General features: G+C 45.7%; 1 protein-coding gene across 1 annotated transcript; it reads left to right on the top strand.

The window, feature by feature from the left end:
• Nucleotides 1-51,256: 51,256 nt before the first annotated feature.
• LOC138503522 (uncharacterized protein C11orf96 homolog) lies at nucleotides 51,257-53,196 on the top strand. Its single transcript, XM_069623320.1, has one exon. The coding sequence runs from the start codon at nucleotides 51,866-51,868 to the stop codon at nucleotides 52,238-52,240; it is 375 nt and encodes a 124-aa protein (XP_069479421.1). The 5' UTR covers nucleotides 51,257-51,865; the 3' UTR covers nucleotides 52,241-53,196.
• The last annotated feature ends 18,893 nt before the right edge of the window (nucleotides 53,197-72,089 follow it).

A 72,089-nucleotide genomic window follows, 5' to 3' on the forward strand; every position in this document is an offset into this window, starting at 1 on the left:
ATATAAGTGGTAGTGGGGTGTGGGGAATAGGGACTAGATAATAGAGAAGTGGGGCCTGGGGGGAAGCTCCCCAAATATTATTTTTTTAAATTGCACTGAGTTTTTTCAGCCAAAAATATTTAGCAAAAAATTCCACCAAAAATACCTGGCGATCTAAGTACATAGAACCATATAATAATCCAATGTTTGCTTTTTTGAGCACACTGCCTCTTAGCCACAGCGGGTGCTTCCAGATCATGGTAAAAGCACTGCAATGGGAATTATCAACAAACGACCAAAGTAGACCTTTACAGCTATAAAAGGACAATTTTGTGTTTTCTAAAGAAATTGCATTGTATGCACTAATGCACTTTGAAAAGAATGTCGTCCGGAAGATTTGTGACCTTGTTGTGGCATTTTTTAACTGGAACGGTCTATTTTGGTCGTGTTTTGATATATAAAGAATTAACCTCAAAATGAAGGTTACGATCTATAACCATTTTCAAACAATGTTCCAATTCCAATTTGAAAGTTTAACCTGTTATTATACAGCAAACACATCAAAAAGGAAAACCAACATTAACACTAAACATGATATAAAACACACAGATGCCTGTGCAGCTACCGTGCCATAATGTAATACGGGCACCCCGCCCCCCAATGCTGCTAGTCTCCTGTCGCCTACACAACGCTGTGGAGCTGCGCTTCTATAACATACCTAGCCAGCCCTGTGCACTCGCACTCCTATAAAGCAAACGATTTTGCGCAGAATTGCTGAAATATTAACTACTTGAATGTATCTCTTCCTTGTTAAAATGAAATATATTGTTCACTTTGTAATTGGAAATGTATAACGCGGGGATCGAACCTGTGTTGCTTCGTTCGTTTAGTTTTTAAGGCGAGCGCCTTGCACCTGAGCTATCCTCCCGAGAATTTTAGACTGAGATGAATATACAATGATTGAAGTGCCATGGCTTATCTTTCACAAATCTCTATTTCTTGTCCATGGATTTGATTTATGTAGATGTTATCTTTAAATTAAGCATCAGCCAGGCATCGAAGTACATCAGAACTCGCTCCGACATCTAGGACAGTTAAAACAGACGGTACGAGCAGCCCAGGAACAATCCACGAAGAGGTATCGAATGAATAATGCATCCCAGAGCAGTAAACGAGCTTGGAATGTGTCAAGGGTCAAGAAAAAGTGACCATGTCCAGTTTTTCAACTGATTTCGAAGTAACGGGTAGTAAGAAAGTGCTCCCAATGTGGAGGCAAGATAGTGCCAGGGTATGACTGCAGCAGCAGAGAACCCATGGCTGCAGGTTTTCACCTTTGGAAATCTCGTCCCTCCAAGCATGAACTATTCGTTACTTTGGAGACCCCAGGCCCACCAGGGGTCGTAAGTTTGTTCTTCTAGATGATGATTAGGGTCTATGGCTAACCCTATGGATCAAAGATGCAACATAAAAGGCAATTAGAGCAGAAAAGGGCAGCTGCTTAGCAAGCACAGGAAAGATTGAAATATTTAAAGCATCCAGCAGCCTGGCAGTAGCAATGAGCACTGCTCACAGACAGGGCTCTGTGACTTGAGCTAATTCAGGAAATTATCAAAGCTGATGAGGTGCCCAGATGTCAGATGAATTAATGAATGACTGAAATAGAGCACAGATAACGGTTTGCTTAAATGTCGTGCTTAAGTTCAGACAGGTGGGAATCAGGGTAGGACATGGACTGGAACCAAGCTCTGTCAACATTTGTTTTGCATGAGTACTGCTCTGTCACGAGCCACAGGGGCTAGCCCAAGAACCTACCAGTTCCTTCCCCAAGCTGTTTGCCAGAAGGCACGCGTGCGAGACTCAATGCAGTGACATTCTGCTTGGAAACTTTCCAAATTGGTATATATTTCTTGCAATTTACAGACTTTTTTTTTACGGTGAGTATTGTGACCAATAAAAAGAGCAGAATTCAACTTTGATTACTCACACAAAAGGGATTCTTGCTAAATCAATAAGAATGACATGTTTCCAAATAAAAAATGATGGGCCTTTTTATGTTTCCCAAAATGCTCTTTGCTTTTATGCAAATCTCCAGGCTTTCTCCTATATAGAGATACTGGCCCTCATTACGACCTAGGCGGTAGCCATGCCGCTATTGGCGGCATGGCTGCTGCCGAAATCGTGTCCGGGTCCACAGAATGAGGAATTACCGGGCCATTCCGAGTTCGGTAGGCCCGGTAATTCCTCTCTCCAAGGACCCAGACCCGGTCCTCCCCCGTTCCCATTTCAGCCCCCATAGGGCTGAATGGGAATGGGAGAGGGAGCAAACAACGGGCCATTAAGAGTTGGCCCGTTGTTTGCTCCCTCTTCCCCTCGCGGGACCCGGTAAGCACGCCTGGTAATGAGGCCCACTGTGTTGGTGTGACCCAGCCTCACCACGCCCCCATACCCCTTGGTCCCCCCCGCCCAAGGTGGAGAGGGTTGCCACAGTACATTTTTTCAATTTCCAGCACTGGAAGGAATCGACCTAATAGTCAAGAGATATTACTGAGGTATTGACAGGAGGAGCAATCCTACCAATGACCAGTTCCTGGGTTCATAAACTAACAGGAAACTTGACGATGGATTGGAAATAATCAGGAACTAAGTCTTGGGTGTGTTTGTCTTCAATAAATGGTCGACTATGCACCCATCAATCCCCCAAAGGATGCAAATCAGTACTCGATCTTGTACTCTCAGAGCCTGGAGGTAGATCTGGGAATCAGCCGCATACTGCTGCATGGGGTCCCAAAAACTCTCTTGTAAGACCACTCAGTGACTCAATGTAGGTATTGTCATGTAATAATTGAGACAGGTTTGAGCTTTGGGGAACCCAGAGGGGCGAGTGGGGACATGAACAGACTCAGCTTTGCCCATTCTGACTAATTTAGAATAGTGACCCAGGAAGAAGGAAAACATAGCCAGATCCCAGCTCCTAATTCCAATACTGATCAACATGATGTACAGCAGTGCCCCAGGGATCGTATCAAAAGCCACTGAGAAAGCCAATAAAACCAGAAGACAGGTACCCCCCACATTCAGTACTGTTGGCTGTCAGAGTCAATCCTATAAACAAATGCCAAATCAGTGTCTTCAAGTGATGGACACTCCCGTCCCCTGCACACCGTAATTGTTGATCAATAATCAGTCAAGAGTTATCTAATTTAATAACTAAACACTGTAAGGGGCTAACCTTTAAGTGGACCTACTTAGGGGTATCACCTATTATACCTTTGAAAATAGGGGCAATCGCGAAAGGTTTGTTATACTTTATCTTACAACACATGCATAGTACGCATGGAATAACCGGGAAGGAAGAATCTCCCACAAATCTCTAAGGATTCCGCCATTTCATTGATGAAGGGTGAGTTTAAAAATCCCACAACTGTAACTGATGGATTGTTTTAACAATAGATGGATCTTCTGCTGATCCTTTATATATACCTTGGTATATATTTTTGTAGATTTCTGTTGATTGATACACAACTTTATTCCTGTTTTAAGAATCGTATCCATAGAAAACAGAGATCTAGCTAAGATTTGTTGGGTACGAACTCCCAGGTAGGATCGGGGCTACTAGGAGTTTGCAGACTCAGAACTCATGGAATGCCCAACACCTTCCTTTCCCAAAAAGGAACGAAGGCCCAAACAGACAGCAAGCTCTAACTGTGGTTTATTACAGCCAAAACCAACAGGGGTCAGTACAAGGATAGACACTAATCCAGGACCAATTCAACATCTACTGGCTCGCAGGCCTGTTTTGTACCCAAATGACATCAGAGTGACACTACAACCTGGGCCCTTCTCCAGAAAACCTATCTCATTGAGGATTGGGTGCTGAGTGGTAGTCCACCTATAGGGGTTCTTATAGATGTTTGTTCACTGGCTCGTACATGTCAGGTGGCTGGTCTGGTCCATCCCAATTACCTAATACTCTACAATGTTGCAGTGTAAGGGTCTTACTATTGGTTCTTGCCCGTTACTACCCACCCCTGTGGTCCTGAACTGTGACTGGCTAGAGCTGACGTGGCGTGGGATTCAAAAGGTTCTCAGCTCTTAGTGTACCATCTCAAGGTAATAAGTATAACTATGTGTCTGCATTGTAACATGTGTGGACCACCAAAGACAATGAGAGTGCTCGTTCTCATCATGCAATACTCATCTCCCGATGTAACTTCTTTGTTGCAAGCCTTTGTCTGGCTGCGTGGGAGCGTTCTTAGTTCCGGCTGCTAGTTTCGATTCATCCCCAGCCCGACTGGTCACGTTTCCAGAGACCGTGTTTTCGAGCTCTCCAGCTCTGACATAGCCTGAATTTATTGAGAATTCGTTACTTTGGAGACCCCAGGCCCACCAAGGGTCGTAAGCTTGCTCTTCTAGATTATGTATAGGGTCCGTATGGCTAGCCCTATGGATCAAAGATGCTACATAAAATGCAATTAGAGCAGAAAAGGGCAGCTGCTTAGCACAGCACAGGAAAGATTTAATTATTTGCATTCACTGTGGCTGGAGTTATTGTATTTCAGGGAATGGAATGTCACTTGTATCTTGGTGGCCTTGGCAGTCGTCCCTGTCACACGTCTGCTCCTCTGCGCAGCCTCAATTCATCTCAGCTCGGCTCTTGCTGAGGGTCTTAGCTTGTTGTGATTTTTTCATAAGCAATGGCATGGCTTCTACTTGTTTGTGCTATTCTATAGCTCGCCATATGTTAGTAATACAGTGGTGCTGTCAGGTCCCATAGGTGCACCTGCAGTCCCAGTGGGTTATTTGCATGTAAGCATCTGCAAGCGTGTTCAGGATCTCTTGCTTCTTCCGGTTTCTGCATTGCTGCGAGCTAATGACAAAATAACAATATGTATATGAATCCGTCCTCTAGTTTATAGAACTGTACGCATGTGTTGTTCATGTATATGGGTGCGTGAGTGTGTCCCGAGGTGCGGAGGGCACGTGTGCTTTGTGTCTAATGTGGCTATGTCATGGTGTCTCTAACGACTTCAATAGCACAGCTTCTTGGCGCTTTATTCGAGACTGTAAATTGCTGTCTCCTTAGTTGCATCCTGAGGCTCCTCGTCCACTCTAGGTAGAGTTTGTACTGCTCCTGGGTTTTATAGCTGGTAGAGTGGGTACCTTTCTGCATACTTGTCTGCCACAGGAGCACTAGGAATCGGTCCGAAATTATGTGGGCGATTGTGGTATTTGCTGTTCTTCTTCCGTACCATGTGTCTTGTGGGAGGGGGAGCAGGGGTAGGATTTGATCATCCCTCTTCATTTTCACATTATTCTCTCATCTGAGGTAAGAACTAGTTATCATAATGGAAACTACATGAATTGAATTAGCAGACCTAATAAAATGAAATGAGTGAGCGTTTGTTATAGAAAATTATTACACAGATTGATGTGAAAACTGAATATTGGATCGTGGGAGCGCCATCTAATGAAATTGAGGCAGATTGTTCTATACATTTACATTCAACGAGTCAGCCAGGGAAATGGGAGCAGAAACCCATAGAGGATTCATTATAATAAAATGTGCAATAGAAACATTAATATTTAAGTAGGAAATATTTAATTAGGATAATTTTTCACAATTATGGTGTGCGTATCACAAAAAGAGATTTGGTCCAATAGGAAGGAAAAAAGCTAAACAGGAGTAGGGGAGACTCAGGATCAAGAGGCTCAAGCCAAAAACGTGCTGCTCAGCTCATTTCTAGGGACTTTGCCCTTTTTTAGTTTTGGCTATGAGGTGCCCAACCTATATGCCGAAACGATTACATTTGATGTTTCATTGGGGAAATAGAGAGCAATCACTTTACACATCTGAGCAGTCAGCAGTGACAATAGAGTGTACAAGGATCTGGGCATTGTGAAGTTGGTGTCGCCCCACTCGAGACCGGCTCCAGCCCCTAGATAAATTTGCCAGCCAACAACATGACCTGGCTGATGATAAAGGAAGCAAATCCAGTATCACATTGGCCTTTAAAGTTATTTTCTGTTGCCTTTTCCACATGTTAGAGAAGGGGTGGAGGGATGAAGTTTTTTGCATTGTGTCAGGTTCTCCCCATATGAATAACTGGGCCACTGGCCATTCCAGATATTGGGTTAATGTGTGGCATGAAGCAGTTAAGGAATGTGGAGTGGGTTGAAATGTTCCTTGTGCTCCTTTTTTGCCCCTTTGGGAATGACAGTGTACAAACATTTTTGCATGGCATCCAACAATGCTCCACAGTAACACATTTTGCCTTGCAAGCCCAGATCCCTATGCCACAACATGTTCTTGAAAAGTTGTGTCCCTTTTCTTTGCAGTAGCTCAGGGCAGTAAACAATCCCAACCTCTTCTCACCATTCAAGCCCCAAGAGAAGGTCTCCAGATAAGCCAACACAATACTAGTGTACCCTGATATCTCTTTGCGCGTGCCAAAGTATCCCCACTGAGGAACGTTTGTGTCGATTATGCCATGCGGAAATTGAGACAAGTCGTCATATTTTGACAAAATGTAGAGTGTTGTGGCCTCTTTACATTCGAGGATATAAGGAGTTCCGTACAAATGTTGAAGCCTGTACTAGCAACCAATTTTGGTCGACTATAATGGGTGCGGCATCCATAGTCATCACAGCAGCGGCCTTCAAAGTATGGAAGGAATTTGTGAAGAAACTTGAAAATTGATTTACATATGTGTCAAATTGATTACACTCATTAGTAGTAACAAGATCTGCCCCTGTCCATGGGTGAAGTAAAAGCTTTGAGGCGTTTGAGCAAATGTGAAATTGTATGTCCTCTTTTTAGTGTATTTGGTGAATATTGTATCTAATATGTTTTAATGATATTGTTTTCTTTTTCTCTAAATATTATAATAACCTATTTGCACAATAAAAAAATTAAAAAGAAAAAATATCTCCTTGCTGCCTCTTTAGTAGAAGAAGGTAATTGTGAAGTAATGGACGAGGGACAAAAGCCGAAAACTCCCAGAGGAGCCCAATCACAACCAAAGAGGTGTTTGTTCTCCCATATACGACTTCTATTAGGATTCAAGAGCTGCCAGGTGCCCATGGCCAGTATTCGCAGACAGAGAGCCATTCCCATTTCAGATTGTCCTTTGTCCACCTACTAAAGAACTTGAGAGTTCCTGGGCATAGGTGGGCCAAATGAGCGAGAGAGCTTCCTTTACCCTCTTTCCCAGTGCAATTCTTTTATTCTAACCAGATTTGGAGTGAAACCAAAAGGAAGATGTTGGGAATTAAGCTGGTTGCCTGGGCTGTAAACCTGACAAAGCTCCAGAGAAGCAACAGAAAAGGACTTGGCCAGGCTAGGTCTGAAAAAGCTTCTTACCACTATGGGTAGCTAGGTTGTATGGTTTCCTAGTTTATGAAGGTAGCAGAACAAAGGCACTCATCTTTATGCTTCACCCTGTTAGCTGTCTATTCTGGGAACACCCTTGACATATACTGGAAACCCCTCCCGCTTTATTGGTCGGAGATCACTTAACTAGTCAGTGGGCCTCATTAGGAGTGTGGCGGTCCAGTAAGCCCACCGGCACTGTTGTTACCAGACTGGCACACTCTCGCGGGTGGGACGGCAGCCACCTGCAGACTTTCACAGAACACCAGCACTGTTATTACCGGTGCCTCGTTCATCCCCATTCCCATTGAGTCGTATAGGACTCCATGGGAATGGGGATTAACGTTTTTCCGGCACCTGACTTCCAGGAACACAATAATTCCCTGGTGTTTCTGGCAAGCCAGGCGCCGGTAAATATTGTAAGTCCGGCGGAAACCCTCAGGCAGCACCGGCTGGGTTACCGTCAGATTTGTAATGAGGCCCACTGTCCTTCAAAGTTTAGCAGAATAATCAGTGGCTAATCAGAGTGACATTACATTCCTAGAAGATGACATTTAGCTTTTGTGGGACTGGAGGCAAAAATGGAAAAATTCAAAACGGGTAGACCCACACCTTAGATCTCATGGTAGATAGGTATATATACTTCCAGTAAACATGTCTTTGTTTATTAAATTATTCTATCTGTGTTCTTCACCGAGTGCCATTACTGTCCTTCTGTTGTATTCCCTCATTAGTGCAACTCCTAGCCTGTTTGCACTCATCGGTCCTTCTTTCTCATCCATAAACATGTTTTATCTAAATAAACCCTACAAGTGATCTTAGTATTCTATGCTTTATTCTTGAACGCCATACTAATCCTTTATATTTCCAGGCCTTAAAATACTAGTGTGTCTCCTTGTGTATTTGCATAATTCATTCCAAAAAGTAGTGCATGTGATCGCCTGGTTGCTTAATGAGTTCTGGTTCTGGACTACTTTTCCATGAAAGTGGCACTCAGCCCCAGCTCGCTTAAAGCTCTGTTTAAAATTACATTTTCAGAATATACCCTCAAAATCGATCTAATCTTTTCTCTACTAACAATATCAATCCCAAATCACTTTGCTACTATACGCAGCATATTATTTCATACAACAAACTAAAAAAAATGCAGATTCAAAAAATCATTCTTTGCTTGCCCACCTATATCATCTGTAGCCCTACTAATGTTTACCTCTCATAGTTCTACTTCCATTTGCTTTCAACCTTTTTTCCACACGTGCATTTTTCTATGTGCCTCATATCACACATCTAAAAAAGGGATAGATTTTTTTTTTTCTTCAACACCTATAACTGTTTTTGCATGCCCTTTGTGGCATTCCCATCATAGATATTTGTTTTTCTCCTCACCCCATAATTTTAAAAATCTGCCCATATTTTACTATACAGCAAACTGCATTTTTCTGCGCATTGTATTTCAGCATAACATGGCTCTTTAATACAAAACGCTTTACCTACATATTTCTATCATCAGCGCCAAACCAAAATTAAAACCAACATTTTCCTTTTATGTCCTACTTGCAACACAGCTCAATCCGGCTGCTTAAAATTTCAAACTCTTCATATAATTTCTCCAAGCTTCCTACGTTTTGCTGGCATCTGTAAAATAATGTCTCCTAAAGAAACTAGCCTCAATTAAAACTTAAATGATGCATTTAGGCTAAACTGCATCTATAATACATAACTCCTTCTTCCTATGAGTTCTTTAAAAAATCTACAACCTTTATAATTACATGCTACTTCATCACTTATGTGCAGCTAAGTGACTATTGCTCTCACAATTAAGCTACTTAGCTTAAGTTTTGTACGTCTCTTGTATTTCGCAAGGCAATGCAAGCTATTTCTATCTTCTGCATGAACACTCATTTTCCCTCTTTTATTCTGTTGAAAGTCGTAATTCTGGGCCATTATCTGTATTTGCCCGTCTCTCTAGCAGGCTTCTATCAACCTTGCAAATCTCTGTATGGCAACGCATTATTTTCTTAAAGACTTTCATTTGTAGCTTAAGCTAAATACTGAAAACAGTAACTGTCTGATGCGCAGCGCTGCCTATCTGAAGTCTTAGTATGACGCCAGGAAATGTCACGCTGACCCTAGTAAAAACAATATATGTACATCTTTTAAAATATTTAATTTCTTTGTTGAAGTAACCCATTACTTTACCTAAAATTCTGATTTATGTGTCAGTACTGCAAAGTGCAGAGAAGGAAGGTTGCATCTTTTTTTAATGAGGTCAGCTTACTCCTCCGTCCACCTGCAGTCTGCAGTTCTATCGCATATCATCAGGAAAGACTTTGGGCTCAGGTCTCTTTTCGGTCGCCAAAATGTGCCAGAGGCCCCAGGCCAGTCATACTTCAAAAAAGCCTCATCAGACACTCGATTTGTACACACAGCAAGGTTTTATTCTCAATCACCTAGACACCATCACACCAGGTACAGTTGGTCAGTCAACAATGCAGGAACTCAGCCCTGCTCATTTTAAACACACTCTTTATAGCAAATATAGCATTGCACAATATTTGTATGCAAATCTAGACCTTACATTTTAACACATTTTAATTGGCCATCATACTTCAAAGGACAATCTACAATTGATGTCCCATTGGACAAAAACACTTCCTGTTTAGGATGACTTGCTATTTCCTGGATGACAAGCAAATTTAAAAACTAGAAAATAGCAGTTCTGAAACACCTGACTCATTATGCAAATTCGCAAATCTACATAGTTTCCCAAATTTCCATTGACCATGCAATATATATGTACTTTTGTTCAATACTGAACAAAAACGAGTTTCTGATAATTACGCATTTGTTCCAGATTTCTTTAGCACACAATGTTCAGGACATAGATAAGCTGCCTGGTTTCTAGTAGCTAATTTACCCAATTTTATCTTTCCTGACTATAGGCCAGTCCTGTTCCATGAACCACACCACTGAAAAGCACATATTCTGCTATTATATACTGAATTGTCTGCATCTGTTTTTCAGCTATTCTTAGTCAACCTTAAATTTCTGCACACAGAACTTTCCCCGTGTTCTCAGTTTGTCTAAACATGTTGTGGGATTCAGAGATTTGCAGCCATTTGAACTAAGTATCCATTTTAAAAGCATGGATTATGTTGCTAATGTGCTATATCTGTTTTCAGGAAGCTATGTGATGTATTTATTTAAGCACTACATTTAGCAGATATATTATTCATAATATATCTCTCTAGTATCTATTGAATATGTAAAATATCCTTCATATTTAAATATAGGTTGGCCTATTGTCTGTGGTGTGTATGTTTGTATGAAATGTAAGCATACTTTGTATATCCTATGCTGGCCCAAACAGACAATAATCCGGATTTTTACAATGTTGCACAGGAGAGTGAAGTCTGAAATCTGCCAAAATTCCACCAAACAGATTTATCATTATCGCCACTTTTTCCGGCGGGATTACCACTGGATTACAATCGGTAGTAGGTAGTGTTAGTTCCCATTTTTTGGAGTCCGTAGGACTCCATGGCGATTCCTGAAGAATTACCGCCAGCGGTAGTTACATCATGTTGGCTGTTTTTGGCAATACGTCAGAGGAATTACCTCCAGCACTATGCTGGAGGTTTTTCTACCACCTTACCTCCAAATCTGTAGTACGGCAATGCAGTAATGTTGTGGTAGTGCAGTGGTACCTCCATTACCACTGCATTACCACCGTTTTTGGCTGCACCTTCAAACTCAAAATGAGGCCCAAAAACGTTCAGAAAACATACTGAGGTTAACTCTACATGCACGTAGTGGACATAGACAAAGTACCATTAAGAATATTCCAAAGGGTGAATTAATTATGGCAAAAAGAAACAGTAACAATAGTGTAGATTTAGAAGTTGAAATCAATACTGTAGCGAGCTGGCAGAGAAACAGACACGGCATCCTGCAAAAATCCTGATGTGCAGATTGTCACACGTGTCGAGGAACAGGGCGCACGATATGGAGCATTCGCTGACAGCGAACGTTGGCTGATATGAGGCGTGCCTGGACACACTACGACAGCCCGTACAGAGTTTAGCTCCCTTGCGGGAGCGAGGGAGGTGAGAGAAGCATCGGTGAGGCGCGGGCCTGCGGGAAGTGTAGAGGGACAGCAGGGGACGGTGCCAGCGGCCCGGAGTGCTACGCAAACAGCACGGAGCAGCATTTTAAACAGGCGAGGAGAGACGTGACGCCTGGGAGCAGCGGTGATACGTGCTTGGGAAGCAACGCAAAGCTGGAGGAGGCCTGAGAGGAAGGCCCCTTTGCGCCTTGGATCCACTACGCAGCACTGAGGCATAGCATACACAGAGATTAGGCAGCGGCCCATGGCGGATGCGTGCTAACCGGGTTGAGGTAGAAAGATCCTGGAGACTGGTGAGTGAGAACAGCGAATCTGGATTTGATAGCAAATGTCTAGCAGTGGTTTGTCTACTACCTTTTTCACCATCTGGGTGTCAAACCTGAGAGAAGAGATAAGTAAAATATATCTCTAATAAGTCTGTTATATAGAGGAACAATATCGTTAACTATTTTTTGAAAGGAAAACATCCACTGGGCAGACCTATAGAGATGTTCCTCCTCTTCTGGAGTTACCAGCTCAAAGTGAACGAGAGTGTCTAAAGGGTTTTGTATAGTCATAATAGTTGTTTTGCAGGATTGAGAATCCAATAACCTTCCTTTAATGATATTATTCTCGTTGATAAAAAAAATGTCGATCTTGTTTACCAAGGTTTGAGACAAAATTATGGTAGGTTTTAAATCTTGTGGACTGCCCATTCATTTTCAAATCAGAAAAAGTTCTTAAGACATATTAGTTATATTTTCAATCAGCTGAGTAATTACTCTTTTTTTTAGAATTATATATAGTTGATTTGTAAAGACAGGCATGCTTTCTATATACAGTTCCCATTGTGAGCTCAGGTGTGTGTATCCACTTCCTTTCCATGTCTTTGGTAAAATGTCATACTTCTTTAATCTCTGGTATATACCATTTATGTCGATTGGTTCATTTTCAGTAATAGATGACGTGAGCTAATTCATGAACCACTTGGGACAGATGAGTACTCAAAGATTGTAACAATGAATTATGATCATTATAGTTATTGGTATTGATATTAAGCAGTGAAAGGATTCCATCCACCGCTATTGTAGTTTTCTTATTCATGGACCTTATCTTTATTATTAATGGAGAAGCTCTTGTATCCTGTTGTGCCAAAGGAATGAAGTTTAAAACAGGTTCACCCAGTCGGTCAGTCCAAGGCAGAGCAAGATGCTGAATGATAATGTTTGTGGTACCCAGAGAGAAACGATCATGTGAGTGATCAGCATTGTGTGTGGGACATTTCACATGGAGAGATAGATTTAGATCATCTGAGGCAGTTAAAAAAGAGGAGGTTTCTAGGTTCTTCGGATATTTAAACCCATAGTTATAATCATTAAGAATTAAAAGGTTATGATTTGTAAAAGTAGATCAGCAGCTTCATCTGCTAGCCCATCCACAAATTAGCCTTTTGTATTAAATGGGCTATAGATTAGTAAGACAGGATAATTTTACTGCCAGGAAAAGAGTGAGCCTAATCAAAACTACCTCCATTTCAGACTTGGCAGAACTGTGAGAGATGGAGCATATTTACTGAATTTCCATTGTATAAACCAAGGACACAGACCAAACCAGGCACTATTTACCATAGGCAGTGTCGTGAATTGAATCTGTCTTTCCACCAGCAACTAATGAAGGGAATGTAGGGCGGGACTAATGTGCTCATAGCATTGCATTCTGTAGCCTCTGTAGAAGGTTTATCAGATGCTTTGGAATACACTGTTGGAGTTATAATAATAATAATAATTATCTAATCTTAATAATAATAATTATCTAATTATCTAAAAGGAACAAGAACACATCATCTTCATAGTCTTCATGCTGAAAAAAATGTTTATTTATACAATGGCACCAATCTGTGGTTCCATATTCCATAGTAAGGTACTGTCTAAGATTACTCCTAGGTTCTAAACTATAAACGTGAGAGCTGAGGACATGTATCTAGTTGATCAGAAATTGCAAGACCATCCATCTACAGGTTTGCATTCCACCATGATCTCTACCTGTGTCAGGCTCATTTATTGCATGTTTTCATTCAGTAAATTCTAAATGAAAGAACAACTGTGAATCTTTGGCATAGTTGTACAATTAAATCGCAAAGTTCCTAATATGTCTAAGTAAAGGGATACCATGTACATTAAAACGTAGGGGCAACAATTCCGAGCTGTATGGGACTCTGCATGCAAGAGGCCAGTTTGTTTGATTAAAAGGAAGGAGAAAAAACACCTGTTGCCGATCTGTAATGAAGCAGTGTAACCACTCCAGGGCTTTACCCCTACAGCCTATCTCCTCCAATCTGATTATCAATAATTTACGTGACAATGTGTCAAATTCTGCAGGAAAATTGTAGAGACTTATGTTTTCGCCTCGCTGCAGTCACGCGCACTCGTGGGCATTGTTTAGAATGCGAGCCGCGTGACCACAGGAGGCAGTTGCTGAGAGATTTGAATAGTGAGGCCGTAAAGTACTGAGGGCTCCGGGGAGCTCCCTTTAATAAAGAACTCACTTTATTTCCTGTGCCGCCTATATTCTTTCAATTGGTGACGAGGATTAGGAGAGGCACTAGGAGCTCGCCGCGGAGCCGAGATTCCTCTGGAGGTTTTCTGAGGCCGAGGGATGTCCACGGCGCTGCGGTCGCGACCGGCAGCAACGCAGGCCACATTGTGAGCGGTGAGGTGAGGGACCGCAAGGGGACTCTCTCCGCAGCGCTCTGGAAGCACGGCGCTGCCAGAGGAGATTTGTCTCACCTTATACGAGCGGCTGTCTCCGCGGCTCCCAGGGAGTGTGGCGCTGCAGGAGAACGCTCTCCCCACCTCCGCTCGCATTTGAAGAAGCCTGCGCAGCGGGTTCTGTTCCTGGTTGGTGCCGCCCACCCGGCTCCCCATTGGACAATAAGGTGAGGAGCAGGATGTTTGGGGGCAGGGCACAACCAGAAGGGAAAGGAGTGGTTAACAGAGGCCAACAGGCCCAGAAAGAATATAAAGAAATCTTGAGGAGGAGCAGGGCAAGAGTGGAGTTGTGGATAAGGGGCAAGTAAAGGAAGGTTGGATTTGCAAGACTTGCAAGGGAGAAGACTGTGAGGAGGAGAACGTTTTAAAAAAGAAAAAAGAAAAAATAAAAAAGAGAGAGAGACAGAGAAATAGAAGGCGTTTGTACAGTTGTGGAGAACGCTATACAGAACATAAGGAAGGCAATTGTGAATTGGTGCAATTTGGTGCGAGTGCACATCACAAACTATATAAAGATGGCTGCAGCAAGTATGGCACCACCACCACCGTTTCTACCAGAACCTGGTGCTCCACCAATAAGGTGGGATAGGTGGAAAAAGTTATTTGACACCTATCTGATTGCCGTAGGTGGTGATAAGTTTGCGTCAGCGAGAAAAGAAGCAATATTACTCCACAATTTGGGAACTGAAGGCAGAAGTGTTTACGATGGTTTGCCTGATCTGCCACAGCAAGGCCAAGGAGACGTGGATCAGTATTCCATGGCAGAGAGGAAGTTAGAAGTCCATTTCGAAGCAAAGAAGAACATAATGTTTGAAAGGCACAAGTTCTTCCAGAGGGTACAAGATTCGCAAGAACCAGTGGAAAATTTTATTGCAGCGTTAAGGTCCCTTAGTCATACGTGTGAGTTTGGGCTACTCACGGACTCTCTTATAAGAGACCAATTAGTTAGATGCACGAATAATGTAAAAATACAAGAGAGGCTACTGTCAAAAGATGCATCACCGGAGTTAGCCATAGACACGGCAAGAAGCATGGAACAGACCCATAAATATATGAATACCATGAAAGGAGACAAGTCGGAAGAAGAAGTAGCCGCAGTGAGGGGATTCCGCAAAGGCATTCGAAACAAGGAAATAAGATGTTACAAGTGTGGCAGTAACCGCCACATTTCAACAAGCATGTTCTGTCCAGCCAGGAATGTATCGTGTTTGAAATGCAAGAAAAAGGGTCATTTCGCAAGAGTCTGCCGGGAATCGGGGATGGTGCAAAACATTGAAGCAGGAGGAAGAGTACCTGAACAAGAAGAGGATCATGCTATGGGAATGAGCAACCAAGCAAAGCATGTGCTAGAAGATCGGAAGTTTATAACAAAGGAGGTGCACCAACAGATGTATTCATGATCAACGGGAGAATAGTGACAATGAAAGTGGACAGTTGTTCACCGTGGACTTTGATGTCAAAGGCAACATTCTTGGGTTGCATGCGGGGCGATGTAAAGCAGTTGAAGGAACACAATATTGAACCCTATGCATATGGGAATGTAAGAATTGAAATTGTAGGGATGTTCCAGGCTTCCATTAAGTATAAAGGGAGAAGCTGTGAATCTGAGATATATGTTACTCAAGAAGGTTCGTCACTCCTGGGATGGGGTGAACAGTGGAAGTTGGGTATCAGGATCCAAGCGAATGCGGAAAGGCCTATTGATGTGGCCGAGCTGAAAAATAAGTGGGAGAAGGAATACCCCAAAGTGTTTCAAGAGGAATTGGGAATGTTAAAGGGATTTGAACATCAAATTCAGCTGAAGGCAGGAGCCAGTCCTAAAGTGCACAAGGTGAGGCCAGTGCCTCATGAACTAAGTGAAAAGCTGAAGGTAGAAGTGGAGTCGCTACTCCAAAGAGGAATAATTGAGAAGAGTGAAAGCTCTGAATGGCTGTCGCCGGTGGTGGTGGCAGCGAAGACTAATGGAGACATTAGACTATGTGTAGACGTGCGAGACCTGAACAGGAATATCTTAGTAGATAGACATCCCCTGCCGATAATAGGTGACAAATTGTCGGTGTTGAGCAATGCCAAAGTATTTTCAGTCATCGATCTTTCTCAGGCATACCATCAGGTTCCACTGAAGGAGGATTGTCAACACTTGACGGCATTCATTACGGTGTTTGGAACATTTAAGTATTGCAGGATGCCGTTTGGACTCGCCTCGGCGGCAGCTGTATTCCAAGGGGTGATGGAGACAGTGTTGAGCGGAGTAAAGAACATTATTGTGTTTCAGGATGATGTTCTGATATATGCTAGTTCCACTGAAGAACATGATGGAGTGTTGAGACATGTCATGATCTCTGCTTCCAAAAGGTCAGGGTTTTCCCAACTCCCTTGGAAGCAGATCCATAACCCAGGTTCCGAGTGCCAACCAGTCCCAATTGGGACCTTTTGGACCCAGTCCTGGCGCCAGTGGCACCAGGCTCATAAATATGCCCAGTCCCAGCGCTGGAAGCACCGGGCTCATAATGCTTGGGTGGACTTACCTGCAGCAGACCATGCTGCTTACTTGCCTGCCAGTTGAGCCTCTGATCCTCTTCTGTTTGGAACTACTTTTCCTGTTGGGTGGGGCAGGAGCCACTCCCTAGATTCAGAACACTGGAACTCTTCTGGAAAGCAGGAACTCTTTTCTTACCTAGGCGTGGCTGTGGAAGGAGACATCTAAGCACTACAGGAGGCTATTTAAACCACACCCGATGGATGAATCTTGCTTTGCGTTATTCTGCATCCTCTGCAGCAGAACGCTCATCGTGTCTTCTGCATCTGATCCTGGGCCTAAGGAAAAAGGCTTACCATCCTGAATCCAGTCTTCAGCAACACCTATAAAGACAAGAAAGAACAGGTTAGCATTACGGTCTTCAGTGACAGCTCTTCACTTACCTGGTCCATCGGCTGTCACCAACGCCTCGCGCTGCATTCCGGCATCTGAAAGACAAAGGCTTACCTACTCTTCGTGCGCTCCGGAGGTCTTCACACTGCATTCCGGCATCTGAAAGACAAAAGCTTACCAACTCTTCGCACGCTCCGGAGGCCTTCGGCGCTGCATCCCGCATCTGAAAGACAAAACAAGGTGCGTTTAAAGACATTGGGGAACTTTAATACTCACGTGCCATTACTCCTTTCCACATCTAACCCAGTGGGTATTCCGGCACCCTGCAGCCGCTCCGAACTTGTACCTGCAAAATAAAAAGACAGTTAGAGCGCATCATGAAGCAGGCAACAAGCGCTTACTTACGTGCTTCCAGGCGCTTCTATTCATCACACGGGCTCCATCTTCAACTCACTTCAGCCCGTCATCCGCCATCGCCAGAACCCTGCAAAACAAGAAACATCATTACTAAAGACTTTAAAGACATTAGAATTACTCGAAACTTACCGTTCGTGCAGTAAACGACGGACAGCAGTCCTCTGAAGTCAAGAGGCCTGCTCCCCTTATCCAGTGAAGAAACTGGTTACAGCACCCTGCCCCGAGGCAGATGGAGAGCACGGCGTTCACTTACCTAAGACATCTTACCCTTCGAGTCAGACATACAGTGCACAGAGGTCCAGCCCAAAGAGCCAGCCGTGTGTTACACATCACCTTTGAAGATACGGTATACGCCCAGTCAAGACCGGCGCCTCTACGGGAATCAGGTGAGCGTTACAGAACGCAAAGCCTACCACAAAACTCCCGTCCAGGCGCTATGGAAACCTCGGATACCGACCAGCTAGCCCAGTTACTTGGGGAACTAAGGGCAGAAGTGCATGCAGCCCGTCAGGAAACGAACGCTCTAAGAAGGGAACTGATTATTTCCAAGGAGCGAACAGATGATCTCGCTAGACAATTGCTACAGTCACAAGCCGGACAGACCCCGTTACCCGCATCTGGGGGAAATCTTCCTTCTACATCCTCTATGAATCCAGTGCAGATCAACCTACCTGGGAATGTACCTCTGGCTCCGCCCGAACGATTTTCTGGTGACCCAAAGAGGTTTGCAGTATTTATCAATCAGTGCCGGTTGCATTTCTTATGCCGGCCAGCAGCCTTTCCAACTGATCAAGCTAAAGTAGCTTTCGTGCTTTCATACCTTAGTGGCAATGCAGCAGACTGGTCGATCCCTCTAGTAAATCAAGATGATCCGGTCCTCCATGATTTTCAAGCTTTTCAGCTCAGTATGGAAAAACTGTTCGCAAGACATTCACAGGGGCAGGCCTTGGACAATGAGCTTCTTTCGTTGCAACAAGGTAATCAAGACCTTTTGGCTTATATTGCGTCTTTCAACAGACTGATAGTGGAAACTCAATGGCCTGAGGATAAAAGGATTACGCTGTTTTATAGAGGTCTACGTGGAGAGCTCAAAGATGTGTTAGCCCAAGTAGTGAATCCCCCACAAGATTGTTCGGACTATATAGACTTAGTCGTTCAAATAGATCACAGACTGCAGAACAGGAAGGCCGATCGTTCCAAGTTTGATGCTCGAGTATTTTCCAAACCGCCAACTCCTTCCAAAGGAGTAGACTCCGGGGAACCCATGCAAATAGGGGGTCTGAAAGGTCCTCTAACACAAAAGGAGCGGGAAAGGAGAAAACAGTTGCAATTATGCCTCTATTGCGGAAACTCAGGGCACTTTCTTCGAGACTGTCCGGTGAAACCTGCCAAGAAGGCAGTAGGAGCTGCAGTTACCAAAGTTACAAACTCTGAGCAGGGAAACGACCTCGCCCAACAAGAATAGAGGTCCTCTTGCCGAGCGTGAAAACCAGTTCCGTGACCTCACATTTCGTGATACCTATGGTCCTCATTAGCCCTGATAATCCGGATCGATTACATGCAATTGAAGCTTACATCGACAGCGGTGCCATCGGCAATTATGTGGATCATTAAATGGTTTTGAGGATGAATCTAACTCTTTGTCCCAAGGCTATAAAGGACGTCATTACTACGGTGGATGGTACGGAGATAGCCTCCGGGCCAGTAACGCATACCACTCAAGAGGTGACGCTAGTAAGTCAAGATGGACACCATGAGAAGATCGTGTTCGATGTGATCAAGGCCCCTCAGTTTCAGATTATTCTAGGAATACCTTGGTTAGAGAAACACAATCCTCTGATCGATTGGCGAGCAAGAACGGTCCAGTTTCCAGAATGTGTCTCTACTTGTCACCCTCCACCTGGTGTTGCACTGGCAGCAATTTCTTCAGAGACTCCCCAGTTACCTCCCGAATACCTAGAATACCAAGATGTTTTCCGGAAGGATCAGGCTAACTCTCTACCTCCTCATAGGTCTTATGACTGCCAGATAGACCTGATACCTGGATCTACTCCTCCTTGTAGTAGAATTTATGCCCTCACCGAGCCTGAGAACCTTCACCTTCGACAATACCTGGATCAATCCCTGGCAAATGGGTTTATTCGTCCTTCCAAGTCCCCTGCTTCTTCAGCTTTGTTCTTCGTTCCAAAAAAGGAAGGAGACCTTAGAACTTGTATAGATTATCGCTCCCTGAACCAGATCACCGTTAAGAATAGATATCCGTTACCTTTGATCCCTGAACTCCTGGACCAAGTCAGAAAAGCATGCATATATACAAAGCTGGATCTTAGAGGAGCTTACCACTTGGTACGAGTAAAAGAGGGCGATGAATGGAAGACGGCCTTCCGCACCAAGTATGGGTTATTTGAATATCAGGTCATGCCCTTCGGACTTTGCAATGCCCCGGCCGCCTTTCAATATTTTATGAACGATGTCCTCAGAGAGCTCATAGATGTGTGTTGTTGTTGTTTACATTGACGACATCCTCGTTTATTCTTCATCGGAATCTGAACATCGGAAACACGTGAAAATGGTCCTCGAAAGATTGCGTCAACACAAACTTTTCGCTAAGTTGGAAAAATGTGTTTTCAACGTGACTGAAGTTGAATTCTTGGGATTCATATTATCACCTGGCGGAGTGCGTATGGATTCAAAGAAGGTCGATGCAGTTCTCAAATGGCCATCACCATCCTCCGTAAAAGGTGTGCAAAGCATGTTAGGCTTCGCTAACTTTTACCGCAGGTTTATCCCCGAATTCTCTCGAATAGTCCAGCCCATCACTGCCTTGTTAAAGAAAAACAAACGTTTTGAATGGTCTACCGAGGCGGAAAAAGCTTTCCAGGATTTGAAGACTAAATTTATCTCTGCACCAATCTTAAAACACCCTCGCCCCGAACTCCCCTACATCGTGGAAACTGATGCTTCAAGCCTTGCCATGGGGGCAGTTCTATCACAAAAGGACCCGGTAACCAATCAGTTGCATCCCGTGGCATTTTGGTCCCGCAAATTCTCGCCTCCTGAAATCAATTACACGATTACTGACAAGGAACTTCTGGCTATCAAGTCTGCCTTTAAGGCTTGGCGGCATTATCTGCTGGGGGCCCGACACACCGTTACTGTGATTACGGATCACCGAAACCTGCAATATTTGAAAACCGCAAAAGCCCAATCCTCTAGACAACTCCGTTGGGCATTATTCTTTGCCGAGTTTGACTTCATAATTACCTATCGACCTGGTACAAAGAACGGTAAAGCTGATGCCCTTTCTCGGATGGGAGTGGAAGAACACTTAATCAACACTAAACCTGTACCAATCATTCCCGAACAAAGAATTCTGGGTGTAATCGCCACAGAATCCATAGAGGAAGTTAAGGATAAAGCCAGGCAACTTGTAACTCCAGCAGACATACAGAATTGGCATCTGCAGGGAAAGGACTTTGCAGTAAAGGACAACTTATTGTATTTCCAAGAACGATTATACCTACCCAGCACAGATTTACAGAAAAAAGTAATCTCTTGTTATCACGATTCTTTAATGGAAGGACATCCCGGTATGGCCAAGACCTCAGAAAAGATCAAGCGCTACTTCTGGTGGCCGTCTTGGAAAAAAGATATCAGAGACTTTATAATGTCCTGTGGAGTAAGCGCCCAAAACAAGAGTCAAAAGGAAAGACCAGCAGGCCTCTTACGCCCTATTGACATCCCACCTCGCTCTTGGCATACGCTTTCTATGGACTTCATCACAGATCTACCTCCATGCTCTGGATACAATACGATTCTAGTAATCGTGGACTTATTCTCCAAGATGGCGCATTTCATTCCGCTCAAAGGCTTGCCAACAGCAGCAACTCTGGCCCGAGAATTTCTCGAAAACATCGTCCGACTGCAAGGTTTTCCTTCGGTTCTAATTTCGGATCGAGGTAGTCAATTTATTTCTCATTTTTGGCGAAGTTGCTGTCGGTCGGCTCAAATTGATGTGAGACTATCGACCAGTCACCACCCTCAGACCGACGGACAAACCGAGAGGACCAATCAAACTCTGGAACAGTATTTACGCTGCATGCTGCAACAAACTGAAAAAACTTGGAAAGACATACTTTGGATAGCCGAATATGCCTACAATAACTCTGTCCATTCGGGAACTGGGAAAACCCCGTTTTTTCTTTTGTACGGCAGTCACCCTCGAACCTCGGAGTTGGATCCCCTCCAAGATCTTGAAACACCAGCAGTAGACTACCTGCATTCTACAATCACCCAAGCCTTTAAGGAAGCTGTTTCTCAACTTCAAAGGGCTAAAGAACAATACAAGAAAGGAGCAGATCAACATCGGAAGGAAGCCCCTCAATATCAAGTAGGGGATCAAGTCTGGTTATCCACCAAATATCTACCTCTAAAAGGGCCACGCACATTCAACCCAAGATACCTTGGTCCCTATTCCATCACTACCATAGTAAACCCAGTAGCGGTCAAGTTGGACTTGCCCCCGCACATGAAGATACATCCGGTCTTCCACGTCTCTCTATTAAAACCCGTGCAACCTCAAACCCGACTAACTAAATCTCCAAAACCTATCCTAGTTGATGGAGAACTCGAGTTTGAAGTCAAAAGCATTCTGGACTCCAAGATCTCCAAATCTAAACTATTTTACCTAATTGACTGGAAAGGCTACGGCCCCCAAGAGAGATCCTGGGAACCTGCTGAATATGTCCACGCTCCTCGCCTAATCAAAAGATTTCACCGAACATTTCCTGACAAGCCAAAACCCCCGGAGAAGCCCGGTTTGGGAGGGGCCTTGAGGGGGTACTGTCATGATCTCTGCTTCCAAAAGGTCAGGGTTTTCCCAACTCCCTTGGAAGCAGATCCATAACCCAGGTTCCGAGTGCCAACCAGTCCCAATTGGGACCTTTTGGACCCAGTCCTGGCGCCAGTGGCACCAGGCTCATAAATATGCCCAGTCCCAGCGCTGGAAGCGCCGGGCTCATAATGCTTGGGTGGACTTACCTGCAGCAGACCATGCTGCTTACTTGCCTGCCAGTTGAGCCTCTGATCCTCTTCTGTTTGGAACTACTTTTCCTGTTGGGTGGGGCAGGAGCCACTCCCTAGATTCAGAACACTGGAACTCTTCTGGAAAGCAGGAACTCTTTTCTTACCTAGGCGTGGCTGTGGAAGGAGACACCTAAGCACTACAGGAGGCTATTTAAACCACACCCGATGGATGTATTCTTGCTTTGCGTTATTCTGCATCCTCTGCAGCAGAACGCTCATCGTGTCTTCTGCATCTGATCCTGGGCCTAAGGAAAAAGGCTTACCATCCTGAATCCAGTCTTCAGCAACACCTATAAAGACAAGAAAGAACAGGTTAGCATTACGGTCTTCAGTGACAGCTCTTCAATTACCTGGTCCATCGGCTGTCACCAACGCCTCGCGCTGCATTCCGGCATCTGAAAGACAAAGGCTTACCTACTCTTCGTGCGCTCCGGAGGTCTTCACACTGCATTCCGGCATCTGAAAGACAAAAGCTTACCAACTCTTCGCACGCTCCGGAGGCCTTCGGCGCTGCATCCCGCATCTGAAAGACAAAACAAGGTGCGTTTAAAGACATTGGGGAACTTTAATACTCACGTGCCATTACTCCTTTCCACATCTAACCCAGTGGGTATTCCGGCACCCTGCAGCCGCTCCGAACTTGTACCTGCAAAATAAAAAGACAGTTAGAGCGCATCGTGAAGCAGGCAACAAGCGCTTACTTACGTGCTTCCAGGCGCTTCTATTCATCACACAGGCTCCATCTTCAACTCACTTCAGCCCGTCATCCGCCATCGCCGGAACCCTGCAAAACAAGAAACATCATTACTAAAGACTTTAAAGACATTAGAATTACTCGAAACTTACCGTTCGTGCAGTAAACGACGGACAGCAGTCCTCTGAAGTCAAAAGGCCTGCTCCCCTTATCCAGTGAAGAAACTGGTTACAGCACCCTGCCCCGAGGCAGATGGAGAGCACGGCGTTCACTTACCTAAGACATCTTACCCTTCGAGTCAGACATACAGTGCACAGAGGTCCAGCCCAAAGAGCCAGCCGTGTGTTACACATCACCTTTGAAGGTACGGTATACGCCCAGTCAAGACCGGCGCCTCTACGGGAATCAGGTGAGCGTTACAAGACAGGTGTTAAATAGATTGGGTGAGGCAGGGTTAACGGTAAAAAGGAGTAAGTGTAAGATTGCGGTGCATAGGGTGGAATATCTTGGACATGAGATAGATGAACAAGGGGTGAGGCCTAAGAGGAATTTGGTGGAGGCAGTGAAAGTTGCACCTGTGCCAGAGAATAAGGAACAAGTGAAATTATTTTTACGATTGGCCGAATATTATCATAAGTTCGTGAAAGATTTTGCCAAAGTGTCCACCCCTCTCAGAATGTTGCTCAAGAACGGTGCGAAATTTGAATGGTCAGCAGAATGTGATGTGGCTTTTGAGTGTGTCAAGAAAGCAGTGAGTGAAGCACCATCCACAGGTAGGTTCGATCCCAAGGACAAGAGTGTTTTGGTGGTTGATCCGAGTATGCTTGGGCTGGGAGCGACATTGGTGCAGTATGCCTGGGACAATACAGAGAGAGTTATTGCGTTTGCGTCTAGGACGCTGAGAGGTGCGGAGTGCAAATATTCCGTTATAGAAAGAGAAACCTTGGCAATGTTCTGGGCTGTGAGCCATTTCAAGTATTTCTTGTGGGGAAGAAGATTCGTGGTCCGGTCAGACCATAAACCCATGGTTCAGCTTTTTGAGAGTGGAAGATGGGCGTTGGGTTCCCCAAGGATTAGCAGGTGGGGTTTGGGACTCCAGAATTTTAACTTTGAGGTAAGCTATTCGCCTGGAAAGAAAAATGTGGTGGCAGACTGCCTGTCAAGACTGCCAGTAAACAGTAATGTTGTGGAAGAAAAGGAGGAAGAGGAAGAGTTGGTAGTGGCAGAAATTCAGAATGCTGTAAAGAAGGAAGAGTGGATACAAGAAGAAGATGTAGATGAGGATCTTAAGCTTATAAAGTGTTGGACAGTGAGAGGGTGGCCAGCCAAAAGAGACATAGATAATAAATTCAATACTTGGTGGGAGATAAGGGACGAGCTGAATTTGTGTGAAGGCAGGCTGAGGAGGGGAAGGTGCATTGTTCCTCCACAGTCACTTAGATCTGTGTTGGTGAAGTTGGCACATCAGGGACATCCTGGAGAAGCTGCCAGGAAAAAGAAGTTGAGGCAGAATTATTCGTGGCCGGGGATTCATAAAAGTGCTGAAGGGTATGTCAAAGATTGCATGATTTGCCAAACTAGTGACAAATGTAAAGTGGTGAGAGAAGCCCCATCAATACCTAATGTGATACCAGACCAGCCTTGGAGCAAGTTGGCAGTGGACATCATGGGTCCTGTAGCAGGGTTGGGAGAAGGTCTGAAATTTCTATTTGTGGTGGTAGATTTTCATTCCAAATGGTTTGAATGGGAAGCAGTGAAGGAAGTCACAGCTATGGAATTGATTAGTTTCTTGGAAAGACTTTTTCTTAAGGAAGGTGTACCCGTTGAAATTGTGTCAGATAACGGGGTACAGTTTGTATCTGGGGCAATGAGAACATTTCTGGAAGGATATATCATAAAACATACGAGAACAGCGTTGTATAATCCCAAGGCGAATGGTCTTGTTGACAGAGTCAACAGGTACATAAAAAGGGGCCTGCAAATGGCCATGAAATCGGGACAGCCATGGAAAGAGGTGTTGAGGATGCTAGCATGGAATTATGTCACTACGCCGCACTCAGTGACGGGTGTATCTCCATTTGTGTCTATGAAAGGCAGAGAACCTGGAACAAGGCTTTGTCCAGGATGGCTAGGTATGGCCAAAGTGGTTAATGTGGATCGCGATCACATAATGAAACTCATTAAATTGAGTCAAGAAAAGAATAAAGAACTGTTTGATGACAGGATGAGGGTGAAGGAACAAGAATGGAAGATTGGACAGTTGGTGTATGTTAAAAACCCTAGATTAGTAAACAAATGTGTAGAAAGTAAGTTCCTAGGACCAAAGAGGATTTGTGCAGTAAAGAGTAATGTTGTCATATTGGAAGGAGGAGAGGTCTGGTCTAAAGGAAGGTTAGCAAGAGTGGGAAATGGGAGAGAGAATAAGTTGAATGAACAGCCGGAAGGAAGAGAGGTGAATGTAAACAATGATAAGAAATTGGGAGAGGAAATGGAAGGAAGGACAGTAGATGGGAACGACGATAAAACTTGTGTGAGGACCGGCGAAGATGTGAGAACCGGTGAAAGATGTTTGCATAGGTCTAGATCAAAACCTGTGTGGATGAGAGATTATCAAACTTGAAATTAATATATTAATTGTATGAAATATATGATGCACAAACTTTAACTATTGTTTTCTTATGCTTTTCTATGTTTTTTGTAACTGGGTTTGGTTGCATTGGTTATGGTAGTTTCTCCAATATTTCTTATTCACATAAATTGTTTATTTGTTTTCCTGTAAAGGGAAAGATTTGTAGAGACTTATGTTTTCGCCTCGCTGCAGTCACGCGCACTCATGGGCATTGTTTAGAATGCGAGCCGCGTGACCACAGGAGGCAGTTGCTGAGAGATTTGAATAGTGAGGCCGTAAAGTACTGAGGGCTCCGGGGAGCACCCTTTAATAAAGAACTCACTTTATTTCCTGTGCCGCCTATATTCTTTCAAAAATCTTGTGCCCTCAGATATGCATGCACTTGCAGATCATCAAATGTTGCCATGCCGAAATAGTGAGTCCTATACAGCCGTCAAAACCCTGCTAGTACCGGGTCAAGAAGATTGTTCTTTTCAATAAAATACTGGTTTGAAAACCACCATCCACACCAGCCTTCCAGCTCCAGAATGTGGAAGAAGGATTATGACGTGCAGCCCTGATGAGTCACTTGCCAACTCAAAGCACATATATCATTAATCATTTATTCCAAAATGAAGGCCGTCCTCAGGAAGTTCTGAAAGACCCCACAGCAATACCTTACCTGTAGAGAGCTCTCCAAAAGGGGGGAATCAAACTCTTGAGGCATTTACACATTTGTCCATGAAGTATTTGAGTTGGTTGGTGAATAGCAGCAAAGTTGATACATTTGAAGGAATGTTCATTTTTATTGCATGTGAGCATATCCTAAAGAATTGCTGGGCAGTGTTACACCAGCATCTAGTGGATAAGAATATCAAAGATCCTAAGGAGCTTGCAAAAGGCTGCCAACTGTTATGTGTGTATTCACGTGTCAGAAAAAGGCTTAGGCCAGCATAACCTAAGAAGAAAATGCTTCTGATAAAAGAAAACCAAAGGAGGGTAAGGACAAAGGTTCTTATTCTTCTTCCAAGAAAGGATCCAGACATCTGATGGGAAATCCCATCCAAATGGCTGGTCGCGTTCTACAGAAAAGATGAGTGACAGTACCTCTAAGACTAGGGCACCAGCACTCTCCATGCACGAAGGGTGTTTTCGGTGTTGGAGATTTGACAGATAGGATGGGAGGTCCGGCCTGTTAAGGAACACCCAAATAGGCTATTGTTAGCACAGATGAATTCCTATGAGGCCAGAGAGGGCCAAAAGGCCCCTAGTGATGTTGTGTGGGAAAGGTACTGGGTCGCCAGAAAACACCCAATTCCCACAAAAAGTTGAATCATTTTGGAGCATGTCTTCATCAATGGGAACATAACTCCCATGCTAAGTGACACATCTGCTACTGTCACAGCATTCAAGTGGCAGTGGTCACAAAAAGAGAAAATAATCCAGGGCCCAGGCAGGTTTATCTGGGGTTTGATGGCTTTAGCCAATGCACTATGTCAATGGTAGAGTTTCTCTGAAGGGGAGAAATAGCCAAGTGCTAGAAGATGAGGACTTAATTCCTGTGGCATGTCTATTGAGTAATGATCTTCTGCTCCCGAAATAATATAGGTGGTCATGAGAGCTCAGGAAGCATCCCAAGAAGTAGCACTTGATGCTATAGGCCCCGAGACACTTCCTGCTAGAGAGTGTGAGAAACCAGAGACCCAGATCCTACGTCCACTGAGACGCCTGCTCCTGTGGGAGAGGGCCCAGTGACCACTGATGTGCTTATCATAGTAGCACAGAATTAAGTGATCTCAGGGTTGCATATTGGTGTAGAATAATGAACCTGAGACGGAGGGCACAATAGCTTCAGATGTAAGGGGCCTGCCAGAACTGAGTGAGTAGTCCTTTTCTGGATGCCCAAGCCATGGTCACTTGTGCAAGGCACAGAGAGACTGCTCGAATCTAGTAGGTCTGCAGAAGCAGGCTGAGGAACAGGCTCAGGGCGGGTCCCCTGGATTATTTAAGGCGTATTAGGAGACTGGTCTCCTGTACAGTGAGCACAAGACAAGAATTCTGAGGTAGGGCGTGAAGGCAGATTGATTGTTCCCCAATGCCACAAGAGGTTCCTAATGTGTGCCCATTTATGCTTCCTTCAGATGGGTGCAGAAATCAAGGACTGTGTGCACTCCTGGCACACAAGTCATCTGTTCTAAAGGTTAGTGATTATTTTAGTAGAAGTATTGACTATGTGTGATTAGTGAGCTGGTTTGGCAGGTGTGGTGTTACTATCCTGTTTGTGAATTGTTTGCTAGTAAGACAGTGTGTTTGAGCCCTGAAGAAGGATAGGTTAGATCCGAAAAACTTTGGAGAAGTCGAAAGGAAAATCGCTTTGCTTTCCACAAAGAAGACTGTCAATGCAATGTATTCATTCATCTGTGTAAAGAGTGCATAAGAAATAAGTAAGAAAATCATATGGAATTGAACATGCACGTTGTGAAACAATCATGCGCATGTAGAATTATAATGAATTGAATTCAGCATTATTATTTTGATAAAGAGATCTAGCTCCAAAAAAGTTTTAGAAAAGGTAAACTTATACAATTAATGACCCTAACAGTGTATGGATTTGAATTCTTTATATACAAGGCACGTGGCATTCTAAAGTGTTTAATTTTGGGGAAAAGGTGAACAGCTGAAAGGAGTGTGCTTGTATTTCACATTGGGCATAATGTGTGTTGTGTTTTCATAAGTTAGGTCCTTTGGGCCGAGGACCTGAAGTCGATCAATTGAGTTATATGAGAACAATTAAATTGGATGTGCATCCCTACCACAATACATGTTTTACTACTGCCATACTTGCCAGGCTTCATGTTTGTCAAAGGCACCCTTACTTCTACTACCAGTTGGGCGCCCTTCTTGAAAAGATAGAAATTGACCTTATGGGGCCATTGAAACCCCAAACCAGCCCACGGAACTGGTGCATTTTCGTAGTGGGAGACCATGTCACACAGTACCCTAAAGCAGTCTACTTGAGAAGTAACAAAGCTCCAGTGGTGGTGAAGGCAGAGGTAGTGATATTCTCTCATGTGGAGCTCCCCAGAAAAATCTTTTCTGGCAGGGGCACCAGCTTCATATCTGCGTAAATGAAGGTGATGTGGGAGGAGTGTGGAGTTACAAGTTATCTACAGCTTTCCATCCCCAATCTTCTAGCCTTGTAGATTCAAAAAGACCCTGAAAGTCATGGTAGGTGACTTGGAAGTGCATCTGGGAAGACAAGGGGGTCCTCTCCTGCCATACCAGCTGTTTGCTTATATAGAGAGGTCCCACAGAATGGAGTAGGGCTCAGTCCCTTTGAGCTTCTGTTAGGGCTCCTCTAGATCTGGGGTGAGAATGTTGGCAGAGTAACCCCTGAAGTCCATCCCACGATGTAGTGAATTGTGTACTTGGGTTAAGATCCAGGATGACCCAGTATGGGACAGTCTAAATAGAATCTGAGGTCTAACCAAGAGTTGATGAAGCACTAGCATGACCTGAAGGCCACTGTGACATGGTAAACTCCAGGACAGTTGGTCTGAGTAGTGGAACCTGTCAAACCCAGTGCATTTCAGGACAAGGCGACTGGACCGTACATGGTCATTAATGACAATGTAGGGTGAGAATCTAAAGTTGTTGCTGTGGGCCATATTCGTATAAGGATTGAATATGGATATCCAGCACAAACCTGGATCCCAGAATTATAACTCATATGACCTTAGTAGATACTTTTACCTTGATAGTAAGCCAGACCCTTAGGATGGTGGTGCACAAGGGTCTGGGGGATGGGGCAGTGACTGAAGACCATCTCTAAGGGCAGAATACTCTGAGCTTGTTTCATTTTTATTAATAAAATGATGCAGGTAGATCTGTCCCTTAGGGTGAGGTCTGCTAAGTAGAATCCCCCTTTTATAATGGTTCATCCTGAAAAGCATAGTGCAGGCATGTAACTATGCTGGATGTGACTACTGACACCTCTCAGCAGCTGCTTTGTAGTTTTGCAACATGACAGTAAAAAGTAACATGTGCATTCCTTCCAACAGGCTGATGGAGCACAAAGCTCCAACAGACAAGATGTGCCTTTAACCGTGGGCAAGTTTATATCCTAAATTATATCATATAGTTGTGTTCTCCCAGAGCCTGGTGGCAGATGACAAATATAAATATAAGACATGTCTGGTTATGACATGATGGTCCCTGGGATTACCCACTTATACTGCCCAAAAGTGGCTGGGGTAAATTTAGTATCAGCTTGATCTACAATTACTTTCCTGTCAGGGTCTCCTCTGTATTCATTGTCTGGGAATGAGTTTCACCCAAAACAGATTATATGGGCTCATCTCAGAAAAAGTATTTGTCTTCCCTGGGAAACATGTGTCACCTTCCAGAAAGACAGGAACTGTCCCAAGGGCACAGTGAGATATCCAGGCCAAAGGTACACACACCAGGGTATTAATTAGCTGAGACTCTCTGGTGTAGGCAGACAAGAGGAAGGTGGATAGTTAGAGTAGCTAGGGGAGGAGCATAGGTCCACAGAAGGGACCCAACATCTTGGATTCTCCCAGGACTCTCAAACTTCCTGTGCCCCCCCATCAATTCCTGCAAACAGAGCACTCTGGGTATGACATCACTAGGCAAAGCTTTCTGAAAAAGTAGCCAGGCCTAGGCCCCCTACAGAATCCACTGTAGAACATTGCATATTTAAGGAAGTGAGACTGCACCCCCACTGAAACATCTTTGGACACCTGAAAAAAAGGATTACATCTGGAACTCTGTCGGAGAACACACTGCTCCAAAGCCTTTTGTCGAAGAGGTGAAGACAAAAACCTTCAAGAAAAAGGGCACGCCTTTTCCCTTAATTATCCCTGATGAACATTTGGGGTGATCTCCTGGCTGGACAGGGCTTACTGCAGCTGAAAACATTGGTACAAAGGAACCGGCTTATTGAAGGTAACAGAACCCTGCAAATGCTCTCTAAGACGATCCAGGCTGGAAAGTGCAGAAGAACATTATCCTGATTCCAAAAAACTAGTGGAGTACTGATGCCTTTTATAATGTGGATGGTAAGGGTATTTGGGTAATACAGACACTGATTGGTTTTTACCCATCCCTGTTCCTGTGTTTCTCCATTCCTGATTGGCCTGGGCACTTGCCACCACTTTCTCCCCAAATGGGTAAACCCTCTTACTCCTTATCTCCGGATAAGAGAAGTTGGAGATTGTTAATGCTGTTTCTTTACTCCGGCCTGCAATGTTAGAATCAGGTAGGGGGATTATGGCAGAGTCTTGTACCGACGTTCCGCCTGCCTGGTTCATCGGGAATTGGCTCCACTCTGTCTGATTATGCAGGGGAAACTGAAAGCTGGGGTATGTGCATAGGGCCATGCACGAGTGCCATATTAATATATCTGAGCTATAGAGTCCCTACAGAATATCCAAGCTTTAAGCTCCCATAGGAGACAGAGGTTGCAAGTGGGCAAACCCATCGACCACAAATCTAAAGTGCATAACCACGCCAGTAATTGCACAAATAGGGAACAGGACGTAGAACCATTAACATCACACATACAATGTCTAGTTACGCCTGAATGTCAAAAGGAAGGAAATCCTGCGGACCATACAGAGTCACATTTTTCTCCTGCGGTGGCCTCATTAATGTGGGGAATAAAGAAATACGCCAGTAAGGAACCAGGCCCCCCAACTCCCCCATCATTTGACTTAACAAAAGGTAACAGGCTGACTATCCCTTTGACTGCTGATATTGCCTCCCCTCAGTTTATGCACTTTAAGGCATGCATTTCTAAAGAGCTTCTTCAATGCTGCAGTTTGACGAATCTTAGCTCATTGATGGACACACTGAACGAGCAGGTATCCGTCACTTGTTTGCACAGAAATAACATTGCAACACAAACTGATGTTCAATACCCAGTAGCCGAGGTGATTCAACTGGAAAAATCAGCTATCGGCGTCCAAGTTAATACTCAAAGTGAGAGAAGGAATCAAATAGCGCAAACCTCACCTGTAAGGTGCAGTCCTTTGGCATCATCCAAGATGACACCCGTTACTAATGAACACTTTAATCCATCTAATCCCAATACTAAGGGTCATACAATGGAAACTCCCTTTTTATCCAAGCCACTCCAATGTATTACTGAACAAGTCACTAAAGCTCAAGACGTTGATCCCGATATTTCATGCAAGCAGGGCTCAGCGCAAAATGTGCGAAAGAGAAATCCAAAATGCCATACATCAAAGACTCTATGAACCTTGCCTTCATCATGGACTAAGGTAACTTTGTTATCTCCAATATCAACAAGGTAGTCTGTAAAGAGACAAGAGAATCATTGAGAAATAAGGTGCTCGCCTGGCTGCGTCAACGTACAGGCCCAGGTGTAATCAGACTGTCTGACTTAAAGTTCACACATAGATTTGATGTGAAGGAATGATGTTCCGTACCAAATAGTGACTGCGTTAGTGTTGGCTGTGGGGCCAGTGCATTGCCACACTATTTAAGTAGTTGCAAACATCGTCATAGAGGGGCCTCATATTGTAAATGAATTGTGTAAATTGTTTCTTCTAGTAACCCCATGATTTAACTGTACTGTTGTGTAGTACGGGCAACCTGTTCCTCATATGGGTTACACTGCCATGGTTTGGGTTGTCTTCTCTGTTCTCTGTTCTCTGATTAATGTTTTATGTTATATGTTAATTTGCGTTTTTTGTTTGTTGTGTATGCGCCATTATGCCTGAAGGTCTATTGTGCGCTATATAAATAAATAAAAGTGAAGTCAAAGTAGATGGCACGTGTTCTCTAAGTCCTCCTGGCTAGCAATGGAGAGGACTGGGGAACCCCATTTACAACACCCAGGGGTCACATCATGGAGTAGGTGACTCCCAGAGTTCCTCCATCTCCCTTTGCAGGCAGGTGTACAATGACTGACATTCAATGGACAACTTTCTGACTCACTCATCATGATAAAATGTAGCTAATGTTGCATTGCTGCAGCTGCCGTAGGGGAATTAAAGGTCTGTTTGCTCGTTTATTTTGCTTTGTGTATTGCCTAGACATGTACTAAAACAATATGGACTGTTCTTAAATAGAAGACCATGAGTTTGTACACATGCCGTCTCCCGTAAGAAAATGCTACAAGGATACTCTCGTGCAATTCTCTGAATAGTGAAACTAAAAAAGGGAGCCTGCCGCATAATTAATCCTCATTCTATCTCCAGTAGAAGGATAGGATGAAAGATTAAAAATGTGTCTTTTTCAAAGGATGAAAGGAAGACAGTCGGCCCACAACCTACTTCCTGTACGAGAATGAAAGGTGGACAGTTACCCTCGTACTAGCTGCTGTATGAGGATGAAAGACGAATAACTAATCCTCGTCCTACTTCTTGTAGGAGGATGAAAGGAAGACAATTTACTTATTTGGGACTGACAATTGCTTCCTATTCTCCCACCTGGAAAGAGATGAAAAGGCTGAAGAAGCGGTCCTTGTTTTTCTCTTCTTAGAAGACAGGGAAGCTGAAATGTGTCCCCCTAACCTAAGAAAGGTGAACGGCGGAGTACTGAACTTCGTTTTGCCTCCAGCAGATAGAACAAATGCTCAAAAATGTTCCTTATTTAAAGTCCCTCATAATGAGGAGAGGTAGACAAACGTTGGTCCTCCTTCTACCACCAGTTGGAGGAGTAGCCCTTACTCTGATTCCTTCTGAGGATGAAATGGGTTCAAACGGTCAATATTGTCTCTCTCTTGGGGTGAATAACAGTAGGTGATTCTTCAAAGAATGTCACCTCCCTAACAGCCAGGTCCACACACCCTGCACTCCCTTAGGCTCCGTGATCTTCTCCACACTGTCTCCTCGCTTGGTTACTTGTAGATCCTGTGCTGCCAGCTCCCTGCTCCCTTTTCCCTAGCTTCCCTGACTGTGTTCCTCCCCCCTGTGATTGTAAAGTGCTCCATTGCTTCCCGAAGCTAGGTCCACACTCAATAATTAACCCTCATAATAATAACAATAATAATAGTGATTAGACAGCAACCACTTGCTGCGCTTGGGCCTTTAACTTAGTCTCCAGGGCCCATATCTCCTGGTGCGGCCCTCGGGCTAGGTCTATAAAGCTTACATAAAAGGAACAGCATGGCAATACACCCTTGAAGGACCCCTTTGATGGCAGGGAGGGTCTGGTGAGCACACTTCCCATTCCCCATTTAGCTGAAGCAGTATTATTTCTGTACAGCTGTATCAGTGCACATAAAATGGACAAGGAAAATGACCTCTTAGACAAGGTAGAGTAGAGCCTGTATTTCAGAACTGCATCAAATGCTGGAAGCATTTTCTGTGTTCATACACTTAGGCAGATGCAGAATATGTCAATGAAGGAAGGCAGAGAGAGGGTGCAGGAAGGGTGGATGAATAAAGTGGATGGATGAATGAGAATGTAAGGATTGGTGGATGAATGAGAGCAAAGCAGATGCACACATGATTAATAGAATGGATGAATAAGGGCGACAATGGGTGAAAGAACAAATGAATGAGGCATTGGGGGATGAATTAAAGAATTTGAGAAACGTTGTTGTGAAAGGGCAAAGTTGTGGAAATGGGTAATATGTGGCCATATTGAAACATCTAATGACAAGGTAAGGCACATATCATTTGAACACTTGTCTCCCTAGTTAAATGATTGGTATAGATATGTGGGTGTGTAAGTCTTTTATGTCATTTGTGGAGGAATACACCAATGGTAGAAGTATCAGAGTGGCCTATTTCTAGGATATCTGAATCCTTGTCATAGCAAGGTGATTCATAAAAGCCATTTCTGCATGCAAAAACATCTGGCCGCAATACAGTCATTCAATTGTGCTAGAAGGCAGCTGTTGATGTAATAATAACTTCTTAGCCTAGGGCACCTTCACTACTGATTTCTAAGCAACACAGCATATCCCAGCAGACATCCATGAATTAAAGTACTTAGCTTTTTTTCTCCTTTTTTAGTTTGGGCTATAAGGTGGTACTGAAAGTGATATCTTTAAGCCTAAACTATTGTCATTAAAAAAAGAGCTTTACAATAAGAGCTTCAAATATGAGCTTTGAGTGAGGGTCTGCAATGCATTTCAATATATATGACATTTGAGGAGGGATACGCAGTTTGGTTATTGAATCCCCCCGATTCCCTGCCCCTAACCATGCTGAGCCCTATGGCTAATCTCATCCATTCCTGCCCATCTCGGAACTCTTTCAGCTCTTCCATGGAGGCAGCCATCTTGGATGACTGTCTATAAGGAAGCTCTCTAGAAACAAGCCGAAACTAGCAGCCATCTCTGAATGCAAAAGATACCATGCATTTTAGTGTGGAAAATCTGTACTCTAAATATGTTTGACCTTTATTTTGCTGAATACAATGTAAGCCCATACCTTCACATTGTTCCGTTTTCCTCTTTAAAGGGGTAGTTCACACAAAAATGTTCTGTTTTAAAAATGTTGGCCATAATAAAAAAGATATATTGGCGTTGTTTTTTTAGAAAGACCCTTCAAGTGTTGATTGAAAGCAGAGAACCTATTTAAGTGGAGAGAGGGAAGAGAGAGCTGATCTCATCAGGGCCATGTGACACTTACTGCACAGGTCTTTTCACCTGCTGTGTTTATTTACTGATGCCTCAAATGTGAGGTCACTCCAGAGGAATCGACCAATAAATGGAGTAGGCAGATATACCTACATAACAAGCTTCAATCCCAATGTACTGAGGCATGGCGCATGCACAGGGACCCAGCTGAAACATAAAGCTGCGCGCTGCACCACCATTTGCCCGTTTCCCCCTGTCAAAGTTTCACTACAAAGCCATTTTGGCAACTAGATGTCATGCAGAATTTGCCAAGAACACCAGAGTGCTCACGATGGAGCACTGATATCCTCTCCAACTTGAGAACTGTCCTCTGTGGGTTTGCAGAATTTTGCTCGCATTCAGGATTTCTAGCTCCCCGCTGCCGGCAATGCAGTGCATTCTAGCAGCAGGGAGCTAGAAATCCGAAGTGCAAGCAAAATCCTGTAAACACACTGAGGATAGTGCTCACATCAGAGAGGATCTCAGGACTAAAGCTCCTGAGATCCTCTCTGGCGTGAGCACTGTGGTGTTCCTGGCAAATTCTGCATGACATATATTTGTCAAAATGGCTTTGTAGTTAAACTTTGAGTGGGGGAAACGGGCAAATGGTGGTGCAGCACATGGCTTTATGTCCCAGCTGGATGCCTGTGCAGCCTCCATGCCTCAGTACAGTGTAATTGAAGCTTATTGTGTAGGTGTGCCTGCTTACACTGTGTATTGACTGGTTCCTCTGGAGAGACCTTGCTTTCTAGGCATCAGTGAATAAACACAGCAGGTGAATTGACCTGTGCAGTAAAAATCACATGGCCCTGATGAGATCAGTTTTTAGTTCCCTGTCTCTACTTAAAAAGGTCCACTGCTTTCCACTTTTTTAAATGTTGCCAGCATCAACGATCCCTCTGCCTGCATTCTGGAAAATGCTCTGCTCTCCAGCTGCAATAAGCAAAAGCTCCCACTCGGTCCGATAGCACAGCGAGTAGAGTGCTTGTTTTGACATCTGGGCAGAGCCTGCTGACACAGGTTCGAATCCCGGCAGCGCCAAACTCAGCCTTTCATCCTTCCAAGGTTGATAAATGAGCACCACACACTGTGGGTAATAATAAGCAGTGCTCAGATACCTGAGGGTTTGTAGTGCTATTTAAATGCTAAACTATTATTATTATTGTTGCTGTAAGAGCACACCAATAACTTTCACACACAAAATGGCTCTAGCTTGGAAAACGGATGCCTCCAAGTGTTTGAAAATCAACACTTGAATGCTCATTGAAAACAATATTTGACATAGGAACTTTTTTTAAAAATAATGCCAATATATCTTTTTTATTATGGCCAACATATTTAAAGCATAACATTTTTGAGTGAACTATCCCTTTAAGTAACTGCATTCAAACAAGGAATGTCACTGGGTCTGTATGTTGGTCACGCTGTGTATTGATTTTTAATCTGTTTTAGATCAGCATTTCTCCAGCACTGGGGTTGTGTTTTCACACTTCGTACAGACTAAAATCAATGCATATGTTCTAGTCCTTGAGGTGTGAGGTCCTGTGAAAGTTACAGTACACTGAGAAGCGAGGCCTCTTCCTGCATTGGGTGCCCTGTGAGAATGGAGTGTAAATAAGGAACAGGGGAAGAGCTTGTGCAGCAGGTACTTTTTGCTCTCACTGCATCCACGTGATTGCATCCAAAAGGAGGGCATGTCAGTGGCACGCTGTGTAACATCTTCATGACACTTCCCGGGCTCGCCTGCTGCAGCTCGTTGGAAGAATTCTGTACCCAGATGGGCTTCGTTCCTCCTGTAAACCAGCCGAGATTCTCAGCCCTTGCTCGCGTCGAGGAAAGGAGTTTACGTTGAATAAATGAACATTTTTCGCAAGTTTCAAGCTCGCTCAGGTATGTGAGAAGTGCAGATATGTTTGTCTGATGATGGGTGAAAAGAGTGAATTTAAAAGTTGCTCCTACTTCCAAACAGTACTTTGTAGACTTCTTGGTTTTCATATTTACGTTTGAAGCACTCCACCTTTTTCTGTGTGCCTGCGTCGTTATCTTTGGGATGTAGCTTCTCTTTGAAACGTCTGATGATAATTTAACTTCTCACTCACACAGGCGCACACAGCCCTCCCAATCCAACATTTTCCGTTAAGGGTGGCCAATTTTACAAAATGGTTTTGCAGATCACTTTAGAAGTACTAGTGTAGTGCATGCGGTTCCATACAGTGTCATTCACATCCACTATCAACTTTTTAGTGACATTAGTGGCATATGGCATTTTAGCACGTACGCAGCACAAACAAATAACACAATTGTAAGGCCATTATCCATGCAGGATATGAACGGTTAGAGATCTGTCCAGGCCACATGCAAATCTCCTCATTTGCCTATGCATTCACACCAGCAGAAGTGACTTCACAGGAAAGGGCTCTGCAAGGAGCATCATCAATCTTTCATAGTTACTGACAAAGCTGGGTGAACCCGGTGGGCTTGGCTGGCCTTGGCCTAAACTGGGGCTCAGGTCAGTGCCTGCCCAAAGCAGGGGCTGATGAAGAGCTTCACCTGCTGCCCCTTAACACAGAAAATCGTTTAAACAATGTTCCCGGCATGCTGGTAGCACGTTCAGGTGCCCGGCACCTGATTTCCTGTGTGGGCTGCCAAACTTCCTCTCCCACCCCAGCCACATTATTGCCTGGAATGGGCCAGAGCACTTCCTTGAACAATGGGGTAGAGGCTGCCGGGGGAACTTAAAGGTAAGTCAAGCGCCTGCCTCACCTCTACCACATTTATTCCCCTTACCAATACTCATCCAGCCTTCTCCTCACTAGTCAAAAAAATACTCATGCTGTCCACACTCCACCACAAGTGCCACTATCTTCTTGTTCCCTGCTCCTCCTGCCATCCCACAGCAGTGCTGTCCCTCTCCCCCAGCACCAACATTTCCTTGGTCTCTTTCCCAGCCCCTCTCACCATAAAAAAGACTGGCGCTGCCCCTCTAACCCCCTGCCACTATGCGTGCCGCCATCCCCCTTGGCCTCCACCCCAGGTCCAGCCACCATGCGACTCTGGCTCGGCCCACGTTGGGCTTGGTCTTGGCTGGACCCTACCGCAGGGTTCTCTGCCTCTGCCAGCTCTACTTAGTGGCAACATGAGAAGGGACATTACAAGAAGTTGCAATAAGTGAGAAAAAAAATATATAGCATAGGAACGGTAAAGACTAGTAGTAACATGTTATTCATTTCATTGGGATCATATGTAGAAAAAATGAATACAGAAAAGTTGTAATGTTAAAAATGTATGGAATGGTGGGACATTCAATTGCTTGCTGGTTCCTATCTTACGCCTGCTGCACCTCTCCTCTCACCCCTGTGCCCACTCCCTTTCCCCCATACACTGCGGCCTGGTTACTACTGGTGGGCCACAAAACAACTTGGCCCAGTGGTGTTTCTACCGGGGTGAAGGGCACAGAGAAAAAGTTAATAACGTCTGCCTATAGTATAGAAGTGGTAAACTGCTGGCTCTGCCAATTCTTGCGTTCTTCATTAGATCCGACAAAGACCCTGGGCTCTGAGCCCTGTATTTAATATTTCGTTCTTTATTTCATAGGTTATAAGTCCCAAGAGATGGCCCACTCTGTTCTGTGGGCCATAAAAGTGATGACATTCGCAAGGTTTGTTTTTTTTTTCCTTTGGTTTGTACGAAAAATAAGTGTTTTAATGAAAATAACGAAGGATGCAAAATCTGCAAGGATCAGATAAGACAGGCATTTTCCAGCGGAAACTGTACAAAGACGCACCAACGTGCTGTGTACCAAGATGGACAGGAAATCCTAATGATTTACAGAAGGCAGAGAAGCTTGGTCATCGGTCAATGGGGGAGGAGCTGGTGCAATGAGAGAGTATGCAGCAAGACCCGCTGTAGAGGGGGAAAGGGGGAAGGGGAGATCATGAAGAGAAAGTGACGCCCGCCCCCAGGGCTCTGTCTAAAGGAGGTCCCGTCAAAGGAGATTGGAAACAGAGCAATCGATATAGCCATCATCCATTGCTCGGCTGATCTGCCCAGTGGCAGAGCCAGCGGGGGAAAATATGGGGTAGCCACCCTCCGTACCCCCCTCCCGGTGCCCAACACGCCCGCCGGCTCCCGCTGGCACCCTATTAGCCACCCCTTGGCATCAAAAGCTGTCTCAGCTACTCGATCCACCCCCTTACAAAAGATGGTTAAAGGATGCTTTGATACCCGTACCCCCCAAATCCCTATATTGGGATATTGAACCGCTTAGGTCAGCGGCTTTTATGCTGGGGATCCTCAAACACTGAGGGATCATTAGGTTCCTTTAAAAAATAAATCCTTACTACACCACGATTACCCATCAAGTGACCACCCTATTTCAGAGGACCCTACCTGGCAGAGGGGATGGTAGGGTGGTAGGGATAGGGACGTTATTACTTTGAAGCCACTTAGAGAGGGCTGGCCTGGTGGGCAGCTGGCGGTCCGGCTAAGGCCGGCGAGTAAAGCAGAGATGGGCTTGATAGGAGTGAGTGAAGAGGCACGTACAGCCAGGGGCGCTGAGTACATGGGTGATCCGCACCAGGAAAGGCCATCTGCCCGAAAGTCCCTATACTTACAATCAGTGCCGACCCCGGTCTGCCAGCGCCCTATGAGAGATTTTCCGGTGCGCTTTTTTGATCAAGAACAAGCATCAGCCGAAAAACACAACGGAGCCCCCTGCTGTTCTTGTAAAGTGCACTTAAAGGCCGCACCCGGGGGGCCAGACCGATAGTGTCATGTAAACTTAACTGAGCTGGAGAGGCAAGGCGCCCTTTATTTGCTGAGCTGGGGTGTGCCCTTGTGCGACTGCACCCCCTGAGTGCACCTTGAGCCGGCGCTGCTCGCAATAGGACGTTTTTGAAGTCTTGTTAAATATAAGCATTGGCAAAGCCATCAGTTTTCACTTATTTATAAGTATCAGGCATTTGCCAAGCACTGTTATTATATGCCCAGGTACCCGCACCGTATCGCCATTGAATACCACTACGGCAGTGCCTAGAAAGGGCCTTTCTCATGCCTACACAAAAGCCAAAAGCTTGTTTTGCTTGGGTTCCAAGCCATCAATTACTCAGCTTGTCCAGCTCTCCAAGGATGCTATTTTGGTGTGGCGCCCCCAGGGTTTGTCCATCCTGCATGGTATGCGGTGTGTACCTGAAGACATCTTGTGGTCTACGGATTTGGCTTGCACACCTGCGTGTTTTGTTATTTGTACTTATTATCATCTTGGGGAAAAAAGGGGTCCCCTGGCAAAACATTGTAAGCCCACCAGGTATTGGGTGGATCAAAGTTAGCCGTCAAGGAACGCTAGGACCAGGCTTGTCGTGGGCAGGACCTGAGCACAGGGGCTCCAGAAACATGGTTGAAGGTGACGGTGGAGAGCAGGTGAAAGAGAACATGAAATTGATTGAGCATTGGCAATGGAACCATGAGCAGACTGCGGTTTTTATTTCAGAGAACGTTCATGTTTCAACCTTTCCTGGAGATAAAAAAAAAGAGAACTCGTTTCTCGGCCCCAGGTGTGAGATGGTGCTCTTGGACAGCTCCCGGAGGCTTCTGGGCCACCTGCAAAGGGCACAGAGCTGCGACGTGTGGATGGGTGCGGGTACAGGCAGATCATAATACTGATCACCTCCTATGATGGTACCAGGTACAGCAAGACAAGAATGCAGACCACCTGCCAGGATGATAGCATGCATATCCAGAACGCACCTTGAAACACTTGTGTATAGGCGCGTTACAAATGCCATATCATATCATATCATATCATACACCGCCTGGCATGGTGGTAGCGGTTACACTCTGAACACAACGCATGCTACCGGCCAGGCTGCTTGCAGAATTTGCAAGAGGAGAAGACATACCAGATGCCAGGATGGAAGCACATGTAGCAAGAACAGAACAGATAACACGTGCCAGGGTGGAAGCAGGTGCTGCTAATGCAGAAAAAAGCCCATCTTCCCAGCTGTTGGAAGGGCCCTGTGACTCCAGTGAAATCAGCAGTGAAGCCTGAAGCAGGTGCTCTGATACACAAAGCCCTCAGACATAAAGCCCTGCAACAGTGGGCAAGGGAAATGCCTTGGCATGCCCAAGCAGAGCAATGAGATGGGAGGAAGCACGTTACATCAGTTGGGCCTAGCTTCAGAGAAGAGCATACTCAATGATGGGCTCCCAACTCTGGAACTCACTTTCACCGGATGACATGGAAGAACTGTACCACCCCCGCTTTAGAACGACGATCCAACGTGAGCTTAGCAGGACAGCTCCGGCCACAGTGAACAGTCGCAACAAGCGCTTAGACACAGAGCACTGCGGTTTAGGCGCTTTACACATGGCAGCGGGAACAGAAGGTGAACAGGGCTGCATTAAGCATATGATACAAACAGGGTAGAGTTGCAGTCTCTGTGTCCGGCTACACTAAACACATGGGCCTCATTAGGACCCTGGTGGAATGGGTTAGCGGGTGCCGCAAATGGATGCGGACCCGTTAAACCCATTCCGCCTGATTAAGAGGTCCCCTCGCGGGACCCGGTAAGGTAAAACCAGGTGTCCTTACAGGATCCCGCGAGGGGACCAGGAAGCTAACAACGCCCGGTCGTAATCGGCCCGTTGTTAGCTCCCTGCACCCATTCCCATTGAGCCCTATGAGGGCTCGAATGGGAATGGGGAAGGTCCGGGCCCGGGTTCCCTGAGGGAGGAATTACCGGGCCCTCCAAACTCGGAATGGCCCGGTAATTCCCCATTCAGGGAACCCGGACCCGGTTTTGGTGGCAGCCATGCCGCCAATAGCAGCATGGCTACTGCCAAAGCCGTAATGAGGCCCTACACAGTCTGTGTGGGTGTGCACTGATAGTGTAATGCAGATAGTGTCAAATGTGCAACCCGAATGTCTGCCTAATCCCAGCACCTGATACAAAGAGTGAAGTGTTGACAGTGTGCCTCAGTCTGGCATAACTGGCCACATGATACAAATAAGGCAGTGTTTACAGCGTGTATGTGCCTTGCCCTCAAATGTTGACATGATACAAGGTGTATCTTGTTCGTTTTGCTTAGAGCTGCTTTAGACACTTGCTACACACGGTATCAAAGGTGTGAAGCAGACCCCGGACATTCGCATTGTTATTGTGTGTGCTTCAACCCGGTGCACACCGACTGGCTCTGCACTGCGCTCCTGCTCCAGGCATCCAGTGCAGCGTCCTGGCAGCCGGATCCTCTGGCTGTCGATCTGTGATTCAGAGCAGCTCTTTCATGACGGATCTACCGGGCAATGGATCCTCCAGCACGGGATCCACATGAGCAGCAGATTCAAGAGCCGCCAGGTGGGGTTGACTCGAGCGAGGGCTGCTCTTCTTTCTGATGTTGGCAGGCAGAGGGTGCAAGCCGTGGTTGAAGTGTAGAAAAGAAGTAGTGGAACTGTGTTTTTTCCGCTGGCCTGCCCCCGCTCCGCTAAACCAAACCACCCCGCCTCCTCCCACCCGCCATACAAACCCCTAAGCAAAAGGGCCTGCTGTTCAAGGGAGCACGCAGTGCAGTGCACAGAAGTTTCAACTTCTTTCTGCGCTTTTATTTAAAAACAAAGCCATTCCGGAACGGTTTCTTTTATAAATGAAAAGTATCGGGGAACAGTAAAACATAACTTTAAAAAGTAGAGGAGCACCGCTCCCGCCCACTTCGACCACTGTACTAGAGATGGTTAGTGGGCCTAGTCTTTGGTTAAAAGGATGGCGTTGAAGGTTGGGATCACGGTGTGCTGGCAGAGGTATGACACATTAGTGTAAAAGCGGTGGGTGGGACGGTTAGAAAGGACATACTCGAGACGTGCAGCCGCTGTACTGTAAAGTCACGTGTGTGCAGGGAAAGGCAGAGTTGTTTCGGGGTTCGGTAACAGTAGGGTTGTTGTTTGAAGTCAGGATTGAGGCGCACTGGCAGGGCTCTATGTCATTTCATCTACATCCTTTTTTACGAAAGATTTTTGCGGAAAAAACTCATTGACTTTTTTTAACATTACTGTTGTGGGGAGGGTCCTCCCTCAAGCCCCCTGTCCTCTACCTATTTTTTTATATTCCTGCCTCCTCAACCCATTATATGCCCTTTCCCACCCCCCAAAAAAATGTTAAAGATTTTTTGTCTGGCAAAAATTCTTTGTAAATACACCCGTCCTAAAAATCGGGTTTCGATGAAAGGATGTCGTACCACTGGCAGAACAGTATGATGGGATAAACGTGCACTGGTTAGGATTGCCAGATTTTGAAAATGAAAAACCGGGACAGGTTAGAAAAATAAAAGCAGCGCTAGCACTCTAAGCACATTCAGCTCCCCCACCTCCCCCCACCTCTGTCACACCCCCCCCCACTTCCATGGCACCCCCTCCCCATGGGATCATGCATTCAAATAAATATTTCCAGCACGATGTGACGTCCCGAGTCATGTGTAGCGCGCATGCGCGGCAGCAATAAAGTGCGCCCGTGCGGCAGTTCCCGCCGGGACGCGGACGAACCAACATCGCGTCCCGCGTACTCCTTGTGTGCCTGCATGGATGCGTGTGTGTGTGGGTCCCCGGGGCATACATAACAACTGGCGACGAGGCGGGATCACTGCCGCAACGTGCGCCCAGCACGTGGGTGCAGAGGAACAACAAATCTGTTTTGCTACGCAGTGACACGGAGCGGACCCAGCGGCAAGACTCCACGTGGAGTGGCAGTAGCGGCCTGAGAAGGTGCTCGTGCACTGCCACTTCAAGAAAACACGACGAATTTTTGGAACTCCGACCGCCCCCAATAATCTGGGGACGATCACAACGACGCAGACAGCACAACACGGTTGCGCAGAGACTGAGAACCTGGAAAACAGCAGTCTGAGGTACGTGGAACCCCACCCCCAGTCAGGTTTGCGGCCTCCAAATTACTGAGAGGTGCCTGTGCGACCTGTGAGGATGGCGGAAAGTGATGGGGAACCAGAAACTGCGACACGAGTGATAAGGACTCAACAGGGGTCGCTACTGCCCATGCAGGAATTTGATACGTCCGGCCCCCCGTCCAAGCTAGGACCCCGGTGGCTACTATGGGTGAAGAAACTGGAAATGTATTTTACAGCCACAGGGACCATCGATGATGACTCGAAAAGAGCGACGCTCCTATATTCGGCGGGGCTGGAGGTGATGCGCATATATGAATCACTCAACCTGCGTATAGTTACATACACAACGGTAAAGACTGCATTGGAGAATCACTTTATTCCCCAGTCAAATGTAGACTATGAAAGATTCCTGTTTTCCAAGGAGAAACAGCGGGAGGAGGAATCCCTTGACCAATTCTGTGTAAGGCTGACACTAATGGCTAGCGCATGTCGCTGGGACAACGAAGAGTCGATGATACGACACCAGGTCATCCAGGGCTGCAGCTCAGGCAAGCTGAGACGGCAAATATTGAGGGAGCCAGGATGGTCACTGCAACAAATCCAAGATAGTGGCCGAACCTATGAGCTGGCAGAGTCCAGAGGGGCGACCATGGACGCAGCAGTTCATCCCAGCACACGGGATGTAGCATATGCCATGAACAAATGGCCCAAGTCAAGAGACAAATGGACCCCAAAGTCATCCGGTAACAACACCCCTACCACTTCTGGATCTTCCTGCAGGTACTGTGGATATGACCTGCCACATACGGAGGAGTGCCGAGCCAAGGGTAGGTCCTGCGGAAGGTGCAACGAACCAGGACACTATGCACGCATGTGCCGTGCCCCCGCTCCTGTGCCGGCGCAAAGAGGACCCGCGAGAGTACGAGGTAGCGGCTTCAGGAGACAGCGGAGTATCGCGGCGCTGGAGCTAGAAATCCAAAAGCTACAGCTCGCCGAGGAAGAATACGAAGAAGAGGAAGACGAGGTCTTCTTCATCTCGAACATTGCATCGGCGAGCGAACGGAAAGACAGCCCAAGTGCGAAGTGAACATACTGGGGGTGCCAACTCAAATTCTCATCGATACAGGGGCATCAGTGTGTGTCCTCGCGGAGGAACACTACTTGAGACTCCCAGGCCCTCCAACACTGGACAAGTCCATGGCAAAAATTTTCACGTTCGGGGGGGATACCCCATTGCCTCTCAAAGGGGTATTTGTGTCGCCAGTGTCAAAGGGGGAAGTCTCGATCAGGACCAGATTCTTCGTCACAGATGTCAGCCCACACTCCATACTCAGTTGCGCCGCATCTGAGGCACTAAACCTCGTCCACTTCGCATACGAGGTGTATCAGATAGACATTGAGACACTGTTGAACAAATTCTCAGGCATCTTCGAGGGAATTGGGAAATTGAAAGCGCCCCCGGTGCGTCTCCACATCGACGAATCAATCAGGCCCACAGCCCTGAAACACCGGCGGATACCCTTCCACCTCAGGGAGAAGGTGGAGGAAGAACTCCGATCTCTCGTCAGCATGGACATCATCGAGAGAGTAGAGGGGCCGACGCCATGGGTCTCCCCGATTGTGGTGACGCCCAAACCGAAACAACCCGGGGCGGTCAGATTATGTGTGGACATGAGACTGCCCAATGCAGCGATTAAGAGGGAAAGACATATAACACCGACCCTCGATGACATCATTGGAGAACTACAAGGCGCCAAGGTCTTCTCCAAACTGGACCTGAGAGCAGGGTACCATCAGCTCGAGCTCCACCCTGACTCGAGATATATAACAACATTCACGACGCATGATGGCCTTTACCAATTCAAACGCCTAAGCTTCGGGGTCTCGTCAGCCGCCGAAGTCTTTCAAAATACCATCAGAGGGGCCCTAGCAGGTCTCAAAGGCGTGTTGAACATGAGCGACGACATCCTGGTGTTCGCGGCCTCGGAATCGGAACACGTGAAGAGGCTGGAAAGCACTCTCCAAAGACTGAAAAGTCTAGGCCTCACACTACATCGGCAAAAATGCGAGTTCTTCAAGGACCGCGTAGGTTTCTTTGGCTTCATCTTCCATGCAGCGGGTGTATCCCCCGACCCAGCCAAAATCAAGGACATCAGGAACGCTGCCGCCCCACAATCCCCCACCGAGGTGAGAAGTTTCTTGGGAATGGTAACATACTGTGGGCGGTTCATCAAAGGGCTAGCGTCAACGGCAGAGCCACTCAGGGCGCTGACGAGGAACGACACAGCATGGAAATGGGGCACCGAGGAGCAAGAGGCATTCCAGACACTGAAGACCGCCCTGTCCGATGGCGACACCATGGCGTATTTCAACCCTAGGGTGGAATCCGAGGTGGTGGTAGATGCGAGTCCGGTAGGGGTTGGGGCGGTACTACTGCAACCGGACGAGCGTGGCAATATGCGTCCTATTGCATATGCGAGCAAGGCCCTCTCCACCACTGAAATGAAGTACTCACAAATCGAAAGGAAAGCACTAGCCATCCTGTGGGGCTGCCGCCATTTCCGCCTATACATTTTGGGCAAGCCTGTTGTGGTCGTGACGGACCACAAGCCGTTGTTACCGATACTAGCCGGTGTGTCATCGAAACCACCACCCAGGATCGAACGGTGGATGCTGGCGCTGATGGAGTATGGGGTGAGACTGATATACAGGCCAGGCACAAACAATCCGGCAGACTATCTATCACGTCACCCCAACAAAGAGGATCCGGATACGGACATTGGCGCGAGCGACTGTCACGGACTGCTGTGTCAAGTGGTGGAAGGATCCCTTCCGACGGCGATATCAAGGGCAGTCGTATCGACGGAATCGACCAACGACGAGGTCTTCGACATCGTCCTAAGGGCAATAAGGAGCGGTGACTGGAAAGAGGTGCTGCGGGACAATTCGCGCCGACTAGAAGCGGCCCAGAGGGACCTCCAAGCGCTCTGGAAGGTGCGAGAGGACCTCTCCATCTCAGACGACGGGCTCATACTGAGAGGCCACCAAATTGTCGTGCCAAGGACGCTGAGGACCCGGATGGTAGAGCTAGCGCACGTCGGCCACCAGGGAGTGGTCAAAACAAAGGCACGATTAAGAGCCAAAGTATGGTTCCCGGATTTGGAGACAATGGTAGAGAACTTTGTGAAAAGATGTCTAGCGTGTCAGGCCGCGACCCCAGGCGACAGAGCTCCGCCGATCCAGTCCATGGAACGCAGCCAAAAACCATGGGGGACGGTACATGTAGACTTCGGGTCAACAGGACGGGGCATGTACTTTCTGGTAGCGGTGGACCAATGGTCACGTTACCCCAAGGTTGAGATAGTTGAATCAACAGCGACTGAATTCTCAACTAAGGCACTAGACAAGATGTTTGCTACACACGGGTTCCCAGACCTCATATGCTCGGACAACGGCCCGCCATTCACGGGCAACCAGTTCGCCTCCTATCTCAAAGAAAGAGGAATTCAACATCGCAGGGTGTCCCCACTCTGGCCACGGGCCAACGGGGAAGCCGAAAGGATGATGCGGACCCTCAATAAAGTCCTACGAATATCTGCCAGCAGCGGGGCTGACCTGGAGAAAAAGCTGGTGGAATTTCTTAGGGAATACCGCACGACACCCCACCAGTCCACGGGAGTGGCTCCCGCGGAAGCACTATTTGGACGATGCCCAAGAGGACTGCTACCGGAGGAGGAAGGTCGAACACCCGGAGCTATTGACAATGAGAAGGTTCGGGAAGAGCGAATCAGGCGCAACGAAAAGGAAAGTGAACGACGAGGGCTACAGGAAAAAGAAGTGCGGGTAGGGGACACGGTGTTGGTCAAGAATCGACACTCGGAAGGCAAACTGTCCCTCCCATTTGAGCCCCGCCCGTGGAAGGTAACACACGTGAAGGGCACGATGGTAACGGCGGCCTGTGATCGGGGGACTGTTACACGCAACCGGTCATTCTTCAAGAGAATTGAGAACCCAGTCGAGAATGGAGCACCGGAGGAAGACACAAACACGGAAGAACCACACACCGATCAAGGCGAGAGCGGGCACCAAGCCCCAGCAGGAGCCGGGCTCGGCTGTCCCACGCGGCCTGAGACCCCACCGCGATATCCAGTCCGCCGAGAGCGGAGGCTGCCAGGATATCTCAAGGACTATGTCCTGGACTCGGGAGACTAAGCCGAAGGGACCTGATGGGACGTAAGTGTAATTGCCAAAGGCTGTGTTCAAAGCCACCAAGTGCATTGGGGACCAGGCACCCCGCAAGTTTATGTTCTATTTTAGTTAAAGTTGAAAAGGGATGTGACGTTCCGAGTCATGTGTAGCGCACATGCGCGAGCCTCGTTGTGGCCCGCGCATGCGCGGCAGCAATAAAGTGCGCCCGTGCGGCAGTTCCCGCCGGTACGCGGACGAACCAACATCGCGTCCCGCGTACTCCTTGTGTGCCTGCATGGATGCGTGTGTGTGTGGGTCCCCGGGGCATACATAACACACATCTGATCTATATAACTGCTGGGTTGTAAAATGATGCATAACTGTAGTTCTATGAAGAGCTTTTGCTTTGCTTGTTGTTACAGGCTTTGCTACACTCTTTTTTTAACCAATCGCAGTGATGCAATCAATAGATCTTAGGTTATGTTGATTTATACTGCACACCGCTACCATGCATGTAGTTATGGACAAAAAGGTTGGAGGTTTGAGGCTATGCTAGAGAATGGCAGCTTAAAATGTGGCATTACAGCAGTGGGCACCCTCCATTTCCCAAAACCGAGACATGGGGCCTCAATACAACTCTGGCGGTAGCTGTGCCGTTAAAAACAGCACAGCTGCCGCCGGAGTTGCATTTTTTCCGGCACCCGCGAATGGGCAAGAACTGGGTCATGCCGAGCTCGGCGGACCCGGTAATTGCCCATTTGTGGGTGCCGGAATCAAGGGCGTCCCGATCCCCATTCTGCCCCATGGGGGATGGGGAGGTCGGATGCACCGGCACATTCAGAGTTGTGCTGGTGCATCCGACATGCTCTGCTCGTAGGTGCCGTTACACCCGCCAGGAAAAACCTGGTGGGTGAGACGGCACCCGCGAGCAGAGCTCGTAGTATGGCAGTCCGGGAACTACGGTACCGGCATGCTTACCAGTACCGTAGTTCCCGGACCGCCATGGTTGTAATGAGGCCCATGTAGTTTTACTCCAGGGATGGGGGACCCAGGTCCTATTTCCGGGATGATCCCAAAAACCGGGACGTCTGGTCACCCTAACACTGGTAGTATAATAAGGCACATTGGTTATCTCGAAGTAGTCGGTGGGAACGCGGGCGTGGGTGCTGCAAGTCAAGGTAGGTGGCAGACCTGTCCGTATGTTCCTTTTCTGCCAAAACTGGGACTTGACCATTGATAGAACTGTGTGTAGATGTTGGTCGTGTAAAAGCCAGGGTGGGTGGTGTAAATTAGAGTGGAGGTGCCTTGACAGAGAGTGGTGTCAGTGCGGTAAAATAAGAGGCGAGGTGATGCAGGACAGGTTTGTGGTGCAGCCAGCCAAGTTGTAATATCCTAATTTACTGAAAAAGGTTTGAAACACACTGCACTGATAGAGCTGGGTTTGCCCAACAGCACTCTAAAAGCAGGGAGGCGAATAGCCAAAATGGAGGTGCATCTGTGTGCCGTGGGTCTCAGTCCTCCAAAATCAAGGGGGCAGCAGATAACGACCGAGCTGCATTGGCAGAGCTGCGTGTGGGCCACAGTACTGCAAAAGCTAAGTGTGGCGTTCTCGGGTGGTGAGCATTGTCAGAAGTGTGGGTGTGTATCTGTGTGTGGTGTATATAAGCACAATGCAAGGAGAGGCCTGTCGGTCACAAATGGAAGTGCATTGACAGATCTGTGTCTGGATCTCAGTGCTCTACATAGTGTGTGCGAGTCAATCACAATTGTGGCACATTGGCAGAGCTGTGTGTGGACCTTGGTCCAGTACAATCGGGAGAGGGCTGCAGCGTAACATGTAGGTTTGTTCTTGGAGCTATGTGTGCATCTCACTGCTATACAATTAGGGGGTTGGATATCAGAAATGAGGTGCTTTGGCGGAGCTCATTGTGGGTCTCAGTATTGTGAAAACAGGATAAGTTTACAATTTAGAAACTAGCATTGGCAGCACCCTATACGCATACACGTACTGTAAAGCAGCGAGCTGTAGGACAGAAGTTGGGTGCATTCGCAGAGTGCATTGGCAGAGCTGCATGTGAGTCTTAGAACTGTAAAAGCAGAATACTGTAGGACAGCATTGAGGCTCACTGATAGAGCTCTGTGTGAGCCTCAGTATTGTAAATTAGGGCTGCAGGCCAGAAAACGAAGTGCATTTGCGGAGCTGACTGCAGGACAGCTTTGAGGCTCACTGACAGAGCCCTGTGTGAGCCTGAGTATTGTAAACTCGGGCTGCAGGCCAGAAACGAAATGCAAATGCAGAGTTGACTGCAGGACAGCATTGAGGCTCACTGACAGAGCTCTGTGTGCGCTGCAGCGCCTCAGTATTGTAAACTAGCGCTGCAGGCCAAAAAACGAAGTGCATTGGCCGAGCTGATTGTTAGGCATTTGGTGCAGAGAGCCCAGCAGGAGCTGTGCTTTCTGCGGGGTTTAGCTTTCAACTTCAGTAGTTTATTTCTCAACAGTGGTGTCGAAATGTGTTAACGCGAAACACCTGCGACCTTCTGGCGACCCCTGCTTCGGATATATAAAAGAAAGATCTGAGCGTCCCCTTCCAGCGTTCCCGCCGGCGGGCTGGGGGTTCCGTTACGTGCTGGACTCTCGCACAATGTTGCCAAACAACGTCAGATCCCAGGGGACGTCAGCGTCTCTTTCCAATCTGAGCCCGCCCCCCGGGGTGGGGCGGGACGGCCGCATATGTGTACATAATGAGACAGTGGAAGAGTAGGAGCCGGCCAAAAGCGAGAGCAGCCCCGAGCACAGGGCACGAGCAGCGACCGCGCAGCAGCCGCCGAGAAGCCGCGGCCATTCCGGGGGTGTCGCAGGCAGGGCAGCTGTCCAGCAAAGCCTCTCCCCACCAGAAAAAGTGGAGCAGCCCGTGGCTCCTGTGGGCTCGCTTGCCACGTGATTCTTTCGACGGTGTTTGGAGCGAACCGCCTCTTCATTTGCCACCCTGAACATTGAGTTGTTGGAAGTTAACTGCCGCAGAGCTTCATTACTCTTTTATTGGTGACAGTTCTCAATTTGAGCAAACCCTCAATTTCATTATATAATTGAGTTCTTTTGGAGGACTCAAGGGAGAAGACGAAAAGTGCGTGGTCTTCATTCAGCAGAGAGGATAAGGAAGGACTTTGGAAGGGCCCAAAGGAAGCCCTGGAACCGGGCCTGTCCCTCCTCGCCCAGAGCCAGACGTCTGATACGCACTGCGCCTACAGAAGAGGGCACTGTTGAAAGTCATGTCGACCAAGGAGGCAGAAGTGCTGGGCATCTGCTCCAACTATCAGGCGGTAATGCCTCAGTTTGTGTGCAAGACGGAGGAGTTCCCACAGCCGATGAAAGCCAAGGTGCTTAAAGGGAAGGGCAAGCTGCGAAGAGCCCGCCAGTCCAGGTTCAAGACCCAGCCGGTCACCTTTGATGAGATCCAGGAGGTGGAGGAGGAAGGGGCCTCCCCCACGGACGAGGAGAAGGCCAGGAGGTCTTTTCTGCAATCGCTGGAGTCCCTGCGGAGAAGCACGCAGAACCTGCACCTCCAGCAGAGGGAGAATAAGCTGAGCAGCTCCTCCAAGATGAGGCACAGCCTGGACTCCAGCGACTCAGACTCTGCGCACTGAGGAGGGCCGGCTCAGGTCCTTCTGGGCCCTCAACACCTCTATCGAGGTCTGGGGACCCAGCAGCACAGCGCATGACCGGCCCCTTTTGTGGTAGGAACCCATGAAGAGGCAGAGGAGACTGCTCAGCGCAGGAGAGCCTAGAAGTGATTCAGCGCACAGTCGTGCTCCACAAGTCAACCCGCTCGCTTGGAGCAGTATCAAAGGGCGCGCATGTCACAACCTGCTCGGCGGGACATTGGACTGCACAGATGCTGGGACCAAGGTGCAGTGAAGCCCATGGTCTGTGATTGCTCGACCCCAGTGATCAAGGATGGCTGCCCTCAACAACAGACCAAACACTGCTCTCTAAAGCCCCCCTTTGCCCACCAGCAGCCCAGCTAATGTTCCTAAACTTCCAAATTATGTTTTGGGGGATATTTTGAGTCAAGTACAGGCTATTCTGAAAGGGCGGGCCCAAAATCACTTGTGACTACACGTGGGGTTATGGCAAAAACAAACGCAGATCAAGAAAGACAAATTAGAAACTTTTCACCAAAAAATGTAAAGTAGTCATAATAAATGAGTGATCACCCTGGAATGGAGTCGTAACTTGCCGGGGGAGCCACAGATGCAGTGACACTTGCGACTCAACAAGGAACACGTTTGAAGCCACATTGAATCCAAGCCAGAACTCCGGCAACAGACTCCGACAAACCAAACTTTTTATGTTGTGAAACCTTTGCCAACATATCTGTTTCATTGTCACAATCCAGTGTCATTTTCTAGCAAGTGACTTTCTCTACCTATTTCTAAACTGCCTTTCAACTGTTTTTATGAAGAAGAGCAAGAGGTCAGGGCTAATGAACATTTTAGATATATTTTCTATTTTTCTGGTCTTTTTTAAATGCTGGCAGCGGTAACCAAATCTGTCTACCCAATCAGCTGTGATATTTTGATTAAAGAAATATATATATTTACATTGCGTGTTTTAGTAGTGCCTTGCTGATAAGTGTGTGCTGCCTTCTCCAACCGCAATGACAGGTACCCGAACCCCAACCTTAGGGTGTGTTGTCAGAGCAGTGCATGCACCTTTTTTGGCATATTACAAATGTTTATTATTTTATATACCACCTGCTACTGGCTTTTCGCTCATTTCTAAGTACTCTGCCATCAATGGTGAGGGAGCCAATATGCTTCGTCGAGGATCACACAATGTGGTCAAGTGTGGAAGCCAGTGTTGGAACTTGAGTTTCCAAGAACCAGAGTCAGTATCGTACTCACTAGTCCACAGCACTTCCATTTTTTTTATCATGCTTCTGAGGCTGTATCAAAACACTTTAAAGCACAGGTAGTAAACATATCGGGAAAAGCATTACATTTGTATTTATTTTTTAATTATTTACCCACACATTGACTACCCATGGCCAAGCTAATCCCTATGGCCATTCCCATCCACTTTCTGCCCGCCCTGCCCAAAACACATCGTCCCCGGCTCTCTTTGTGCTAGCTTTATCAAGTGGCAACATCAAACGTTGTGCTCAAAGTGCACGTCAGTGCTATTTTAAAGCAGTCTTCTGAGAGTTTGTGGCTTAATTGGTGCTGTAAATTTGCCACTGGTGAAATGTCTTAACCAAGTGTACCTTCACCCCCTTGATTTATAAGTACTATGCATGTGAAGTCCTGGTAAAAACAAGCTTGGCGAAGCCAAAACTTTAGGGTTAGATTAGATATTTAATCCGCATTTGCCAGACTCTGCTATCATATGCCCAGGTGCTCGCACCATTTTGCAGCTGCTACCATTAATGCCCAGATTGTACCATTACAGCAGTGCCTGGTAAATGCGTACACAAAACTGTTTTCATTGCCATTGCTTATCTTTTATCGAATGTCTGCCGAAGACTGAGGACAGGGTGCTTGATATCACTTTTCAGACAAGGGGGTTTACCAGACCTCTTCCGATGGGCTATTAATATCAGCACGACGAAACATGCTCGCCTCCCTCCCAACCGCACTCAAGGTCTTTGCTCTTTTGCAAGTGTTTATTTACGACGTCACATGGAAATCTTACCTTCTCCATGCCGGGTGTGTACATCGAGGACTACCAGTTCCAGAATGCAAAGCGATATGGGCTAACAGTGACGACTAGCTGAACTTCAGAAAACTGACGCAGGATAATTCGAAAGTCATTCTCTACACACACAGAACCAACATGTGTAGTTGCGCGCGCATGGATAGCAGATGGGCCTTGAAAGAGGGCGGTTTGATGGCACTCGCCAATAAACAAACGTGCAGGAGAGCACACCCTCTAGCTAGCTATGGCAGAGGCATTAAAAGTGTATATGCTGCGCTCTTGAAGACCACTGCCATAAAGTATGGACGGGACGCTTTCTCAGACAAACCTTTGCTTCGTAGGCAGCAGCACGCAATTTGGGCAAGGAGGGAACACACTTATCTGCACCCGCCAGCACTGACTGCTAGAGTGCCTCCGAAGGAGAGGGGCTTGGGTGGGTAATACGTAATAACATATTCTGAGCCTAGTAAAATAGCTCAGTTAATAGAGCATTTACTGTAGACTGCTGGGTGAAGCTTCAATGTGGCATTTTCCATTGCCCAATGTCGACACCCGCTTTTTCGGTTTCTAAATGTAGATTCAACATATAATTGAGTTGAGTGTCTGTGATACGCGTTGTTTTAGTGCTGAGAGGCAATTGCAGTTGCGGTGTGAGCATTGATACCAGTTTTCCCGATACACACACACATCAAATCCCCATACCTCAAATGACTGATCTTTTAAAATTGGGAGCGCTTATTGCTTTGGGTAACAGTTGTAAGTTTACATGAGCCTTCTAATATGCATTTAGAATGTTAACCTAATCAGAGAACAGGAGCGGGAACACCGCTCGTGTATGCTGGCAATGTGCTGAGGGTCCGAGCAAGTAAGTCAAGTAGTTTTGAAAGTGTACATTTGCATTTATGTGTGCATACAAGGGGGTTTCTGAGTGCGTGTGTATGCATTTTTTTGCTTGTAAACTTGTCTTTGTTTATATGTATGTGTGCATGTAAGGGGTTGTCTGAATGCACTGGTAAATCAGAGAGTATATGTTGTGTATATGCATGTGAATGAGAGCGCGTATGCTGTATTAATGTGTGTGTGTGTGTGTTTGGGGGCAGAGAGCAGAGCTCTACTTTTAGGGGGTGCTGCTGGCTACTTGTGGCATGGCATTTTGTACTGGGAATCAAGGTTCAAGCAAACACGATTAGTGTTATTATGTGGGTAGGCTGGGCTACATTGGTTGATCAAGTCTGGGCATGTTTTCTTACAGTGGCAGGGTATTTTCTACTGGGAATCAAGGGTAAAGCAAACATGATGATTGGCCTACTTTGGTGCAGCCATTCTAGATACAGTTTCTTAACTGTGGCATGCCTTTTTTTTTACTGGGCATCAAGAGTAAAGCAAACGTGATATTACATGGCTAGACTGGCCTACACTGATGCAGCCAGTCTGGATATATTTTCTTACTGTGGCATACCATTTTTTACTGGACATTTAGGGTACAGCAAACATGTTAACATGGCTGGAACAACCTACATTGGTGCAGCCAGTCTGGACGTGTTTTTTCACTGTGGCATATAATTGTTTACCGTCATCAAGCATAAAGCAAACATGAGTGTTCTTATGCATTCATACTGGCCTGTTTGTGCAGCAAGTCTGCACAAGTTGTCTTATTCTGGTATGGTGGGTGATACAGGGAAAGCCAGCAGGACTATGAAGTGCTTTACATAAGATTTAATAGTTGTAGTATTTTATTGCTTTTTTTTTAAGTTGGGAGTAAAATTATTTTTAAGGAGTATAAAATGAAGTCCTATTCCCAATGGGAGTATTTTAGAGGCTTCTAAAATATGATTAAACTGTAAAACAAAAATAGTTTTGTAATACATATTTATGTGAACCTAGTTACTCATGCACAGAAAACGATACATTTTTACCATATCAGATCAGGCAGTAATAATAGTAGTGTTTCCTCCTGTGGTTTCCGTCTACTACTGGTCCAAACATAACCATGGAGCTGTTTGGGTGGAAGCTGATGCGTGTGTTTACTATTTTTTCTTGGGAGTATATGTACTTCCTTTTTTAATTATTTTTAGGGGCTGCAAGTGGCTGATGCACCCTTTATCTGTAGAGCTGGGAGTACGTTCCCATTTGGTAGTACTACCATATACTGGTGCAGCCTGGAAGTACATTTATGGGCACCGCTATCATGAAAATGTTTGTTTATACCGGCATGTAATGTGGGCAAAGCAAAGGCATCATGAAAAGCTGTTGGAAAATGCTACTATGCACTGTTGGCGACTTGCCTCTATTGGATTTGTTCATGTGTTACCCTACAGAACTGGTTGCAAACTGTATGGCTTTTTACCTAGGTTTTCACAGAACCCGTGCTAAAAAATGCACCATTTTAACCCATTATTTAAAATTTTGTATTGGGGGCAGAAACCCCTAAACTTTACTTGGTTGGTTTGGGCTCCATCCACACGCTCGGTCACTGCTGCATATTCGTAGGAAACCAATTACGCCTCTCCTGCCACCACTGGGCTCGAATCAGAGTATTGCTGACTCAGCCTCCCATCTTTCTGAGGTCCATGTAAGGAGTACCATTTAGTTGTGATTAAAACCGGCTGCTGTTACACAGCCCAGTAATACATGAAAGATTAACAGAGCCAATAACAGGGCAATCCAAATAAATTCGCACTATTAATGCGCATAACAGTCATTAATGAGCATTACAAGTCTTAAAAAAGAGGGTGAAATACCAACAATGAAAAGAAGCCAGTGCACTTGGCCAAAGTGTTCCACAGAACCTTAGTACGACCATATGTGGGCATATCCGCACTATGAAACTAGAACAAGAAAAATGCCGGATCGGTTGCTCACTTAATACGCCCAGAGCTTCCAATCGCATATCACCCTATATACGGAAACAGTTGCTCAGCGGGCTGATGCGCCTGCTGCATGGATCTATGCCTAACCTGCTGTTTATCTTGGCCGAGATAATGGGTGGCATCGAGTTTAGTGACGCAAACTTTCATTGCTACGGCCCTCTGATAATAATGTGCTACAAACAATGCTATGTATACGATTCCTTTTACTTTGACTTTTCAGGCGGTGGGTGTACAGAAGAAGGGTAAAGGAACCCCAGAGAGCACCCATACGTGCTGTATTATTCCCATTAAACCTGGGTTGAGAGTGCTAGGCGGCGCGGGGTTTTGCGGGTTAAACCTGGGGTAAGCAGGCCGGGTGTCTAAATATTTAGGCTGTAAGCTAAACCTCCCAGAGGCGTGTGACATGCGGTCTGGAGGCGTAATTCAACATGGGCTTGTTGAGATATTGCAGGCCCCTCCAGGGAAAACCTGACTGGCACCGGGGGCCAAGGAGCTGCCAATGTGGTGACCACATCCTACAGGGAAATCGGGGGAATTCAAAGCTGCTGCCTTCTAAAGGATGTCACCAGCACAGATTGTAAACACTAATGTGCTTAAACAATGTGTATCATCTGTTTACTGCAACAAGACACATACTCGGGCTCATTGATGAACCATGTACTTTCGTGTTTCACAGCATAACGCAAGGCCTACAAGTTCCATAATGCAAAGCGACGTTGGCGAAAAAAAACAGGCTGGGTGCAAAATGTCACACATGATAAGGGACCATTTACAGCAGTGGGCACTGTACTACATGCTTAGTCCATTTAAATTGAAAATGTAAGCCCCCTCATTTTTTGTTGTGTTTTGTGCAGTTAGGCACACAGAGGCTCGGACTGGCCTGTAGGGCAGTAATGCAATGCCCGAAGTGAAACTGGCCTACATACTTATGTAGGCCAGTTGTTTTGATCACATTATTTTAGTCAACGTGGTCCAGAATGATGGGGTATTTCACTGTACAGCTGATGTTTTACTGTAAACATGTTTTTTACAATGCACAATTTGCAACACATTTTACCAGAAAACTCCTCTTTGGGTGCTACTCAAACAGCCTGTCATAAAAGGAGCAAACTGCAATTTGCGACTGTGGGCAACTTTTTCATTGGTGCCCCAGCCAACTTTATACCCGAGTGCAGCCCTGGGCACACAAAATGTAAACACTGTACTATTTGTAACAGTGTAGGCACACACAGATAGTGAGCAATGCATTGTTTGCATCTTGTTCTAATGAAGGCACACACACACACACGAAGAGGGAGTAGGAAAGTGAGAAAGGTGATGTCCTGTTGGCAGCTTTAGTTCGGTTTTCACAGTGTGCTGAGCTTCGGTGTGAATATCGGAATCCTCGTGTGCTGTTGGTGTGACTTATGTGTTGTTAATTTGTTGTTGCAGTGTGGTGAATTGCCTGCGGTTGGTTTGCTGTGCGAGAACGTGGATGTGTGGATTTTTGTGTGAGTTAAGTATGCAGAAATGTGAGGTTTTGGGTTGGGTTATATATCACTTAGTCCTTATAATTTAGTTTATGTTGGACTTAACCACTACACCTTGATTTAGTTGGTGACAGCATAATATGCCACACAGGTTAACATGACCCATTCCATTTGGGAGATGGTAGTCTAGTCCTGGTTTTAACTTTGCATTCTAGGACTGGTAGTGGATTTCACATTGTAAACAAAGGACTGCAAGTCCCAGAAAGCAAAGCTAAAACCAGACCTGAACTAGCATCTCCTGAATACAATGGGGCATATTGACATGTATTCTGTGCAACAGAAGACCAGCCTAATAGTAGTAAAAAGTCAGTATCTGTGGAAATTCACGAGTGCCCAGGGAATAGGGTGGAGGGGGGGGGCCACAACAGCTATTCGTCATGTTTGCGCTGCACTCCTGTCTCCACCTTTCCCAGCACTCGTCTGCTGTACCTCTAGCATAGCACTCCTCTCTGCTGTTCCTAGCTCTGCCATTCACCTCACTCTACTCCCCCTTCTCAACCCCAACTCACCTCCCAGACCTCTACTGCACTGCACTAGATCAACCTTTCTAAGCAGTGCCACTCTCCAGCATGAAACCATTATGGATATAAGGGTATACCGTTAAAGATACCGTGAACAACTTAATTGAACAATAATAACTGTCTCGTTGTTTATACCGTTATACCATTTATACCGTTAAGTGTGCTTTTCAGTCTGATTTGGAAAGGCTGCAGTAAGCAAGTGCTGTGCAGTCTTGGTCTGGCACTGTTGGATGTGCTGTCTGCCAAGGGGGCCTTGTTTGGCAGACAAGAGTATAGGGAAAGTGAGGCCACATTAGTAAATGCAGCTTTGCTGCTGTGACCACTCTTTCTCTGTGATCAGTAGAGTCAGGTCAAAGATCAGCGGACTTTGCGCAAATTGTGTTGAAAGCTGCCCAGTACCTGAACCTTTGTGTTCCCCATGCAAAGCTGGTACGATGAGCTAACCGAGGGCTCTAGAAGCATACCAGAGACTCCAGTTCATAGACTCCACCAGACCTGGATTTCATGGGCAAACTAGAACAAAGTTATTTTGTTTACGGCATTATTTATTTGAAAGGCAGCAAACAGATTTTAAATGTTTTCACATAGTCATGCTGCTCCGCAGCTAAAGGTCAGATCTTCTATGGTGATTGTCCCGATTTTCAATTTGCAATTAGCAAGACCAAGGGACATCACAAGGGTGAGCTGAGGGCCTGAACTGAAAGTGAGCATTTTATTTTTCCTTTTGTTCCTATGTAAACAAATAGAATGAAACGTTCAGTGACTTGCAATACAGTGGAGCCAGGAGCACCTTGCTTAGCAACCACTCAGCCAGCAGGAGCAGCAATGTTATTCAGCCTGGTCCGGCATCCTGTGCCATTAGTTCAGTAAGTTAAGGTCCTGAGCACTGAGCAAACACACATTGGAACAGCTCTTGCTCCGGCTGTGCAAATTGTAAAAAAAAAAGGATGGCCAGTGAAGTCATGCATATCGAATGACTCTCCCCATGGTTTAGATTGAAGGAACTAAAGTTTCTTATGGTCATGGATCGGATAGCCATCCAGTTCTGTTTTAGCTTAGAATTCTGGGATTTGTACTTTCCCCACCAATTTGAAAGATGGGTAACTACACATCCCAGAATTCAAAGGGGAGAATGAACTGGATGCCCTTCTGATGCATGTGCACAAACAACCTTAGCTCTGTAGACCAGGCATGGACTGGCCTTTAGGGCAATAGGCCCATGGCCGAAACAAAAATGCGAAATGCTTGTGTGGGCCAGTTTTTTTGGGTCAAATTGGGGCACTTTTTTGGTCAACGTGGGCCAGTTTGATGAGTGACTTCACCATGCGGCTAATAGTTTTGACCACTGTTGCTGAATAAATATTCTTTTAAATGTACAATTTACATCACATTTTATCAAAATTCTCCCCCTTGGGTACTATTCAAGCAGTGTTCCAAAAGGAATTAATTCCCATTTGTAACTGTGGGCCACTTTTATGTTGGTGCCTGAGAAAATGTTATGCCCCAGTCCGACCCTGCTGTAGACTGCGTGAACACTGGGCCTATCAGTGCTTTCTGCTAGTAAATAAACTGCCCCCCACCACTGTCCTCTGTGTAGATTTGCACATTGGCACTAGAGTTGTTGCTTCGCTTGATCCTTCACCTACCTGCCTTCTGCATATAGCACTGGACTTAAGCAGGCAGGACAGATTCTACATTCAATTTGAAGTATCCAGAGCAATGGGGGTGAACTATTTCTTAGGTCTATTCTCAGTTTGTGACATTCCTCCCTCTGAACTCTCATCAGAAGGGTCCTAATGCACTCAGACCTTGGGAAAACGGTAATGATGGGGCTGTGGTGAGGTGGTGGTCTAGGCCATATTTGTGCCGATATGTATTTTAACTTTGTAATTTTCAAAGTTTTTTTTTTGCCACTATCTTTAATAAGGTAAATGAACATGTATAGCAAGAATCAAGAAAAAAATCAACAGTGCCCACTGAACGCTGTCCCTTTAGGATTTTATGGTCAGTGGTGACTCTGACATCAGACCTTCATAATACACCAGGCAGATGGTAAACAAGGTATAGTGATTAGATCACTATGCAACCTTTCGGTGTGTCTGTGTTGGCTATGACATTTTGACAAAAGAAACACAATGACATGGGCTTTCAGACCGCACATGAGTGACTTTTCTCCCTTTAATGGGATAAGGAGTTGTCAAAACAAACTTTTCGTCACAGCGAGTGGTCATGATGCCCATACCATGTGGTTCCAAAAAAAATACAAGTCGGGGCCAATTTTCAAAGCGATGACCTGTGACTGAGCAGCAAGCTCATTGCTCAAAATGTGCATTATAACACTTCCACTAGTCACTCTTTCATTCAAGGCGAACAACGAGTGAGCGCCATGAAAGACCAATTCTTCAGCCGCCTTAGATTCCTGGAGGATCAGCTAAATATGTGCAGAGACTAGTTTCAAAATACTACCTTGCTACAGCTGGAAAATCCTGCCTGCGCATTCGTAAGTTAACTTAAAAGCATTGACTTAATGGTAAGTTAAAGAACGTCAAATGCAAAAAAGCAATGGAAAAAAAAAAGTTTTTTTTTTTTGGTACAAGTAGTTTCAGTTGGAGCAGTTTTTAATGCCATTCCGTAAACCACACGTGCCTGACACACAATCATTATGTTAGCAATAAGAAGAATAAATACAGAGCCAAGAAGGAAAAGGATTTACTTTGAGTTGGCGGCTTTGGGGTTTATATATTTATAATGGATAATGTTTTCTAAACATATGACAATGTGGGATTTCCCTGGTTCTATCATTGAATTTACATATAATAAGTCACACTGCGAAATTCACTCATCTGCGGGTATTCACTGCTGCCATACCAAAGGGTAACATGTCCGTGATTACTGAACACCTTTTGGCCCGCAAGTAAACTTAAGGCTGTAACCTAAATCGTAAATAGAGAGTGCGTGTATGCGCTCAAGCGCATACTACCTTCAGCCTCCATTGATCTCTGGCATGCAGATTATCAAGACGGCAACATGTTCATCTTCACCAGTAGCCAGTGGGGGGAGCTAAAAGCCTAAATGACCACTTAAGAAAAGCTATTAAGTTTGCTTTGCCAGTCGCAGCAGGGCTCCCCCTCCTCCTCTCCATACGTATGTTTGTGTTGTTTGGTGGAAGCAAGGGGTGGCATATCAGTGGAAAGTATGTTGTAAAGCCCAATTCTGGCCCTGGGAGCCTGGTTTTGTTTGTGATGATAAGTCTGACAATTTACAACCTTTTAAGAAAATATTTGTTAAGATTAGTTAACTCTACCTGCTATACCGTGATAACCATGATATACCGTCATTTGGCAAGAAGGTTTTCGTACCGCCATAAAACTAATACCATGACACCCCTAGAAACCATGGCCTGCTTTCCACAACACACTTCCCATCCCTGGAACTACCCAGTCTGACCTCAAACACTGCACCACTTTCTGCCAACCACTCTTCTCTTCTCAGCTCTACCTCTAACGCTGCACTTCTCTTCTCATGACTTTTCCCAGCACTCACTTGCCCGCCCTGAATTACATCACTCCAATCCACCTTTCACAGCAGTCAAAAGCCCTGCCTGTAGCAAAGCACTCCTCTCTGCTCTTCTTTGCCCTGCCATTCACCTCACTCTATTCCCCCTTCTCAGCCTCATCGCACCTTCCAGACCTTTCTCAGCAGTACAACTCACTGGCAGGAACCCATGCACTGCACCCCTCAACTCATTTTCCAGTCCTGACACTAACCAGTCTGAACTCTAACACTGCACTCCTTTCTGCCACCCACCCGTCTCTTCTCAGCTCTACCTCTAGCAGCTGCACTCCTCTTGACTTTTCTCAGCACTCACTTGCCCGACCTGAAGCACATCACTCCGGTCCAATGTTCTCAGCACACAACTGCCCTGCCAGTAGTACAGCACTCATCTTCTGTACTCTTCTTAGCTCCACCATTCACCACATTCTAAACCTCTTCTCAGTATTTGCTCTCACTTGCCAGACTGCTAACACTGTATTGCTATCCACCTTTCTCAGCCCTACCACTCACCTAACTAGCGCTGCACTGCTGCTCATGTTTCTGGGCCCTACACTAAGCTGTCTGACATAGAGCACTGGACTCCATTCTACCAAACAGCAGTCCATTTTCATCCCTTCCTCTAGCACTGAGCTCTTCTGCACCCCTTTCAGAACTCACCTGCCAGTGAGGGGAGTTGCTAGGTCTGGAAAAGAGCCGGGGCTACGCTGATGTCGGAACTGTTAGGACTGGGGGCTAGCTAGTCTTTTGGCTGTAGCTCCTGAGATTCTATCCGGGGCTACAACCAAAAGATCAGGGGCTACAGCCCCCTTATACTCCCTTAGGAACGCCCCTGCCTGCCACACCTCTGGCACACCACTCATCTCTCTCGGCTCTTCCTTCCACATGACCATACTGCACTCCCCCTTCTCAGCCTACCTGCTCACCTGCCCAAACTCTAACATTATCTATGCATTGTACAAATGTGTGTATAGAATGCATAAAGTGCAAACCTAGCTGTGGAGCCACAGAGTGCTGTACTCAGGGGACACAACTAGGGGGCGGGGGTACATTTAGGGTGCAGGGTTAGCAGAGGAGCAGTGGGGAAGGGGAGAAGTAGGGTTGAGTGGAGCAATCGGCTATTGGCAAAATGATTAGGGTCTTTAGGTCCTTCTATGTTGCGTGGCACTGCACTCCCCTCCATCTTTCTTAGCACTACATTCACCTGCTGACCTCTAGGACTTCATTCCTCTCCACCATTCACAGCCCTACCTGACCTCTGGGACTGCACTATTCAATACCTTTTTTTGACACTGCCAACATAGCCCCCAGTGAAGATCTGCTGATGCTATGGAGAACCAGAGATAAACGGTTCCATGTGTTAATATACCCGCAAAAATATCGCCATACAAGAATGGAGTCATATGTTTGTGGCGATATTAACCCATTAAATCTGCAGGGGACACCCCTGCAACCCCCATATTATTTTAAAGGGAGCGGGGGACACCCCTGCAACCCCCGCTCCCATTTACCCAAAATTTTTCCCCACTAATAATATCGCCTATGGCCGTTCCTGAAGACCATTTTTATGGCAATATTATTGGTGGGGATAATATTACCCGATACCACATAAACGTGGAAGGAATATTCTCTTCCACTCAGGGCGACAGTACAGTGCCACTTTAGAAGATAATACTATGCCTCAGAGAGACATTTGTACATGCTGCTCTTTACAGGAGGAATCCACCATCTCTCCAACACATCTCAGCAATATTCAGGGCCCACTTTATCTCTGATACATGCTGGACAAAGCTTTCTGAGATGTTGGTTATCATTTCACCATGATACCAGTCCTTATCATTCATTAACACGCTGGGCAGAGTGCCAGCCAATCAGGGAGCTCGTAATGCCGCCTGACATTGCTAGTTTAGACCCACATTCCAATCTCCCTGATGGCCAGTTCCCCCACCTGCCATCTTCCCCCACCGACCCTGCTTTTTCCCCCCTCTGCCTCTCCCATCCCACTTACCTGATTCGGCAGCAGGTCCCTGCCCCCGCAGCTCCTGTCCCAGCTCCGAGCACCAGAGTGTGACCACCATGGAAATGGAAGGCCTGCCTTCCAATTCCATTGTGGCCATGTTGGTTTAATGTTTTCTCTACGTGAAGGGGATTCCGCGAGGCATCCCGTTCACAGAGAGAAAATACTTTCCTTTAAAAAAATAAAACATTAGCACCCATGTAGCGCACTACACAGGTGCTAATGGTTATATGCCCCTCGGTGATGGCCCACCCTGTAGGTAACAGCCTGCCACCCTTGTTAAGGGACCCTCGCTGCGGTCGAGCCCTTCACTTTACTTTATTTAATTTATACCACGCACAATGGACCCGGAGACATGATTGCACATACAAACAAAGAACACAAAAGTATACAACATGAAACATAAAAGCAAAACATAAGAGGGATTTCCAACAAACTACCATTACATATCCTCACCAGAGGTCAACATAACTGGATCTCACACCAGATACAAGTGATCACAGACCATCAATCTTTTAGCAAATATAAAGAGATGGTAGGCTCAATTCTAGCAAAACATATTTCGTCAATTTATTATATTTTTCTCATAAAAACAGACCATTAGGTCACAATTGTACAACTCATTATACATAAAACAACACAAATAAAAAAGAGACATATAATCAATAGTTCAAATCTTGTGATGTGTTCACATAATATTTGGTAGACAGACAATAGTGATGTTAGTAGCACAATGGGTGACTTTGCAATAGCCTGGTATTGTTTTTGCTAAGGCGTCCCCACTTTGTTTGTGTCGACGTGCACAAATACGTTTCCAGCCTTAGTGTTTTTAAACGACTTTTCCTTATTTCACAACACTTAGTCGTATAGATAAGGCTTTCTTCAGGACACAGTATTGACAAGTATAACTTGTCACACAATCAAATGTGCAATGTGTCAGTATATCTAAAAACAAAGAGAACGAAAATCAATTACTAAAAAGAGCCTAATATTATTTTTCACATGTATTTATGGCAGAGAACCTATGTTTATACCATTCTAGCAATTCGGGTGGGTAGGTCTATTTCAACAGAAACACATAGGAGCCATGTGATCACATTAGCACCTCAGTGTGTGTCACTCATATAATTTAGGAGACTATATTTCTTATTGGCTCACGTTGCTTAGCCTATCAATCCTTATTGTCAGTGGAGGAAGAGTGCATAAGTGCCACATATCTATGATCACTCACTTATTCTCAACTAACAGCAAGCCTTCACTGGGCATTTAGAGAGAATATCATACATGAATATGACAAAGAGGAGAGGTAGTGCAACGATCTTATTCATACAAACCACCTTTTTACTCCTACAGACAAATTTGGTACTTTTTCCATATCAACAACTTTGTTATGCTCATATCATATAGTTGATTTTTAATCCGAGAGACATATATACATACCAGCAATCATCCGGAATGTCAGTCCTCTATATTGTTATGGCCTTCATTCTTTCTATGGGCACTTGGTCCCACTAAGGGAATTCCGTTGTAATTTGGTCCTGTCTATCTACAGACAAGAAACACAGACAAGAAGAAAACACAGGGCGGTCAGTGTCGATGTGTTTGTTAACAAACAGTATATTGTGAGGTACTACGGTTCCCAACACTGTTTTTTAAAACTCGAGCATGCTTCGAGATGTAGCACAAAAACAAAACACGTACCGGCAGAGCTTTTCTTTGCCAGGCTCTGCGCTGTCACAGAATCAATCTTCCAGGTACATACAGGGTACGAGCATTAATTACCGCTCGACTCCACGCGATTTCTAGTAAAAGGAAAAACACATATGTATGCGCGATTATTATACCGCAGGTGATATCACATTACATTGTTTATAACAAACAATATATTTTAAGATGCTATGGTTCTCAGTACTGTTTTTTTTAAAAACTCGAGCATGCTTCGAGATGCTACACAAAGACAAAACACGTACCGGCAGAACTTTTCTTTGTCGGGCTCTGCGCTGTCACAGAATCAATCTTTCAGGTACACACAGGGTACGAGCATTAGTTACCGCTTGACTCCACGCGGTTTCTAGTAAAAAGAAAAACACGTGTGTATGCGCGATTATTATACCGCAAGGTGGTTTCACATTACAGAGAAACTCTCTGTTTTATCTAGAATTAAAGTTACCTTTCAAGCCTACAGAAATGGTTCGCGCTCTCTCATCTCAATGGTTTCCACGCGCCTCCGGCAAAAAACAACAGAGAGTCTTTTCCCTATGTCGTCATAACGTTTTTGACGTTTTTGGGAAATCACGTGACCTAGAATATGTGAGAGAGGCCTAGGGGGAGTCTGTTTTTAAGGCAGACATGTTTCAGAGGATATCTATGGATCTAGCTGTGCTGTTGGCATAACTACATAACATGTTATGAAAAAAGGGGAGCAACTAACTCAGCGTGGATTGTTTCTTTGATAGTCACAAATGTGCACGCGCAGTTAGGACATTTGATAGATCATTTTTGCACAAATAATCCCCATTCGATATATAAATTTAGACCATGTTTCACAGAGTCTAAATTATATATCCATTTTTGTTCTAATTTGAGTAGTTTCCTGTCACGATCACCACCCCGTGGATGATAGTCCATTTTTTGCAATACACACCAAAAAATATCATTATGTGTGTGTGTTTTAACTTTTTATAATGTTCAACCAGTGGTTTATCCGCCGTGTTATTTTTAATACACCCGCAGTGTTCTCCAAATTATGACTACCAAATATTATGTGAACACATCACAAGATTTGAACTATTGATTATATGTCTCTTTTATTTGTGTTGTTTTATGTATAATGAGTTGTAAAATTGTGACCTAATGGTCTGTTTTTATGAGAAAAATATAATAAATTGACGAAATATGTTTTGCTAGAATTGAGCCTACCATCTCTTTATATTTGCTAAAAGATTGATGGTCTGTGATCACTTGTATCTGGTGTGAGATCCAGTTATGTTGACCTCTGGTGAGGATATGTAATGGTAGTTTGTTGGAAATCCCTCTTATGTTTTGCTATATATCTGGTCCTCGTCCAACAAACCCCTAAAAAGAGGACTCATGCTGTAAAAGCGTGCTCATTATTTTTGTATATACAATGAAACATAAAAGGAAAGGCAAGATACAATCCATAAGAGGCAGCATAATCGCCAAAAACGAACAGGCAGGACAGATGGATGAAACAGGTCAGTTCAAAACAATGTTTAACGTAGAAAGCGGTGACAAATGCTTCAGATTGGTAATTCTGTCCAGGAACAAGGTAAGCTACTAGAGCCACATGCCCCCACAACAATAGAGTCGGTTTTATCTGAGCTGCACCAGTTATTGATCTGAGTTCTATGGAGGATCCTCAGGTCCTGGGATCTGACACAATTGGAAGTCACTTTTAGATTGAGCCAGGCTGAAATGTGGTTCTTTAGTGCCTCCCTTGATTCACACTGTCTGCTGGTGAGCCGCTTCTCAAAGCAGAGACTTGGGGGGAGATATGTATCCGGTGCAGGTGCCTCCCTCTGGAACAGCCTCCCTGCCTCTCTCCGTTTTGAACCAGATCTCCTTAAGTTTAGGAAAACTCCTCAAGACTCTCCTCTTCGCCTCCTTCTCTCTCCCCCACCCCTGGTAACCACCTCTTTCTGCTCTCTCACTCTCTCTCCTCTACTTCTGCTCAGTTTTGCCGACTGGCTGCTTGGTGCACCTTCAGAGCCTCACAGGTCCCAAGCTTCCTCGCCAGTCTCCTGCACTTACCCCCAGGCCTTGCACTTGCTGCAGCACTACTGCACTTCGTTTACGACCCATGAGAGTGGTATCTCTCTCTGCACTTAACCCATGTTCTGATGGGACTAGGTGCATTTGGTCCCTACCCTCCCACCCCCTCATGCACTTCCTGTTTCTGTCCACCTGCATAATCTGAATGTACCATGCCTAGTAAGATCTTTTTTCTTGTGTTCCCTATGTCTTCCCCTCCCATGCATGGTTGCGCTTTGAAACACTTGTGTACAAGTGCAGAATAAATAAACAATCAATCCTCTACTGTTGTTGGTGACACGAAGCTAAACAATCCCACTTAACTTGCTTCTACTTTCCCCTTCTATGTCAATTTCTTAGTGTTTCGAGCTATTTAGGAGATACCCTAAGGCTACTTGCAGGTTTACACTCTTTTACTCAGTTCCCACTTGCCACAGGATACATTACTTATATGGCGCAATACTCCCATTACAGGAACGACTAATGGGAAAGTACAATTCTTTCTCAGGCTCGCTCAAGATGAACTCAGGTCATGCAACCCTTCTTTAATAAGCCCACACTTGTCCCGGAGGACCTAGATAACTAAAGACTCATGACCAGCCTCCCGTTCATTGGGAAACTCATAGAAAAAGTTGTTGCAACCCAACTATTATCTAAAGTGGAACTAGGTTTCATTCATGGAGGTGGCTAATCAATGATACAAGAAATCAAGCGCAACATGCAAACATGTCCCGGGGCTGCCCTGCTCTACCTGTAATACTCACAAGCCACACCTTACATCTCTGTTATGTCGTATTTGTGCTTCAGAACAGGTGAAAAGCCACCCTAGGCGACAGACTAGCTTGCTGAGAAACGGGGAACCACTGAGCCAGGTCAAAAATGCCCTAAACCAACAGAAATGCTTGCTTACCATATGTCAAGCAGGTGGAATGTTTAAACGACAGTTCCCAAGCGGTAAGAATGCACTTTTATAAGCAGTTTATTTATTCTGGAAGCATCGACAATGAATTTCCCATTCACATTTTGTTTTTAAAATCAGGCCCATAATGTTTACTGACAGATAGTATTTTGCCACACAGTTTTATTTTTGTATCTTTATGACTTGTCTGAAAAGCTGCATAACGCATAGAAGATTTTTTTAGGCTGACATCATTTTGAATTGATATACTTGTATTCTTCTGCTCCAAATAGGGAAAACAAAGTTAATTTCATACTATTTTTGTTTCACATAAGTATTTATATATTTGTCACTTCAGTTTACAATGTGATTTGTGTACAAAATCCTGCAAACAACAGAGAACAGTGCTCAAAATCTGTGAGCATTGTCCTCTGTGTGTTCGGGGATTTTGCTTGCACTTCAGATATCTCGCTCCCCGATATTGTCATGCGTCACATTGCCGGCAGTGGGGACCTAGAAATCTGAAGTCCGAGCAAAATCCTGTGAACACATAAAGGACATTGCTCACGTGAGCACTGTCTTCCGTGTGTTCGTGGGACTTAGCTTGCACTTCGGATTTCTAACTCCCCACTGTCAGCAATGCAGGGCATGCCGGCAGCGGGGAGCTAGAAATCCTGAATGCAAGCAAAATCCTGTGAACACACAAAGGACAGTGCTCACGTCGGAGAGGATCTCGGGGCTAAAAACCCTGAGATCCTCTCCGCCATGAGCCAAGTGGGGTTTCATGTCTTATTGTAAGTTTCTTATTTGAACACCTTAAAGTTGGTTTAAAAGCGGAGGGGAAAGAAAACAACAGAAAGGGAATGCATTGAAGGACAACAATAGAGGTAGGGTGAGCCAAAAAATGTACATTTATGTGTGAAGCCGAGCACAACCTGTCGGATTGCAGAACCATGCGGGGCAAGCATTTTCATGACCTTTCTCAGCCAACAGAGGCAATCATTGAGCCAGTAACAGTTCGAGCACTACATGACATGTATCACAACATTCCAGATTTTGTGTTGTAAGACATTGATACATATTAAAACTGATTTAAAAAGGATCAGCAACAGTCCTAGCTATATTAAAAAAACAAGGAAACGAAACGCAGAAAGGACAATAATAATGACTGCTGTCGAAAGTATTGTATATTAATTTAGCTATTTAAAAAAGATTATACTCGCATGATTCAATGTATCATTTCATTTGGAAGATTCATGGTATCTTTCCTATTCAAAGATGGCCGCTAGTTTCAGCTGGGTTCCAGAGAGCTTCCTTAGAGACAGTCATCCAAGATGGCTGCCTCCATGGAAGAGCTCAAAGAGTTCCAATGTGGGCCGGAATGGGTGGGATTAGCCATAGGGATTAGCATGGCTAGGGGCAGGGAATGGAGGGATTCAATGACCTGACAATTGTGTATCCTTCCTCAAATGTTATCTCTATTGAAAACGCATTACAGACCCTCATTCAAAGCCCATATTTGAAGGTCTTATGTTAAAGCTCTTATTTTAACGCCACCTAATAGCCCAACTAAAAATGGCTTGACAATAGGCACCTGGAAGGATTCACCTTGCAGCTGTAAAACGTAGCCAAATCCCTAGTCATAATTGTAAACAGCAGCCTCTCCTTCCAAAAGCACAAGAAACCTAAATGGCCTGGCTGCAGACTGCCCCACTCCACTAAAGCAAACCCTTCATCCCGCCGTACGACTTCTGCACATTGGTTCAGGCTCTCATGATCACCCGCATTGATGGGGAAATGCTTTCTTCACCAGGCTCAGAGCCATGCATCTGGCCCCCTTGAAGGTTGTCCATGACACTGCAGCCCACCTCATTACAGATCTTGCAAATTCAACCACATCTTTCCCTTCCTGCCTCAGCTTTACTAGTTCGCCCTCCCCACCAAGATCTTATTTAAAGCTGCTTGCATCATGTAAAAAGCAGTCTTAAATGGCACATCAACCGACCTAGCAGCTAAACTCCACACTGCACCTCCCATAGCAAATCAAACAAAAGGTTGGATTCAAAGCTAGCCTGCAATGAGAAGACCAGCAAACAGTCCTCCTGCCATGCCCTGACCCTCTGGAGGTTTGGAATGCCCCCACTCTTCCAGCTCCACAAAACACTAAAAACTTGGCTCTTCCATCAATACTTGCACAAGACTAAATCCCAGTTTTGTCCACCGTTCTGCCAACAGTATTACACCACTGTTCTAAAATGCCACGCCAAGCATGGCTTCCACATGTGGAAAAGAGCCCCACTGCTCTCGAGCTAGGTTTGCACTATAAATGAGAAAACAATATCACCCCAGAACCCCAGATGGTTCCCAACAGCCTACCAATGGTTAAGCCAGACAATCCCAGAGCCCAATGTGATCACGCAAACTATCTTTGAGTGTCTGACGCATGGGCCATGTTTAAACGACCCAAGTTACTAGTGGTGGTGGTGCAGGATTTGCCTGGGCTGAAGTGCAATGTCCTGATTACTTCTATGAAAGCTAAGCAAGCAGCTCAGTAGACAAGAAAACAAGTGTGGGGCACTAAAATCCCAAAATCTGTTAGTGACTTTTTGTTTCCTGCCAGGAAGGAAGGAAGTGTAAGAAA

Source organism: Ambystoma mexicanum, chromosome 11 (genome assembly GCF_040938575.1).
Source record: "Ambystoma mexicanum isolate Mex_15411 chromosome 11, UKY_AmexF1_1, whole genome shotgun sequence".
NCBI lineage: Eukaryota > Metazoa > Chordata > Amphibia > Caudata > Ambystomatidae > Ambystoma > Ambystoma mexicanum.

Bases quoted from the DNA above. Each gene is read 5' to 3' on its own strand.
- LOC138503522 (XM_069623320.1), top strand. From the start codon at position 51,866: ATGTCGACCAAGGAGGCAGAAGTGCTGGGCATCTGCTCCAACTATCAG.